We start from the raw sequence: 72089 nt of genomic DNA, 5'->3' as shown, positions 1-72089 counted from the left end.
CAAGATGGTAGAAACCCCAAAAAAAAAATATTTTATTTTTCATATTTGTCTATAATAACTTTTTTTTTTTTTTTTTAATCTTGTATTCTAGTAGATGAAAGAAAATGCACGGAAATATTTTTAAATAATATATTTTTGAGAGTTTATAATATGTATATAAATATAATTGTATATATATATATATATATATACTAGAGTTTGCCTGTATGTACGAGGACGGGCATCTACTTTGGGCCAAGGGTTTCAGAGAAGAAGGACAAATAAAGTTTGAAAGGTATTCTTCTAAAGCAATAAAAGAGAAAAATGAAATAAACTAATTTTTTTTTCTTTAAAATTAGTAGTGAGATTAAGAATAGTGATAATCTAATTACCCCACGTGGCACACTCAATCGGCTACCCTAATGTGATAATATCGGAACCGTAGATATGTACTCCTCGGTATACACAACTGCACTTCCCCATAAAAAAGTGTATCTTGAGAGAACCGTGTATATTGAGGAGCACAGATCTATAGTTCCCGAACTTGTCATGTCAGGTAGTTGATTGAGTGTGCCATGTGGGGTAGTCTGATTATCACGACTTTGAGATTGAATCTCAATCACTTTTTATAGAGAGTAAAAGAGTGGGGTTTACCAATGTATTTTATTATATGTATATATAAGGAAAATAAAAAATAATTTTAGAACTTTTTTCACATTTTACTGAATTGAATTTTAGGTCTGATCCAATCCATCAAGGACCATAATTTTGGAATCATTTTCGCATTTTATTGTGGTGACTGATGCAGCTAGGTCCATCTGTTGGTCTGGTTTTCCAATCGATCGGTGAAGAACAAAAGGTAGCCATGGAGCAAGTTAACAATAATCTGAAACTTCTAGAAGATGAGCTTTGCAATGGGTTCTTCAAAGGTAGAAGGTTCTTCGGGGGTGAAAAAATCAGTATGTTGGATATCGTTATAGGTTGCGGTTCATATTGGCTTTGGGTGTTGGAAGAAGTAGTTGGTGTGAAGCTAGTCGACTCGGGTTCGTTTCCAAGTTTCCACAAGTGGCTTCGTGATTTTGAAGAGCAGAAGGAGGTGAAGGAGACGATTCCAGCTTCTGAAAAGTTGTTGGAATATGCGAAAGGGCTACGACAGATGATAGTGAGTCAAGTGAAGCCTTGAGAATTGAGAGTTACTTGGAACCGCTTATTTTAAAAAACTGTAGGTTTTAGTCTAGAAGTGCTTTTGGGTTCTTTAGATGTAAGACTTGTGTTAAAGGTGACAAGCGTGCATGGTACTACGTGTCTTGCTTAATATGTATGTCTTTGTGTGGAGTTTTAGCAAATCTAATAGTTAAATAATTTCAAGTATTTGATCAGGTATGATCATATTTTTATTTAGAAAAATATAGGTGATGAGAATCAATGATAACAATCATAACAAATAAAAATAAAAGAGATTACCACACATAATTTATGTGGCTCAACAAGATGACCTTTGTCCACGAGCCCTAATAAGAATATGAGAACCTTTCACTATAACCCTAAAAACTAGGGTTGCAATCTCTCCATCAATCATCTCCAAGAAAAATGGAAATTTAGGTTATGTTTGATAAGTGAGAGGTTCATCATGAGAGTTGAACTTTTAAGTATTTAATTTTCGAAAGTTCAGCTTTTGAAAGTTGACAGTTGAGTGTAAATTATAATTTTTACGTTTGGTTACTTACAAGAATTTACCTTGGAAGTTACATAGAGCTCCAACAACTTTGAGAGAGAGGAGGAAATCGATCTTTTTTTTAAATCCAACTTCCTAAATAAAGTATAAGACAAATTCTTATTTTTATTATTATTAATTTTTTATTTTTTTAAATTTAAACTTAAATTTTTATTAATTGTTTATTATTATTTTATTTTATTTTTTAAACTATTAATTAATTTTTTTCTAATTTTTACAAATAAATAGTAATTTAGGCATTATTATTATTATTATTTCATTATTTTATTTTTATTACCTTTTCTTTTCTTATTACTATAATAAAACTATATTATTATTAATTATTTTTAATCTTTTCTCATTACTATAATAAAATTAGTACTATCTTTTTCATTACTATATATTATAGTATATAAGTTTTATTATTATTATTATTATTATTATTATTATTATTATTGTTATTTAGTTTTTAATTTATTATTAATTATTTTTAGTTTTATTATTATTATTATTATTATCTTTTCTTTTCTCATAAGTATAATAAAATAGTAATATAAGTTATTACTATTATTATTTAATTTTTAATTTATTATTATTTATTTTATTTTCATATTATCATAATAATAAATAAAATTTTAAAAAGGGCATGAGACCGAGAGTTGCCAACTTTAACCTCTTAGGATAAAAGTTGAAATGCTTCAATTTTAGGAAGTTGGAGAGTTGGTGAGTTGATAACTCTCGTAAGTTGAGCTTTCCAAACACACAATCTTTAACAAGTGTTGCTTACTCTCATGTTCAACTTTTGCTTATAAAATACACCCTTAATATAATTTGGATTATTCTGTTCAAAAATTAAGAAAAAATTATAATCCCACGATCTTATAATCATGTTGGTTAGTTTTCAAAATTATAAAAATATCCTTTTGTATTATATAATCTTCAAAATCCTTTAATTAATATTTTAAATTATAAATAAATAAACTTTGCACGTGCTACCTTCTAGTATATATATATAAATTACAAAGTAGTATAGAATTGTATTATTAATCAACAGACCAAAGGAGGCTTGCATAATGGAAAAGCTTCTAGTAATACCATAGATCCATAGATATAGCTTCAATTGCAAACTTCTTCCCAAGGAGTAAAAACTACCAAAATTTAGAAGTGTAACCAATTTGGGTCGGTTAGTTCCATAAATATAACTTAATTATCCATAGAAACTACGTCTAAGAACCAAGTGCACTCCTTGTCCTCATATAAGGGTTGTCAATGGGCCGGTACGATTAAGTCCTAAACCTAAACTAGCCCTCTACCCCAATCAGGCCTAAGTCATCAATGTCCTAACCCGGCCCTAATGAGTTTGAATCAGGCCAGGTTAGGGCCAAATAAAATGACAAGAATTAAAAAAAAAAAAAATTAATGAAAAAAGTGCATTTTTAAAAATACTGTTTTTGTGTTCAAAGATTATCCAATTGAATTTGCAGTTAATGTTTGATTAATTTATGATTGTTACAAATGAGAGTTAAATTATAATTATATAATACATTTTATTTTTATTAAAAAAATATTTCTAAAAGATATAATAGTGTTCGGCCGTGTTAGGCAGCATTAGGCTCTTGCCCAACCCGAATTTGACAGACTGAAAATTATTGAACTCAGCCCTACTCTTGAGGGCTCAATGTGAAGGCCCTAACTGTTTTGTTGGGTGGGCCAGGCTAGCGGGCACAATTGACACCCCTATGACCTATGTTATCTGGTTTGTCGGTTCGAATTCACGGGTTTGTGGTTCACCACTCTAGAATGAACTCGGTTCATAGGGGTAGGTAGAGATAATTTGTTTTTGGTTTGCATTATTTATATATATATATATAATGCAAACCCCAAGGTCGGCCTAGTGGCAAGCCAAGCCTCGATAAGCACCTCAGGAAGGGTAGGTCAAGTGTTTGAAACTCGACAAAGCAATGTCTTCCTTGGGGCTACCCTTCAGGATCTAGTTGACCCTAGACTTAACGAGTTGCATGTAGGACTTTTTTAGTGTGCGGTGTGTCAGAAGGGTGGTAATGTCTAGGACAAGTAATATAATAATAATAATAATAACAAAATACAATTGAGTTGGAACAGTTGTGTGTGACACAAATGTCTAATCATCTAAAGTGTTGTGGGAGACAAATAAAATGATTTCATTTGCCTCTCATTCCTATCTCTATCTCATCAACTCTCTTTCTCTACGTAGCTTTATGTCTCTCTCTACACAATCTTAGATGCATTTGTGGTTTCTGCAATCGAGGCTTCAACCAAAACTCTTGATAATTTCTGGGCTTACTCTTTAATCCAGACTGGATTTCATTCGTTGTTTCTACAGTCAAGGCTTGGTCGAGATAAAAGGCTTATCTTCAAAGGTTTGAAATACTCATTTTCTAGTTTAGAAGCTTTATATGTGTTGCACCACCTTTTGGGGTTTGTTGTGTTGCAGGAAATGTTTTTATTTCAAAAACTTAACATTTGTTGTTTTGTTCGTGATAACATTTTAGTTTACAATGAGATGAGAACAAGTAAAAGTTGGGTTGCCAATGAAAGCTCTCTCTTTTAGCTAGATTTCAATCTTTTGGGTCTAGGATTTTATGAGCCTACTCATAATTGTTTGATCGAGTGTTATAATGATTTGTAATCTGAACATTTATTTATTTATTTAGATGATAATCTGAACCAAACCTTGACAATGGCACCTCAACTTTTACTTACTACTCCCTAAAGAAAATAAGTGAATGATTGAAGACAAGTAAAATTTGGATTTGCCTACATAAGTTTTCTCTCTCTTTGTATTTTAGCTAGATTTCTATTTTTTGGGTTTAGGATTTTATATGGGCTTAATCATAATTGTAAACAACTGTTGAAATTTTTTAAACAATTGTTGAGATGATAATCTGAATCAAACCTTGATAATGATGGAAGAACGTGTTTTAATCTTCAATTGGGGTGTGATCTTACTTTGGATGATAATCACAACCAAACTTGATAATGTTTGAAGAGTAGGGTTGGCAATGGGTTGGATAATACCCATCTACCCGAATCATCCGACCCAAATAAATCGAATATGGTCAAGGCTTTTCTACCCTATTAAAAATTTAGGTAATATTAGTCGATACCCATTTACTTAAAAGTTTTGTAGGGTCAAGTAATCGGGTAGGATGTGATGTATATTCATACACAATTTAATGAATGGTGTTCCAATACTCCAGTACTTAGGTAATCTTAGTAGCATGTCTCCTATTTGCTATGCCACTTGGAACACTTTCTAAGTCATTGACCTTTGGCTGATCTACAATTTTTAGCCATTGGATTTAAGCATTCTCATCATGGGCTCTATGGATAGCCTTGATCTGGGTGGAGCCCTTAATAATAAAAAAGTGATGCAATCGAATGGCTGGAAATCTTCTATTAGGTTGATTTTTGGTGTGCAAAGCCTAGTAAGGCTAGGGAACATTCATGGATCATTGTTTTTTTTAAGCCATACACAAGGACTGCTGGTTATTTTTAATTTTAAGTAATGAATAATAATTTGTATTATTTAAAATCAGTTGACTATAGGGAACATGGACTGATACAATGTATAATAGAGTATTTAAGTTAGGCTGGGATCATTAGACTCACAAATAAACATGAAATCATAACCATTAAAACAAAAATTCCAATTTTTGATTTAAATCTAGGGATACCGTTCGATTTGGTTCGGTTCAGGATTTGGGGTTTGGTATCATGCCAAACTTGATCCAACCCAAACCCATGTCAGTGGTAACCCTAATTAGTTGCTTATGAAGTATGTCATATATCGGTTGTTTCTTCTCCAACGTTTATCAACTAGTCGGTGGACTACTACTTAACTCAAGAAAGCGTTCAGAAGCCTTAACATGTTTCCATCTCTTTGAAATAGTGAGAGGAATGATTCTATCCTTTTCGGTGGAGCATCCACTGTATGATGACAATCATGTAATGTTCATCACTAACTATAACCTTGTGTCTCCATTAGGGCTATCAATGTATCGAGTCCATATTGGATCAAGGTTGATTTGGGACCGGTCAAATAAGGATTGAATTGGACTTGATCCATAATCGATCTGATAAAAACTCAAATTATGTCCTAATTGGATCGAGATTTTATTTACTTATTTATTTATCAGATCTTAATATTAATGTGACAAAGTAAAACAACGAAGAAAATAAAAATGCACAAAACTCAAGGATATATGTGGTTCGATAATGTCCTTACTACTACATCATAAAGGGTAGAAGATGGCAGTGGTATCGCAGCAAAAATGACAGCTTTAAGTTATCTTTTTAACGGCTTGCAACAGTTGCTACATTGGTGTTTTTACGCCTCAGACACGACTTGATTCAACTTTCGTTGACTCACTCAATTTCATTTGTCTCTCTCTATCACACTCATTTCTGTATCTCATCTCTTTCCCTCACTCAACTATCTTTCAATTATGTCTGTATGTCTGTCTGTCTCTCTCTCTCAAATTTGTCTCTTTATCTCACTCGACTCTGTCTCTCCTCTCTCTCCTTCTCAACTGTCTATCTTTTTTCTCGATTCTGCTTCTCTTCTAGTTCACTCTCAAATATACATCTCTTCTCGCTCCCTCTTGAATCTGTTTCTCTCTTACTCGACTCTGTCTCGACTCTCTCTTTCAATATCGATCAGAGTTTTTTTTTTTAGTTTAGAAAGTAAATCGATCGGAATTTTTTTTGGAAAGTATATCGATCGAAGTTTGATCGAAAGTTCTTTGATCGATCTCTCACTCACAGCATCTGTAATTTTGAATCTATGATCAGACACAATCAAATTTTGATTTGTAAGTTTTATGGCAGAATCGATCAGAGTTTGATCGAAAGTTTTAGGGCTTAGTTCGATCTCCCTCCCTTTCATAATTTTAATTGATCTTTAGGATTTTAAGAGAGTTTTTACTGGGTTTGTGATTGAATCTTCAGGTATGTTAAAGTTTTTTATTGAATCTCATATTTTGCTTGATTAATTTAGGATTTTAAAATTTTATTCATTGTTAAGGCAAGTTTTAGGATTTTGTTTGATCCCATCTTCCCTAATCATTTTAAATTACCTTTTATCTCATAAGAAATCCATATACAATCGCATTTCAACAACTAAGTTTCGATTTCTCTTGAATTTGATGCAAGTTTTTGCTAGGTTTTTTATCTAATCTTAAGGTATGTTAAGGTTTTTGATCGAAACTCGGATTGTTCTCAATTATTTTAGGATTTCAGATATAATTTTAATGCTATTTGTCAAAATGCCCTTGCAAACACATCAATTTTCATATAAAATAAAGGGACAATTAGTGATGAGGATACCACAGAAGATATGAGCATCTATTTGTTACCTTGCAAGTTAGAAACCTTAGAAAAATTCCTAGAATTCAAACAAAAAAATAAATAAATAAATTCATCAAAGTCACTTTCATAAGATTAAAGTGGTGGATATAAAATCTAAAACTAAAAGACAATGAATGACATTATCTCTGAATGACATTATCTTTCTCGACCAACTCCTCCTTAGTGAACCACACTAGAATGTTGAACCTATCTAAAAAGATAAACCAATCTCATTTGTTCCACCTTAAAAAAATTATTTACATTCTAAATTGACTTTTGTCAAAATTAATACCAATGAGTCCTTATGAGTTATGGACTGTCACATTATTCTAGATCTCATTTGATTTTTTTTTCAACTTTAAATGTTGTTTTATTCCTATTTTTTTTTTTTAACTAAAAATTTGTTTTGATACTTGGTTTTGGAACAAATTTTTTATTATAATGTTTTTATTCGTTTTGATATATGGTTTGAAACAATATTTGTTTTGGGGAATATTTGCATGCTAAACCATACCAAATTTCATTAAAGAACATGTAAAAAAAATATTATTCATTTAAATTATAAAAAGAAAATTTCATATATATGCTCATATACCTAAATCTTTGACCTAATTGGTGTGAAAATTAGTAACTCTCTTTATAAAAGGAAATTTCATATGATAGGGAAGGTATGGCAATAGTAACTCTCTTTATTTAACATGCATCTAGAATTTTATCTACTTTTGACTCCATTTTATTTATCAAAATTTTAATGAAATTTAAAATGTCTCCATGCTGTGAATTGCTAACTACGGTCGTAATGATGCAAGTAGACTTATCGACCTACTTCATGAATGTTTTTGAGAGTGAAAAGTATAACAATCAATTGAGTATCTATTTTTCTTAATTTATGATGGTTATGAGAATCATAAGAATGTAGTTTATAGGGTTACTTCAATGTGAGAATATGTTGTAATTATTATATGAATTATGTTGTAGTTGTCATATAGGAAAGCCTGCAACCTGTTGCATCTTATGAATTTGTACAATCAAGTTTGGGATCTTAGGAGCTTAGCAATGAAAATTTGCAAGTTTGATTGGTATCTGCATCTATGTATTTTTTATTTTCTTTATTTTTCAAATAACTCTTATATTTTCTACAACCAAAATTTCGAGAAAAGCTTGTCGAGTTAGAAATAGGCAGTGTATATCATGTTTCTTGCACCATAAAAAAATGGTCTTTTATGCAGTTAGAATAATTTATAAGTGGGCTCCAATGCAATCTTAAAAAAGTAAGGGTCTTATTGTCTGTCATCTTGTTAGAAATTACATAAATTTTAGAAAATCCTTTGATGTAAGTTTTATTTTTCTCCAATGTTCTAAAACCACATTTGTGAATTAAACTTGGGTATCTTGAACTTGTATTTGTGCTTCAATCTTGAATTATTATGTCATTTTCCTTTATAGAATCTTGATTAGGAAGTTGAGAATTTCACTTATTTCAATGGGATCTTGAATTTCTAGATTATTATTATTTTTTATCTTAATTATATTTTTTATTTTTGATTAGTGAGTCCTATAAGACATTGAAAAATCATATTGTTATTATAAGATATTAGAAAAATATCTTGTTAGAGCATTTACCTTTATTTTATCTTTTTATTTACTTTCTTTCATCAATAATAAATTCATTTTTATTTTCATTCGTAAAAAATATCTTCCTCGTTTACGTCTCCAAGCAAATAATGGATGACGGTAACAAGATTATTTGTGGAATACCTAGAAGGAGTTAATTCGTTATTTAGATTTATAAAAGATAATACACATAAATTGGGGAGTGATGATTGGTATTATTGTCCTTGTGTTAAATGTCGTAATCTTTTAGGAGGGAAGAAAATACTTAGAGATATTCATACACATTTAATATGTGATGGTATAGATACTTCCTACATGACATTGATCTATACGGAGAAATCTCAATAAGTGATGTCAATATCGATATTAGTCCATTTACTAGTAATCGTAATGAAGATGCATTCTCAAGAATGGTTGATATGATAAATGATACATTTGAACGTATTTGTGATAAGGATAATGCTCAAGATCATATATGAGCTAGTACGCTTGCATATGTGGATGAAGTTATTGACGAAGAAGATGTTCAAGTTCATGATGATTCATCAGAAGATATTCAATATAAGAAATTGATGGAAGATTCGATGCAATCTTTTTATCCTCGAATTAAGAATACAAAATTATTTGTGACAATTAATTTGTTGAGCATGAAGAGTAAACATTAATGGTCTAATAAGAATTTCTTAGAGTTGTTATAATTAATTAAAAAGATTTATCCGATTAGAACATTTTACCAGATAATATTTTCACTATTAAGAAGATGGTCAAATCTTTGCGTATGAAGTGTGAGGTTATCCATGCATATCATAACGATTACATACTATATCAGAGAAAACATGAAAATACAGATAGTTATCTTATTTGTGGTGAAAGTATATGAAAATTAAGAGACTCACGTTTACCGTAAAAAAAAATAAAGATATTTTTTATTAACACCAAGACTACAAAGAATGTATAATATACATTGAATTGCAGAGAATATGACATGGCATGAAGATGTGATTTCAGTACCAAATGAATTAAGTATACGTCATCCAAGAGATTTTTCTTGTTTGCAACAAGTAAATTGTAAATGAAACACATTTACTACTGAAGCACGTAATGTTCAATTAGGACTTGCAACAGATGGATTCAATCTTTTTAAGAATAATAACAATTCTTATAATTATTGGCATGTTATGATTGTCCCGTAGAATCTTCCTTCATCCCTATGCATGAAAAGAAATTTATAATGTTAATATTATTGATTATTGAAAAAAAGAAAATGTCATGATTACAATATTGATGTTAACTTACAACCATTAGTTGCAGAATTGAATAAATTATGGTATAGTGGAATAATAATATATGACTCATAAAAAAAAATTACAATGAAAATAATTTTTTTATTGGCAATATATTATTTTCCTACGTACAGTCATTTATTGGGTTGTACGATTGTAAGAAAGTTACAATTTAAAGGAAATGAAGAATATAGAAAATATCATTGGCGTTTGAGTGATTTTTAGGTATTAAGGAATATGAAAAATATCAAAATAAAATTTGAAAAGTACTAGGTAATAAGTGAAAAATGTTTGTAGATGAAAATGAATCATTGATCTATCTTTTTTTATTTATCATATTGAAAGGTACATTATAATTTTTTTAAATATTAATGATTTATACTATATAATGATGATTACAACTAATATATATTATTTCATTCCTATAAGATATACCTATTCGTCATAATTTAGATGTGATGCACGTGAAGAAAAATGTGACAGAAAATTTCTTTGCAATAATTATGAATACAAAGAATAAAACTAATGATTATCTTCAAGCTCGTCAAGATTTAAAGAATATCAAATGAGAAAAAAAAATTGTAACTAGTAGAAAATAATGAAAAATTGATATATCCAAAAGCTCCTTACATACTATCTCGACGAAAAAAAGAATTAATTTGTAAGACCTTATATAATTTGAAGGTTCCCATGGGATATAGTGCGAATTGAAAACATAATATAAATTTAGAGGAAAACGAACTAAACAATTTAAAGTCTTATGATTATCACATTCTCATGCAATAACTATTATTAGTGTTGCTGATGCATGCATTTAAGACACAAAGCTTTGTGTGTTGTATTCGACAATTATCGATATTTTTTAATGTCTTATTTTTTAAGAAGATCATCCGTAAAGAATTTTCAAATATAAAAGAATGCATTATGAAAACATAATATGTTTTCGAAAAATATTTTATGTCGTCATTTTTTATTTCTGTGACACCTTATTGTACATTTGACATAAAAAAGTCAAATTTGTGAATATATTAGGTATCAATGAATGTATCTCTTTGAAAGTTAAGGAAAAAATTATATATTATGTATTTATTTATATATTGTATTAATAAGTTTAACGTCAATAGTTAATATTTGATGACACACACATATTAGGATTATGAAAACGTATAAACGATACGTACTAAATTATACATATCTAGAGAAATCTATTATTGAGTGTTTTCTCATGAGCGAGGCAATGATGTACGCCACAAATTACATACTAAATAATAGAAAAAGATGTCATAAATAAGCATATGAGATAGTAATGGATGTTGATAGTGAAGGACCCTCTCCTATTGATAAAAAAAGAAATGTTTGTATTATTGAAAATGTTTAATAGCAATAAGTACATAAATGGGTATTCCGTCAGTAACTTAAAAATATTGAGTGAGAAAAATATGTAAAATTTGATCTTCTTATACACTTGAATATTGTGTTAAAGATTGTATAACACATTCACATTACTTTCGTGTATAAAAAATATATTATATTTAGAGTCACACATTCAACAGTCAAATTCGGAGAGAAAATTTATGACAAAAAAATGTAATAGATTACATTCATTGGCTTGGACAATAATTATAAAATGAATCAAGTTGTCTTCTTAAAAAAATTTGTTAATAGACCGAAGTTTGAAATTTCATATAGTGCATATTCTAGTAAATGAATATATTTTTTGTATAACAGATTCATAAATGAACAAAATAACACAGAACAACGGGATCTCTATGAAAGCCATAACTAGTTTTAAGTCAAGTGTCAATGATATAAATCTGGTGAATGAAGAAGGTACTTACTATGATATTATAAAACATATTTTATGATTTCGATTATCATAACTTTAGAATTACAGTATTCTAATATGAGTATGAAAGTCACAAATAGTTTTAAGTCAAGTATCAAAGATACGAATCTGATAATGATGAAATTACTTACTATGATATTGTGAAACATATTTTAGATCTCGATTATCATAACTTTAAAGTGATAGTATTCTACTGTGACTAGATACGTATAGAAAACGTAAATGAATATGCATTTAATCCAGAAATAAATTTGATTTATATTAATTTTAAAAGATTGATGAAAAATACAAAAAAATTTAACGAGTCATTTATTATTATTTCTCAAGTAACTAAAATCTTGTATTGAAAAAATCATAGTAGACTTATATATGATTAGCATATTATCTTGGAAGTTCCGAAGAGATTAAATCGAAACATAGACTCTTATGAAAATTCTTTTGTATTTGATGTAAGAATGAATGAAAATACTTTAACAACATTACGAAATGATATCATAAAAGACGATAATATAAAAAATGATTATTGACAATGTTTGTAATCAATGATTAGACATTTTGTTTATTTTTAATTCTAAAAAATTAATTTATATGTATGTTAGTCTTAATTGAAAGTGTATGTAATTTCTTATAATTGTTGTATTTGTTTGACAGGTAGTATGTCAAACGACAGATCATCTACATCAACTTCTCATGAGTTTACTTCTTATAGTATGTTACTAGTAATTAATGATATTGACATATTTTGTATTTCTTATTAGTTGTCTGATTTTATAAATTATTCAACTATTTGTAATAGGTACATGTATTCATGTAAGATTTAGCATAGATGGACAACTTATTGGGAAAAACTCAAATAAATTGCGTACATGTATAGAATGTGATGTGAAGACTTATGTATCACCGATTTATGTCAAGTGGAGTAATGTGTCAATGATCTTAAAAATTAAATGTGAGAAGTTATAAATGTAAGTTCGTTTGTTTATTTGTTCTACATATTTTATCTATTAATTTAAAATAATAAAGTAATTTTTTTAATGTATCTTCCTTGCATAATACATATACTATTTCAGATGAGAATATAGAATGAATCCTTAAAAAGGTCAATCTTTTATAGAAATATTGAAAAAATAATCTTCGTTGTGAGGTATATGATAAATATAATACGGATGCAAAAAAAAAAATCATATACTTCCATACATGAAAAAAGAATATTGAAATTTTTTCATTAATGAGTATTTGAGATCCAAGGTACAAACATTAAGATATAACGAAAAAAAATTCGGAAAATACAAAAGACTACACATATTTTGTGTCAAAAGAGACAAGCAAATGTTGTCGAAAAATTGGTAAGTTTATACAATAAGCATGAAATTAGAGGTTGTTGTAAGCTGCTCCGTATACGAAAGTCGTGTGATCCTATTGTTGTAGGGATAGTGACATGTGTGTCTACTACTAATTCAGATTATTACATTGTCATTATTGATGATATCTTTGTTGAAAATGTGAAATTATAAAGTGATGAATGAATTTTTAATGATTTAACGATCGGAGATATTATTAAATGACCCAAATTCAAAATATAATTTTATTGATGAAGAAATGAGCAAAGATAATTTAATTTCATATATATAATTACATTATTCCTTACTAAGAATTTACACTTAAATATTGTGATGATATAAATGTAGATGTAGAGAAAGATCCAATATTATGTCGAGAGTTAGGTGTATATCTAATGTTATCTTGATACATTTAGTTTTTGGTACATTTAATTTCACTATAGATTTTTTTACCTAAATATGTTTTATGATTTCTTTTATAATTATTTTTTTGTTAACTAACCTCTTTTTAACTTCGTTAATGTAAAATTATATGTTTTACAATATCAATCCCAAGCCTGGATAAAGGAGAAGAAAAAATAATGGTCCTAAGTTTGGATGATTGTTGAAGCTAGAATTTTTGTTGTTAACTATTAATAGTGCAAGACTTTTGGAGAGGTAATTATAATTTTTGTTATATTTTGTATTGGGTTAGAAATTGAAAGGAAGGTTTGATATTTTACTTGAAAGACATTTATATATTTTTAAATTAAAATGATAAAATTTTTTTCAAACAAAATCATTAGTTAGTGTATAGGACGTTATGAAAAATCTAATGTGAATTTATGTTAGGTGGTTGAGGAGTTTACATCAAACTATTTGGATTGTTAAGTTTGCAAATCACATATATTATGCAGAATTACATTTTGAATCTTATAGTTTTTGCTTGAAAGTTAAAACATTATCCTGCAATGTGAATTTAATTCCAGTGCTAAAAATCAAGTTGGTTACTTTCATTCTTTCAGGTACATTGACATGACAGAATCCTTATGTCAGAAGCATGCTTTGAAATCTTATATTTATGAACAAATGTGCTCTACTTTTTTGTATATTTTTAATTTTTGTAATTATTGCTTCACATTCCTATTATTTGTTTACATAAAATCATTATGAACAATGCATTTGTTGATAAACAACTCCTATTCACATCAATGGGTTTACCATGCACATGTATGGGTGGTGACTTTAGGGGGGCATGACAAATACCAATCTATAATTTTCAATTATTTTTCAAATCATAAATCCTTTTAACAACAGATTTTTAATCTCTTATATTTTCTATCATGGGATTTCATTTCTCTTAATCTTTTCTTTTTATAAATGTATGTCAGAATATTCTCATTTTTCTTTCTTCAAATTTGAAGTTGTTTAGGTGGTTATGGAACTATGGAAGAATCGTGAGAGATTATAACATAGTCTCAACTAGGGATTCATTGAATTAATACATTAACAGTTCCCTCCAGTCAATTACCCGTCTTATTTTTCTTTTTGGTTAGCTTATGCACACAAGATATCTATTGAGAACAACAAGTATCTTGGAGGTTAGTGTACTGGATAATGATAAATTTTTTAGGGAATTTTGATAATTTGTTCTCTTGAACTGAAATTTCATGCTCTACACTTGATGTGTGATATGTAGTTATTTTTCAAAAAACTCTACCTTTAACTTCTAATTTATTGATGATCCCCTACTTAAATACTTACAATTGTTATTTGTGCCTACTTCTTCTTACTCTTGTTATTTTCATTTTAGTTCTTGTCTTTTGCAAGTGTAATCAACACCAAATTACTATTATATGTGTGGAAATGTAGCTTCTATATTGAGCTTCAATGAGAATATGGTACAATCTAAAATCTTAAAAACTTTATTATATTGCTTTTGATAAAATCCAAGGGAATGATACAATACATCTTGCCCTTGTAGTACCATCTTCGAACACACAAGACATATGGATGTTCAATTATTACAAATGTTGGGCCCCTACTGATCCATGAGTGTTTTGCTAGTGGTATCCTAATCATTTATAAGTCTTTTCATATTCTTTGCTAGTGATCCATGAATGTTTGGCTCACTCCTTATAGACTTAATAATTATAAATGTAAACTAGTACATTTTGCGTCCAAATTGAGTGATTGGAAAAAAGATGAATATTGGTGATAATTGAGAAATGTCAATGGTTTTACATGATGCAGTGCCCAAACTGCCAAAAAATTGAGAAAAAGTTAATGATTTTATGCGAATAGGTGTTGTTCATTTCCTAAGTGTAGTGTGGATGAATGGATACATGATGATGACTTTTATGGTCCAAGTAACTCAAAAATGGTAAAAAAATGACAACTTCAAAGTTTCTTTGATGCATTTGTAGTTGCATTACCTTCCTGTTTTCATATGCTACATTTGTGTTATACCCTATAATTTTGATGAAGTCTTGGACTAATGGAAGCTTTATGAGTATTGAAGTGTAACACCCCGGATTTTCAACTCATATCTCGAGGAAATTAAATGGTGAGATTTGGAAGAAAATATCGAATGAGAGACTTAGAGTAAAATACTCGGATCTTGTTATGGTTAATTTCGAGGAAAAATCAACTTCGCCATTAGATTCAAAAGGATCGAAATATATACATTAGCCTGTAAGCAAGTCTGAATTCGAATTCGGATGGAGAAGTTATAGAATCCTCGAATTTCGCGTTAAGTGGGACCCAAAACAGTGGAATTTCGTTAGAGCGAGAATAAAAAATATTTGATGATACCATTAGATCCGAATCGAAAAATTATTCGAAATGGTATATTCGTTTGTCGTTTTCTGAGTCCGAATAGTTAAGTTACGATCGAAACTAGAAATGAGGGAAAATTACAAGTATGCCCTTAGCTGTGTTATAAAAGAAAAATCTGATTTTCTTTTATTTCATTTCTCTCTCATTCTCTAAGAAACCCAAACGACAGCCACTTTCAATCCAAGGGTTTCGACCCATTGTCATCAAGTTCTAGCCCGAACGAAGCCGAGTTGAACCTCGACGAAGAAGACAAAGTTGTCGGCCACGTCGAGAGCTACAACTTCACCATTTTGTTCATTCTTGTTCGTTTTCTCCATCCTCCATCAAAAACCAGCCGGGTAGCTCGAGTAAACCTCCACATCTTCCATCCGAGGGCTTCATCGAGTTAGGAGCTAGGTCTATACTTCAATAGAGGAGAAGGAGAACGTCATTGTCGGATACCTTGCGAACTCTTGCTCATTTGGCATCCAAGTCAGCCCAACCTCGACTCTCGAGCCACCAACCTGATCATTGTGTGAGTTTATCACGTTCGACGTCCACAACCAAGTAAGGGACTTCCGATTCTTATTGGTAGCTTTAGATTTCCGAAATGTGCATTTAGGGTTTTAAAACAAAACTTATTGTTTGCATTTAAATCGTAGAAAGTTGTTGTTCGATTTCAAATTCATGGTAGAAGTAGGTGTTTTGCTTATGTTTGATCGAATTTTGATAACAAAATCGTGGGTGGGTAGAATGGTTCGAAGAATGGAAAAGGAAATCGAAAAAGGGATCGAAAAACCCAAAAATCGCGAGTGAGGTTCAGGCTGTAGGCGGGAGGGTCGTTCCACCGGCACCTACCGAAGGCATTCTGTCGGTCCCACCGACAAATGAGGTTTTCTGCCACCGACGAAACCAAAAAGCGAGAAAAATTTGTTCTGTCGGCAGGACCGTCGGTCCCACCGACATCTGCCGATGACCAATCTGTCGGTTCCACCGACAGAATCCTGGTTCAGTCAGAACAGACTCTGACTCTTGGCCTGACTTCCTTACACTTTATACACTATTTCTCACCCTTCATTCATCATAAAAACATTTAAGTAAATGTCCTCTTTAATTTTTTACTTTCCATTTACTTTAAGTTCTTTAATGAAATTAAGGTTTTACCCCCCATTTCGGAACAATGGGAATGGTTTTAAGATCCAAATCTCAAAGGATCAAAATCCGAATTTTGGTTTAAAGAACAAAACGTAATTTTTGACGTTTTCGGTAAGTTTTCAAAATGAAATAACTTTCGCGTTTCTTTGAATTAGATTACAAAAACTATATGGTGTCGAATCTCATGATCGAGACTTTCATTTCGAAAAACCCGTTTTCAATTTCGAAAACTTTGAAAAATTGAATTTCCGACACTTAGCCAAATTTCACCAGCTTTCATGATTTTCAACAGCTTTTGCCCCGTGCATCATCGAGACCTTGTTTTTGAATAAACTTCGGTGGTTTTCAATGGAAAGACCAAAAAAATGACTTTGAAAGATTGAAAATGAATGGTTGATTTGAAAGGATGAAAAATGAGAATGTTGAGAGAATGGGAAAAGGGAATGAACGGTAAAATGTCAGAATCACACCCCGAGGGGTGATGTCTGCATTTTACATTGTATGTTGTGTGTAGGTTGGTGAAAGGATATCCAGGTTATTAATGAAAGGGTTGCATGTTTATTTCCGATTATGTTAGCGCTTGCGCTGAGTACTGTTATTTATTTTAGGCCGGGTGGCCACGGTTGCATGGTAGGAACTGGATATTCGTTCTCAACCCTGTTCTGTTAATTTCTCTTTTGTTTTAAATGAAAAATCATATATGTACGTAGCTATTTTGTGAGCTGTTAAAGGGTTTGTGAATGCCTGAAGGGATAGTGTGTCACATCATCCGGAGGGGTACACTATCCTGGGATGTACGGTAGGGACCACCAAACTCATACGTGGTATGGGACGCGTATGAGAGTGGAGTCACAACTGGAATCTGGGTCCATTCCTTTCTTATCTTTACCAGTGAACGTGTATTGTAAAGGTGGTCGTATACGAGTGGAGTGTCATTTGGGAATTACATGCACGCCTGATAGGCATAGACGAAGATGATTAGTCAGTGATCACTAACAATCTAGTAGTAGTCGAACGTTCTAACACATCGAAAAGAGACCCATTGCTTACGGTCACGTCAAACGGCCAGCCTGAGCCGGATAAATGGTTCCACAAGCGTGGTAGACACGACCAGCCACAAAATCAGGAACTACGATGTTATTGGGGAATATCATGTCCTGACTGGGAGCGATCCAGTCGTGAATCCCAACTCTTTAATTCCAATACTCCACCATTTATATTATGTACCTGTTGTTATATTTCGAATTATAAATGAGAAGCATGTCTATTATTTCAATGTTGTCAACATTATTTGCATAAAATGGAAAATGTATAGTGAGTATGGATAATTGATGTTATGTGTAATTTTTAAACTGTTTAGTTGCTCATCCCTGGCTATATGTACCAGTTGATCGTATTTTATCTTGTAAAACCTTGCATGTATTAAAAATATTCAGTATGCTTTATTCGATCATGCTTAGGAAGGGTTATTAGTAGGAATTGGCTGTGGACTTACTGGGTAACCATTGTTACTCACCCTTTTCCTTCCTATTTTTTTTAGTTTCAGCACTTGCAGCTGTCGAGGCAGGCGTAGAGGCAGTAATTGAGGAGTATCTGGTCGATCAAATCGACGATCAGATTTTATCGCCTGGTGAGCACTAGGGCCACATCCCTTAGTATTGTCAGTTTCACCCAGGATGTATGTAGTTTTTGGATTGAGAGTTTAGGCCTATGTTAGAGTGAGAGTGTTTTGGTAAGCCTGTATATTGATAAATCTTCCGCACTCTGATCTACTTACATGTTAGATGTAATTAGTCTTCTGCTGTTATTTTCCTGTATCTACATTTTTATATACAGGTTTTGTTATAAATTGGTTTATCAGGTTTGAGTTCCGTGAAACGCTAACATAAATAGAGGAGACCATGCCGAAATTTCGAGGTGCCACCTAGTACCTTGGGATTTGTATTAGCGTTTGGCGGGGCGCCACATGAAGTGTTGTAACATAGTTGCACTGCCATATTAAAAAATATTTTTAATAACTTCATTTGGCTTGATCATTTCTTGAATACTTATCAATCCTGTTTATAATGGTAATGGTGGTTATGCTAGATATGGGAGCAGTGGTGGTGGTGGTGTTGCTGTCGATGGGAGGTATCATCCATATGGAAGGTAAGGGTTCATAGAATTATGGCATGAAACCATACAACCAAAAGCTATCATTCACACCGATGGTTAGAGGTGTAACAAATTATAGTTTCATGACTTTATTTGATTTTCTTTTATGCAATGTTCAACTCAATGTTCTTGAGTTTCCAATCACTGAATTTCTTACTAAAATTTGCGATGTTGGGTAGATTTTATTGTTTTATTTTGGTTGGGTAGAGTGAACTTTAAATCAGACCTTAAAATTGCATTGCAGTATGTGATAGAAGCTCTTATATTTGGTAGAAATTGACATTTCTATACACTTAACGTTCAAGTCTTTGTTAAAATCTAGATTGGACTAGTAGTCTTAAGTCGTATTTTAGTTCATTCAGTTGATGAATCACTTTTTTTAATTATAAATAAATAAAAAAAATTAAAAAAAAATGATGGTCTAAAACAGTCATTTTTTTCGACATTATCGGCAGTCACAATTTAATCGCGATTCCTTTTAAAACAACTATCTAAGACAGTCGTTTATTACGTATTATGATGTAGTGTACATTCACGAATCATATACAAAATAATTATTATTTTCTCACTAGTTTTACAGTCCTAAAGATCTCTATTTATAAAATCAGGAGTTGCTAAAACACGTCTGTCTCCCAAAAATAGAAACCCCCAAACAAATAGAAAATCCTTAAAAAATATATATTACACAATTGCCTTTTTTATTACCTTAGTCGGGGGGTGCTACCCCCTATCATGACAGGACCTTTTCAAATGGGAGATAATAGATTTAGAAACAATCCGAGAGGTTATCAAAATTGATCCTTATTGAAACCCAAATACTCAATTCAGATATGAAATTACCAAATGAAATGGATTGGAATGTAAGGCTTAAAACGAGTCAGATATGGGTATGTCCATATCCGTAATTTTATCTGGATCCAAATCTGACTCAGATCCTAATAACTAAAATCATACTCAAACCATTTAACTTTCATTATATCCATATCTGGATTTGATCTGACCAAATTTATTGATTTGGGTCGGTTAAGTTGGATAATGTCAAACCGTTCAAGATTATTTTTAAATACAATTACTAAAATATGACTAAATGGTTAGTTAAATTCAAGGCCTCTCTATTTTGGAAAGAGGCCTTGATCACTTTACCTAACTGTTGTTTGTTGATGAAAGATAACTTGAAAATATGTAAAAATACAACTTGCAAAATAATATATCATTCAGATCTTGACGGATATAGAAATATCTGTATCCGACTCGGATTTGACTTGGGTCAAGGGACATCAACCCATATCCAAACCAGATTTTAATTTAGATATACTTGAAGGAACCAAACCTACTAAATTTGGATTCAGATGACTCGAATTTCAAATAAAATTCATACCATTTTAAGCCTTGTTGGATTTCAAGTATGATCTAAACCAATGGACAACTTTAGTCTTCCTCTTCACACCATGATTAGTTATCTAGGAGAAATGTCCCTAACAAGTGGGAATCTTGGTTCTCCCTCACTTGAAAAGTTGGAACATTGAAATACACACAAGACCCCAAAAGGAAAACCTTAAAAAATCAATTCAAATGGTTTCTCATTTCCAACAAGAGATGATTTGCTTTTTAGTTTTTCTCTCCATTTATTGTTTACTCATGGTCTTACCAATATACATATAAAAGGGTAATTTTTGGGATCCAAATTATCTTTGATTATTTTTCATTTTGCAGAAAAAATAGTCAGAATTGAAAAGCGGCTCAAACCCACTTTTCTCTTTCGACATTTATGAAAGTTGGACAAAACTTAGAACTTATGTTATTTTTTCATTGACTATGCCTTTAACATAGAAGTCGTGATAATTTGGCGCTCTTTTTTTGTACTCCCTTAATAGAATCGTACAAAACTATAAATATATGTCCTTGTATATCCCAAAGCAATGGATTTATAGTTCTGTGAAGGGAGCTTACCCAAAAGATCATCATATTATCACAATTCTATAAAACACTAAATTGACTATGACTAATGATAAGTTGATGCGACAAACCATACGTTGTTGGCACGCGACTGGCGTGGCAAGGGCACCTAACCGTTGATCCTTTTCCTAGTGTATCTTGAAGAAAAAGATATTTTTCTATGCCCTTGCCACGTCAATCACGTACAGATTGCGTATGTGTTGCCGCGTCGAGTTAGAACGGTTCTTTGACTATAAATCCCTTACTTAGTATGTGTCGAAGATTTGTTAGGTGTTCTAAGAGGCAATAATACCTCGATTTAAAAAAAAAAAAAAAAAAAAAGAGGTCTAGAAAACCCAAAAAAGATAATTTCTAAAAACCTTACCCCTCATTAAATTACTATTTTGCATCTGCATCGTAATTAAAGCCGTAGACATCTAGTGTTCTACTTTCTAAAATGAAATTTCTACCCTATCAGGATTGTTTAGCTACACAAACCTTTCACTTCTTTTTAACTTTATATACACCAGCTCGTCTCTGTGTTATTGCCCAACTTACTACCTTAAAGAAAAACAAACAAAAAAGAAGAGATAACTGATCTAGACATATGAAACTTATTTATATGACTAATGATAAATCATCGAGACAAAACTTACATGGCTTGCCCCAGATCATGTGTTCAATCCTCCAAAGCCTCTTGACTTACATGGCAAAGCGTTGTGTGCGTTGGACCAAGGCCTAGTAAACTAGTCTGTTGGATAAGACCCAATGGTCTATGGACTGGGCACAAGCCCAGATACGGTACTAGGGCTAGTTGTCTACGAGAATACCACTGTATCAAAAAAGAAAAAAATAGAAGAAGTGGGAGACCGGTTTCATGAGAGAAAGTGATCAAAAACCTAATTCCTAAGTCATGTCAACCCTTGGACTTACACATCAAACAATATGAAAGGTCTAGTAGTCATGTAGTTTAAGGCTGTGTTTGGATTGAGAGAAATGGAGAGAAGAGAAGAGAAAATTAATGAGTTTCTCTCCATTTCTCTTGTTTGGATTGTTAAGTGGAGAGAGAAGAGAAAAAAATTGGAAAGAAGAAGAGAGAAAAAAGAAAAAGTTTTTTTTTTCTTTCTCTCCAAAAGTGGAGAGAAATGGAGAGAAACCCTTTAAAATATTTTATAATTCTAATTCTACCCCTAAATCTCTTCTAAGATATTTTAAAATTCCAAAGTTATCCCAAGTTTTCTCTTATCAATTATCAATCCAAACATGGAGGAGAGAAATTGAGTTTTTCTTCTCTTCTCTTTTCTTAATGAGTTTCTCTTCTCTCCGCTTCTCTTAATCCAAACATAGCCTAAATAAATTCATTAAAAAGAGATATAGTTGTGGCCAAATTTTATGGATCCAAGCTAGATTTGATCATATCATTTTTGGGCCAGGCCAGGTGAATCCATTTATTAAGAGGCTTGGATTTAGTATGGGCTTGGGCTGACTGGGAATCTCGGCCCAATTTAGCATGGACCTTCATGGTTAAATTTCATAAGGGCATTTTAGAATATTTTGAAAAATAAAAATTGAGTGATTGAGTTTGGCTTATTTATTTTTGTGCGAAAACCATGTGCTGGTGCTGCTGAAAGTCAGATACCGTTGGCTGACACACGCTCATTAGACTTGGGTGGAGAGCTTGAGCAAAATTACTAACCTAACCTTTCATTTTCATCCAGTTTGGACCCGTCAATCGGACTTGTTGGCCCGCTAATCTGACCCGGTCAACCCGAAAATAATTAAGGGCTTGATCTCCAGCTGGCAGAGGTAGGGTCTGGCTCAAACACCATAAATCCCCAATTCATCCACCAAACACCACAAATTCAGTACTTAAAAGAATTCCACCATTCTTGATTTCATGACCATTAGAAGAAATAAACAATTTTGTTGATTTGTTCTCACCAAATTTCAAAGTTGAAAGAAAAAATAAATAAAAAAAAGAACGTGGGGTTAGGTAGGTAGGCCAGAGATCCCTCTTTTCAAACCAAACAAGACAGTGAAGTTGCCTACTTGAACCTCATCTCTATTTATATTTCTCACCAAAAAAATAAAAAATAAAAAAATCAATTAGGATTTCTCTTTGAATCTAATGGATTACTTAGAGAACCCTAGATTTCATGTACTGGGAATTGCTGTAGCACTCGTCTCCATTGGTGCTGGTGCTGCTTATTTCTATTTCACCAGGAAACCCAAAGGTATAAACTTTTTGTTTCACTGAGCTTATCTTTTCTTATAAAAAAATAAAAAAATATTGGGTTTTGTTGTATGTGTTGTTTCCTTGATTGGGTTGTTGAAGATTAGTCAAAATTTGTTGTTGATCTCTGTACTGTAAAACTGGTTAATTTGCTGAAATTTTGTTGATTTCTTTCTCCATTAATAGCAATACTTGTAAATCTGATAGAAACCCCTCAAATCCCATATATTGGTTTTAAAATCTAAGAAGGGAAGTTTTTTCAAGGGGAAATGATGAATGGTGAAAAGTTGAATGATGTTTGGGTGGAAGAAAGTCTATCCTGAATAGATGAAGATAGCTTTTCTATTGTAAGGGATATTCTAAACTTGGTAACTTCATTATCCTCAAAAAGGGATGGTTTTTCGAGTATACTCAGAGGTATATAGAGTATGGACTGTAGAGATCCCACCTCTACCATCCACAAAGAAAAAAAAGGATCCTTGTTAAATAGTAAGTTCAAAATCAATATAAATCCTGTTTGTCACTAATATTGTCTGTTTCAGGAGATACTTCAATATTTATATGTAATTCCCTGCAATATATAATAAAGCTTTAAGCAAAATTTAGTTTTATTTTCAGTGGTTTGGGATATTTTTATTTTATTTTATTTTATTTTTAATTAATTGGATAACGAGATAATGGTTATTTTAGCCTGCTTGCTTTGTGGTTTTTCCATAAATCAAAAGAAATTGTTTCCCTTTTATATTTTCTTTATCATTATGCTTTATATAATGAGTAAAGAAGTTGTTTTATATTTCCTTTATTTGCTTTATATATATATATATATATATATATATATATATATATTTGTTTTTTGATGAATGAAATTATATTTATTAACGGGGGCGGTCGAGGTGACCTAAAACCCCGAAGAGGAACAAAGCGAGTGAAACAAAAAAGGAAACAAACAAGCACATATATATTTGCTTTACGTATGTATGTGTATTAAAAGCACTGGTCTTTTACCTCTTGAAAATAATAGAAAATTTGGCACATTTGTATACCATTTTCTCTTCTATCTATTCATTTTCATTACTTTATGCACCGATATATATGACTCTAGATTGAGGGAAATGTCAGAACAACATTCTTGTAGCTGACCCCAAATAATTGGGATAAAGCTTTGATGATTGGTTGCTAAGCTAGATGCTAATTAGTTTCTGATTTAATGCCAGCTCATCAATTTCTCTGCAATAGTCCCCCAAATGATTCTTGTTTATGGCTTCATCATTGTTAGCATGGTCGCAAATACGTACATTTTGATTTTTTTTAAACGTATTATGTGTCTGAACTCTGAACTTTCCAAAATCAGATATTTTTACCCGAATTTTTGGATCTGTTCCATTATTCATTAATTAATCATGTATTATGCATGCACTATATTCGTAAAGTATTCAAAGTAGTATTTTTTTTTTAATTACAAAATCGTCTATTATTTACATGTTTTTATTGTTGTTTTTCTTCAACAACCTTTATTTTATGTTTCATAGACTTTCAAAACTTATGTAGCTTCTCGGTTTTCATCTTTAATAACTCTAGACACCATTGCTGTTGACATTTAATTGATGGTTACTCTTTGCAATTTGATGTAAAAAGTTGTTTAATCATGAAAGGAAAATGTTGCATCAAGTTGAATTCTTGAAAATTTTGAACTTTGGCATGACAAGAATATACTAAGGACTAGTGTTTGCTTCTCTGGTAAAAATATTCTTTTAGATTCTTAAAATTGACATCCATGTCTTTTTCTTTCAAGAGTTTTTATTTATTTATTTTTATTCTTAAAAATATTCTTTTATCCGCTTTATTTTTAAAATTGGGAAATTTTCTTTTACTTTCTTGCAAATTGACTGACACAGTGATATTGGTTTTTGTAGTTTGCCTAAACCCTGAGGAATACAAGGAGTTCAAACTTGTTAAGCGCAATCAACTCAGCCATAATGTTGCCAAGTTCACATTTGCGCTCCCTACACCTACTTCAGTCTTGGGTCTTCCAATTGGACAGCATATAAGTTGCAGGTCAAACTTGATTGGTCGTTCAAGATTAGTTCTTGAATAAGGATTAATATGAGAAATAATCTTATGTTATGAAATCTACATGTTTAACCTCTGTTCTAATGGGTCTGTATTGCCACATGGAGCACCTATAAAGGAGTAAGAACATTATTTGATGGTCCCATTGAGATTCAAAACTATCAACCTGATCAAGTGTCCATAATTACTTGATCTTTAAACTATTTTCTTGGTTATTTTTCCGTATTTATTGTGACTGTTATGAATGTGATGTATAAGATAATTGAGAATTGAGATCATCCCATTGGCGGGACTCTTTCAATGCTGGTTGCATCCCATGTGCCGCATAAGGGTGCAACTTGGTCTGGTTCAAACCGAGAATGGAACCAAACTGATAGCTTTGGGCTGGTTTGGTTTGGTTCTGGGTTAAGAGAATGGAGAACCTATTAATTTGGTTCAGTTCTCGGTTCAAGGCTTGTACAGAACCGAACCAAACCAAGAACTGAACCCTCAGGTAATAAATAAATATATACTAATTTATTACGAATTATTTTAGGAGTTAGGACCTAGATTAATGGATAAATTAATGACTTTTTTTTTTTATGAATAAGTTAATGATTTATTATATGAAATTTTATGTACATAATACATATTTGTTTTTTTTTTTTTTTTAAATGTTAGATCCAAGCAGGTTTATAGAATATTCGCAATCCATAGAACCAAACCGACCTTAATTTGGTTTGGGTTGGTTTGATTCTATTGGCATTTCGGTTCGGTTCTGGTTTTTATTTAGTGGAACCAACCTATGTCGGTTCGGTTCCAATTTGACTGAACCAAGTTGCACCCCCCCTAGTTCCACTGCCACATGTATATGACAATAGTAGGTTGATGGAGGTCTGACACTGAATCACCATTCTGAGTGTTGCGTTATTTTCTTGAACAGGGGAAAGGATGGTGTCGGTGATGAAGTTATCAAACCTTATACCCCAACTACTTTGGATTCTGATGTTGGATACTTTGAACTAGTTATAAAGGTATTAATGATCTGAAATATTCTATTAGTCAGTTTTGTTAGTCTTTTTCATGTATTTTTGCACCATTTGATTTATTATTATTTTTTAACTGCATTTGAATGGTACCACTAAGTAGATGTATCCACAAGGAAGGATGTCCCACCATTTCCGAGAGATGCGCGTAGGTGATTACTTGGCCGTAAAAGGACCCAAGGTACACATTCTTGTCTTTTCAGATGGATTATCAATAAGTTGCTTTTGCGTACGTTTTTCTCCTAATCTGCATATGCTTCTTTTCACAATTAGGCGATGCAAAACAAGGTTGAAGTTTATGATTTGTACTAGTCTTTCTTACTGTAAAAGTTCGACAACGGTGAATTCGAGTTGTTTTCTTAGGGAAGTCACATTGAATCCAATGAATATAAATAATAATATAATATAATGTTATAAAAAAATTACTCAGGTTGTAGATTAAGAGTTTGAGAAGGAGAATAGAAGAAGATATTGGAGAAACGTGGGAGGAGTCGAATTGACTCCAACCCTAGCCACACAATATCGTCCAAAATAACAAAAGAAAGAAAAGATAATACTACCCCTACTAATAATAACTTATTACTCCAAACACTCACCCTCAAGTTGGAGAATATATATCATATAAGCGCAATTTGTTACAAATATAATCAACCCTCCCACAACCCAATGACTTGGTAAACAAATCAACAAGTTGATCTTCAGACTTCACATAGAAAGTAGCAATTTCACCATTCAGGAGTTTATCACGAACAAAGTGACAATCAATTACAATATGTTTTGCTCTCTCATGAAACATAAGATTAAAAGCTATGTGTATGGTTACTTGATTATCACAAAAGAGACTCATAGGTAGTTTTAATGATAAAGCCTATCTTCTAGAGAAAATGTCTCAACCAGGTTAGCTCATAAGACGTGTGTGACATAGCTCTGTACTCAGCCTCCGCATTAGATTTGGCAACAATTGTTTGTTTCTTGCTTTTCCATGTCATAAGATTACCACCTAAGAATGTACAATACCGAGTTGGATCTCCTATCTGAAGGACAACCTGCCCAATCTGCATTCATATATCCTTCTTTGTAAGTATGACCATTTGGCTTGTATAACAAACCCCGTCCGGGGGAACCCTTCAAGTACCTAACAGTTCAGATTTAGAGAGAAGAAGAAAAATTGATTAATTAGCCCTAATTAGGCTAGATAAGTATTACATAAGATAAATAAAGAAGGGAAAATACTAAAATAACCCTACAGACTTATTTAACACTCCCCCTCAAGTTGGTGCGTGGATATCAACAATGCCCAACTTGGACAAGACATCTTCAAATGAGGTTTTACTAACACCTTTAGTAAGAACATCAGCAAGTTGTTGAGAGGTAGGAACAAAGGGAGTACAAATCTGTCCAGAAACTATCTTTTCTCTAATGAAATGACGATCAACTTCTATGTGCTTCGTTCTGTCATGCTGAACCGGATTTGCAGCTATGTTAATAGCTGATTTATTATCGCAATATAGTAAGAAGGGGACCGGCACAGGAAGACATAAATCAGCTAGTAAGATTTTGAGCCACAACAACTCGCATACTCCAAGTGCCATGGCTCTGTATTCTGACTCAGCACTCGACCGAGAAACTACATCCTGCTTCTTACTACGCCACGTTACCAAGTTACCACCAACTTTAGTACAATACCCAGAAGTAGACCGTCTATCAGTCACTGAACCAACATAATCTGCATCTGTCCATGCCTCAATGCGAAGATGACCATGATTGTTGAATAAAATACCTCGACCAGGACATCCCTTAAGGTATCTAAGAATACGATAAACAGCAGCAAGATGAGATGTTCGAGGTGAGTGCATAAATTGACTTACAACACTAACAGCATAGGCAATGTCAGGGCGAGTCATAGACAAGTAGATCAATTTTCCCACAAGACGCTGATATTGGCCAATATCTGACACACACTCCCCCTCAGAATCAGCCAACCTGTGATTCTGCTCAATAGGAGTATCAGCTGGACGAGATCCAAGCTGACCAGAGGCACTGAGTAAGTCAAGAACATACTTACGCTGAGAAATAAATATACCAGATTGGGACCGTGCAACCTCAATACCCAGAAAATAGCGAAGATGTCCAAGGTCCTTAATCTCAAATTGACGGCCTAAGTAAGTTTTGACCTCGGTAAGGCCATCGACATCATCTCCAGTAAGAACAATGTCATTCACATACACAATCAGAGCAACAGTTTTGCCTTGGGAGTGACGCAAAAACAAGGTGTGATCAGCAGAACTCTGATGGAAACCAAACTGATGCATGGCCTTAGTGAAACGCTCAAACCAAGCACGAGGAGACTGCTTCAGACCATAAAGAGACCGGCGAAGACGACAAACATGTGCAGGAGAAGCAGAAGGAAGAAACCCAGGAGGTTGGACCATATAGACTTCTTCTTGAAGATCACCATTAAGAAAAGCATTCTTGACATCTAACTGAAAAAGAGGCCATCCGCGAATAGCAGCAACAGAAAGGAGAACGCGAATGGTGGTCATCTTGGCAACCGGAGCAAAAGTTTCCTGATAATCAATCCCATAAGTCTGAGCATAACCTTTGGCCACCAGACGGGCTTTATAACGAGCAATGGAACCATCCGGATTATGTTTAAGCGTGAATACCCAGCGACAACCCACAGCTTGCCGGCCAGGCGGAAGAGGCACAATTTCCCAAGTTTGAGTCTTTTCAAGAGCAGTCAACTCATCAATCATAGCTGCGCGCCACTCAGGATGAGCAAGAGCATCTGCAACAGTAGTAGGAAGAGAAACAGCGGAAACAGAAGCAAGAAAACTCCGATAGGAAGGTGATAGTGCAGAGTTAGATATATAATTTGAAATGGGATAAGTACAAGTGCGCTTACCCTTACGAGTGGCAATAGGACGATCATCACAGGGAACAGACGGAGGCGGAGCAGGAGGCGAGGAGGCGAGCTGGTCAGACATAGAAGTGATGGTAGTATCACGTGGACGTCGAGAGTAAACCTGCAATGGAGGGGAGGACGAACTGACGGGGGGTGGGGAGGGAAGAACAGGCAGGGGAAGGGGAAATAAAGAAGGAAAAGAATCATCAGGTGAATCGAGAGAAAACCACTCAGATTGAATGCCAACGGACCCATTATAATAAGGAGTATGCTCAAAAAAAAAACATCTTGAGAAATAAAACGTCGTCGTGAAGGAGGATGGTAACAACGATATCCTTTCTGGGTAGAGGAATAACCCAGAAAGATACATTTGACGGCCTTAGGGTCAAGTTTAGAACGATTTTGATCAAGAATTTGAACAAAACAGACACACCCAAAAACATGCGGAGGAAGTGGAAACACGGGACGATCTGGAGAGAGCTTAGAGAGGGGTGTGACAAACTGAAGAACACTGGAGGGGGTTCGATTAATAAGGTAAACAGCAGTAAGAACTGCATCAGCCCAATAGGATTGGGGCACGTTCATACCAATCGAAATGGCACGGGCTAACTCTAGAATATGGCTATTTTTTCTTTCGGATCGGCCATTCTGCTGAGGGGTCTTGACATTGGACATTTGATGCTCAATGCCAGACTCTAAACAAAGTTTCAGGACCTCACTATAGGTGTATTCAGTACCATGATCAGAACGGAAGGTCTTGATAGTACGACCAAATTGGGTTTGAACCATAGCAAGAAATTGCTTGAAGATCCCATAAACCTCACTCTTGTGTTTCATAAGATAAATCCAAGTGGTACGACTGTGATCATCAATGAACAAGACAAAATAGCGAAAACCAAGAGTGGATGTGACAGGGGAAGGACCCCACACATCAGAATGAATTAAGTCAAACATAGCAGGTGTAATAGGATTTATACTAATAGGATAAGAAGAACGCACATGTTTAGCTAATTGACAAGTTTCACAAGAAAAATCAAGCACATTGTTATTATTAAATAAATTAGGGAACATGTGTTTCAAATATCCAAAAGAAATATGGCCTAAGCGTAAATGCCAACGCATTACAAGAGCCTTATTAGATTGACTACTAAAACTACTAAGCTGAAGAGCAGAAGGGGTGCTAGGGGAACCGGGAACATCCAGGAGATACAATCCATTAACTTCACGTCCAGTGCCAATCGTCCTCTTCGACTCCAGATCCTGAAAGACACAATGAGAATAATAAAAGGTTACACTGCAGTTCAAATTTTTGGTAAGACTACTAACGGATACCAAGTTAGTAGTAAGTTGAGGAACATGTAGTGTGTTAGTTAAGGATAAAGAGGATGTAACAGGTAAAAGACCTTGACCAGCTATGGAAGACAAAGAACCATCAGCCAAGCGAACCTTGCGATGACCAGAGCAAACACTATAGGTTTGAAATAGGGAGGACATACCGGTCATGTTATCTGAGGCACCAGAATCAATGATCCATGGTGAGGAAGTGGTGGAAACACTGTTTGCAGAGGCAAATGTACCTGAGTGAGCGAAGGTAGAAACCGGCTGAGATGAAGTCTCTATCTGATTGAAGAATTTTCTGAACTTGTCAAGCTCAGCTTGGGATAAAGATACCGAGTCTGATGAGGATGTAGTAACTGAAAGAGGTGCTGAATCAGTAGTCGACTGAGAAACTATATAAGCTGAAGATCGTTGAGAATGTTTACGTTGCTGATTAGGATGACCATGAAGTGCATAACATCGAGCCTTCACATGACCTAACTTTCCACAATGATCACACTTATGTCGTTGACGGGTAGGCATAGACCCACTGGGGGGTTGTGGAGAAGATAGGCGAGTAAGCATAGCAGAATGATCCCCTGAAGAATGAGGTAGGATAGCAGCACGACGACTCTCATCCGCTAAGACATATGAATAAGCAGTCTGTAGCGACGGAAAAGGATCCATACCCAATAAATGAACTCGCGCATATTCAAATTCATCCCGGAGACCCGCTAGAAATTGAAAAACCCGATTCTTATCCAAAATTGACGAATATAATGTCTCATCAAGAGGGTCCTTCCAAGAATAGGATGAGGAATAGAAAGTCAGCTCTTCCCACCGAGCACGTAGCTGTGAGATATAAGTGGTAACTGAAGAATCTCCTTGGGAAAGACGAGAAATCTCACGCTCCAAATTGAAGATCCTGACATTATTTTGACGTTGTGAGTAAATACTCTTTGCCGAATCCCATATCTGTTTTGCTGTCGAGGAAAACATAAAACCAGCCGCAATGTGTGGTTGCATAGAAGTAACCAACCAAGAACGGACCATAGAATCATTAGCAAACCAATGGGAGTAATAAGAGTCGGTCTGTACGGGTTGTTTGTCTGCCCCTGTGAGATAATCAATCTTTCCCTTTCCACCGATGAACATTTCAACCGAACGTGCCCAAAGCAGATAATTAGGACCATCTAATTTCACGGTAGTAATTTGAGCGCCTGAAAAATCGGTTGAATGAGAAGGAAGACCACTTAATCCATTATTAATGATCGAGGAAGATGATGTCTCAGAAGCCATCAAAAAAGTGTGAAAATGTTACTTATCGCAGCGCCCTAAAGGTTGTCACTACCGCGAGTGAGAAATCGAGGAATCAATGAGCAATACTGTTGTTAGAACAGCCTCAAACAGTACCCTACTATAATTATAAGCCTCATATAATAATCAACGATGGTCAAAGATCAATACCAACAACCTGCTGTGATCGTAGGATTTAAAATCGCAGTCTGTTGTGTCACACAAGACTGAGCAGCTTCCTACGATAGTCAGAAAACGCAGCAGAGGTCACCTGCTGTGATCGCAGGTCTCAGATGACTACCTACGATGATCGCACAAGGCTGAGCAGCCACTTACAATGATCAAAACACTCAGAAAAGGGTACCTGCTATGGTCGCAGGTCTCATACACTGCCAACGATGGTCGCAGACATAAAAAAAAACACTACCTTGAGTGTCGCCAGGCTCAGATATAGCTAACCTAGGTGTCGCAGGCATCAAACAGCAACATTGTTGTGAGAACAGCCTGATCGCAGGCTTCGAATGGTTCTTAACTCCCTATCGCATGATGCGAGTAGGGTGTGTAGTGACAGAAAACCCCCGTAGGGGTGATATGGATTGAAAAAACGAGAGAAGTTGGTGATGATTTAAGGAAGGATTAGTCAATGGAGTTCGTAGCAGTGAGCTTCGATGAAGTTTGGCTCTGATACCAAGTTCAGATTTAGAGAGAAGAAGAAAAATTGATTAATTAGCCCTAATTAGGCTAGATAAGTATTACATAAGATAAATAAAGAAGGGAAAAGACTAAAATAACCCTACAGACTTATTTAACACTAACAATACACTACAATGCTACCCAGTGAGGTACTTTAGGAGCTTCCATAAACTGACTAACAATACTCACCGCAAATGTAATGTCCAACCTGGTAATGGTGAGGCAGTTCAACTTCTTAACAAGTTTCCTATATCTATTAAGATCATAAAAAAGATCTCCCTGATCAATAGTCAACTTCTATTTTGAATGTATGGGAGAATCCATAAGTTTACTCAAGTAAACCAGTCTCATTTAATAAATCTATGGTATACTTTCTTTGTGAGAGACTAATACCTAACAATTGAATGTGCAACCTCAATACCAAAAAAGTATTTTAGCTTATCCAAATCCTCATTATGAAACTGTTGTTTTAAAAATAATTTTAATTTCTCAATCCCAACAACATCACTCTCTGTCATTACAATATCATCCACATATACAACTAGAAGAACATACCCGCTAGTGGAGTGGGAATGAAAAATGGAGTGGTCTACTTGACACCTCGACTTTCCAAACTCAAGAACTGCATTGCTGAATTTTCCAAAACATGCTCCTGGGGACTGTTTCAAACCATAAAGCGCTTTTCTGAGCTTACATACTTTACCAACTGCCCCTTGAGCAACAAACCCAGGTGGTTGCTCCATATACACCTTTTCCTGCAAATCACCATGTAAAAAAAACGTTTTTCACATCAAGTTGGTACAAGGACCACCCAGAATAGTAGCTAAATAGATAATAACACGAACAAAAGCAATATTAGTCACTGGGGAAAAAGTTTCAGCATAATCAATTCCATACGTCTGTGTATAACTCTTTGCAACCAGTTTTGCCTTCGATCTATCAATTGTGCCATCAGGGTGGAACTTAACAACATGAACCCATCTACATTTGATGTAGGACATTTAAAATTCTAAGTAGTTTCTTAATTCTATGAGGATTTATTTCTATTTCTATTTCTAGTAGGATTTATATTTCATAGTTTTGTTAGGAGTACAATTCCTTGTTAGTTTCTAATTTATTTTAAATTCGTTTTTATTATTTAGGCTATAATTAGAAATACTTAGAAGTGTCCATTTTGAGTTCTAATAGGATTAAAAAGTAGTACTATGTTATAGATAGATTATGAATGTTAATTTTTAGTATTTTAGTAGGATTCTAAGTTGTTATGATGGAGTTATTTATATAAGGAGCTCCAAATCCGAAAATCAAAATAATCAATCAATTAATTATCTTTTCTCTTTTAATTACTTTTTAATTTTCTTTCAACCTATTACTTGTTTATCAACTGAATCTATTGATTCAAATTGATTTTGAGTGTTCCATTGAACATAACCTTTCGAATCTATTGATTCACACGCTTCCGCTATGTCAACATTCCATCACCTTCTTTCCAGAAGGAAGAGAGACAATATTCCACGTATCATTGCTATGAAGGTTGTCATTTCCTCTTCCATTGCTCTCCTCCAGTCTGGATGGGATAAGGCATCCTGAAGACACTTAAAAACATAAATATAGGATATCGATGAAATAAAAAGGACAAAAAAGAAGATAATGAAGCATCTGACACAAAGTTAGCAATAAAATGTTTAGTAACACAAGAACAAGTACCTTTACGCTGAGCAATAGGTAACTCAGCTGGAATTGGAGCTGGAGAAGGAATTGGATTTGCAGACAAAGAAGATGTTGGCATTGTTGGTGTTGTAGTAGTCCTCTTGTAACTTTAAGAGGTGGAGCACTAGGAATAGAAACGGGATTAGGCAATGTAATAGGAGTAATACCAATGTTATTAGAAGATGTGGTAGAAAAATATGGGACAGACTTAAAGAATGTAACATCTGCACATACAAAATGTTTACACAAAGTAGGACTATAACATTTATAGCCCTTTTGTGTACGGGAATAGCCAAGGAATACATATTTTAAACATTTTGGATCCAACTTATCCCGACCAGGTCCTAGAAAATGAACAAAACAAACACATCCAAAAACACATGGAGTAAGATGAAAAGACAGACTGTCAGGAAATAATACCTTCTATGGATATTTACTCTCAAGAATAGGATTATGCACCCTATTGATAATATGGCAAGCAATGAGAACAACTTCATTCCAATAAGTTTAGGAACTTTCATCTAGAACATTAAAGCACAGGCAACTTCTATTAGATGTCGATTATTGTGTTTAGCAATTCCATTTTGTTGAGGGGTATGCACACAAGAAAACTGATGAATAATTCCATGGGAGTGAAGATAGATATGTAACATAATGACCAAGAAAATACTCATTAACATTATCAAAACGCAAAATGCAAATAGGCATACCAAACTGGGTTTTTTTTTTTTTTTTTCCATATGAAATTGTTTAAAAATTGTAAACAATTCTGAATGATCTTTCATTAAAAATAACCTAGTCATTCTTGAAAAATCATCCACAAAAGTAATAAAATACTTAAAATCAAAGTATGATGGAACTCTTGCAGGTCCCCCATACATCAGAATGAATTAAACGAAAAGGACTAGACACTCTACCATTTATACAGGTGGAAAAGAAATACGATGATGTTCACTTAACTGATATGCTTCACAATCAAATAAAGACTCACAACTCAAACTAGGAATTAAACTATGTAGAATCCGAGAAAATGGGTGATCGAGCTTGGAATGCCATTGAAAAGAGCTGGAAGATGAATGAAATGTTGTTCTAGCAAGAACATGATCCAGATAATATAGATCACTTACTTCACACCTACCACCAATCGTTTTCTCCATCTTTAGATCCTGAAAAACACAATGGTCGAGGAAAAAGGTTATTGAGCATTAAATTTCTTTGTTAGTTGACTAACAAATTAAATGTTAAAAGAAAATATAGGGACAGAACACAAAAGACAAAGAAAACTCAAGATGGGGTTGAGATGTACCTAACCCAACAACTTTAGAATATGAACCATCAACCAATTTAACATTTTGACAGATAAAGGAATGAAAAGAAAACAGTAAACTAGAGTTACCTGTCATATGGTCTGATGCATCAGAGTCAATGATCGAAGGACTAGGGATGTCGTACTTGTTTGAGCTTAAGTAACAGTGGAGGAAGATGGTTGAGTAAATCTAGCAATGACTTTTTCATATTCTTCCCTGGAAAGAATGATGGTCTACTCTACAAGTTGGTCAGAAGTAGTAGAAATAAGTGTATGATTTGAATCGTCAATTGATGATAAAACTTGATGAGCAACGGGTTTGTCATGTAAATCCCAACAATAGTCAACTGTATGTCCATTAAGGCCACAATGAGTACACTCACGACCTCCACCTTGGCCTCCCCCTTAATCTCTACTACTATAATTACCAATACTATCACGACTTCCACAATCTTTAGGAACTGTTAAAGCTGATCAATCACCTCTAACATTGCTACTATCTAATAATGTGGTTCTCTTAAGTCGAGATAAAACATTTGTAAGAGATGGAAGATCTTGACTACCTAGGATCTGAGATCTAACTGCCTCGTACTCTGATCGGAGAGAAGAGAGGAATCGAATGACATTCATATCTTCTCTCTGTTTCTGCATCATGCGGATATCGTTAGTAGTAGGTTGGTACTGATTAAGTTCTTCACGCATTCGCATCATAGAGGCAAAAACTTACTCTAAGGTCTTGTCATCTTGCTGTAGAGAAAAATACTCTTGTGTGAGCTCATAAATCTGGGTGGTGTCATTTGATTTATAATACATGTGTTTCACCCATTCCCATACATCCTTTGTAGTGTTAAGGAACATAAAGTTTGCACGGATTTGCGTTTCCATACTGTTCGACAACCATGTCATAATCTAAGCATCCACATCTATCATATTCGGATCTTTGGAAGTAGGCTTATATGTCAGCAAGTGACTGCTTTTTCCCTTTGCCTTCAAAAACAGCCCTACTGTTTTAGACCACTAAATGTAATTGCTTCCATTAAGTCTGATGGAAGTCATCCGAAGTCCTACAAGATCTTGAGAATGCCCCATATTCGTTTTCTGCTCCATAAATCAACCATGAGAATACAATAATCTGTTATACAATTTTTCGGCGCTTCCCCAACATTTTTTAAGTTCTCCTGTGAGCAGGATTCAAGGGCTTTCAGATATTTTCATGACTGATTTTCTACTGGCGAAAAATCTCCCCGTCACGAATTCCTTATAGCCAAGATTTGCGGAAAACCTCCAAAAAACTAGAGAGAAATCTCTCCTAGTGAAATTGCACCACCCAAAAAACTGTATGAAATCGCATAGGCCAGAAGAGCTCAATGAATTGATTTTAGAGCTAGAAAGAACTCAAGACTACTACAAATTCCTTTCACCACGTTGGAGAACCACAAAACTTACTCGAAAACAGTACCAATCATTAAAAAACTTCTTAGATCTGCTCACATAAGGATCTACATGCAACCACAAACGCTCCACGTGGAGGATTAAATACAAACTCTTCATTTACCTTTAATCAGATCAAGAAGAATCTGATTTTCTTACTAATCAACCAAGAAACAGAAAAAATAAGAAAACAAAATAAAAAAGAAAGATTCCAACTCTTAGGATTTACTTTGATACCCTTTCGATTAAGAGTTTGAGAAGGATAATAGAAGAAGATATTTGGAGAAACATGGGAGGAGTTGAATTGACTCCAACCCTGGCTGCACAGTGTATTATATATCATAACCAAGCTAACAAAAGAAAGAAAATACAATACCATCCCTACTAATAATAACTTATTACTCCTAACACATGTAAATTGGCACGTTCATGTGAGTCACTTAACTCAAATTTTTAAGTACTAATGAATGTGAGTAATAATTCATCATCATAGTCTTATTGCAAAAAAATTGGGGTCAGTTGAACCAATCTTGTTCATTCATTCAATTATGTCTAAAGTTGTCTTATGTTAAAATTCATGTTTGTTCATATCCGCTCTCATTACCTTTACCTCAATCCTTGTCCTTTTCTGTCATATTCCCACTCTCATAGAACCTTCAATGTGCATATTCTCCTTAATTGGAACTGATGTCGTTCTTCATTGATACCCTTTCGATTAAGAGTTTGAGAAGGATAATAGATGAAGATATTGGAGAAACATGGGAGGAGTTGAATTGACTCCAACCCTGGCTGCACAGTGTATTATATATCATAACCAAACTAACAAAAGAAAGAAAACGCAATACCATCCCTACTAATAATAACTTATTACTCCTAACACATGTAAATTGGCACGTTCATGTGAGTCACTTAACTCAAATTTTTAAGTACTAATGAATGTGAGTGATAATTCATCATCATAGTCTTATTGCAAAAAATTGGGGTCAGTTGAACCAATCTTGTTCATTCATTCAATTATGTCTAAAGTTGTCTTATGTTAAAATTCATGTTTGTTCATATCCGCTCTCATTACCTTTACCTCAATCCTTGTCCTTTTCTGTCATATTCCCACTCTTTTAGAACCTTCAATGTGCATATTCTCCTTAATTGGAACTGATGTCGTTCTTCATTGCATATGACCAAACCATCTCAATTGACTTTTCATTAGTTTATTTGGTACTACTCATGTCATGTTTTTATGCTTTGCTGGTCTTTCCACTCATGCATCTCAGCATCTTTTATCTCTGCTACACTTAGTCTACGAACAAGTTGTTTCTTAATTGCCCAACATTCAGCTCTGTACAACATAACTGGCCTTACCAACGTATTATGAGATTTTCTATTTAATTTTATTGGCGTGCGTTGTTTATAAAGCATTCCAAAGCACATATCAACTTTAACATCCAGATCTAATTCTATGGGCAACATCCTCCTCAATCTTCCCATTCTTATGGATAATAGAACCAAGATGGCAACTTTTACTGTCCCTCCCTCTCTGTCATTGATATTTTTGAATCAATAGGGTCTAAAAGTGATTTATCTTACCCAATTTGTGGATTGATCTGCCAGGCATTCCATCCTTGTTTATAATTTTCTGCATCAGAAATCTAACAATGCTTATTTTTTACTCTTACGCTCTTTTGACATTGAATATTTTAGTGAATTTCAACAAAATTCAAATATATGTAGAAAAAAATGCATAAAAAAAGAAAAAGAAAATGTTCATTATAAATAGAATCATTGGGAGGTGTCAACCATTGGCTTGCCAATTCCATTTTGTTTGTCTTTTAAGTTCCTTTTCCCTTAACGCTTTTTTTTCCCCCAACATTCTTCAATATTTTAAATTTGGAAATGCTAGTGACAATTATGCTGCTACCAAAAACTGAGGCATATGCCCTCCTTGTTTGATACCTGTCTTATGTGAGGGTGTTTGGTAATTTATTTGGTACAAGAAAGGTCTTATAAAATACCGAACATGCTTACATGGGGATGTGTGAAATAAGGGGGCAATTGCCACCTTTTTGGCAATCCATGCCACTGAGGCACTAACACTACTATTCTTTTTTAAATCTTAAGACAGAAAAGAACGATAAATAAAACCAGAATTTTTTTTGTCCTAATAAATGGAGGGTGGACTATCTGGTGTGGTAACCATAAAAAACATGGTAGCTTCTATGAGTTTGGTTGCTGTAACATAGTGAAGAAACCTCTAGTTCAAGTAAGCCCAAAGTAGTCTTGCCTCAGAATGCTTGTCCAAGAATAATGTAACTCAAACGTGGGATTATTTCATAGAAACAAATAAAGGGAAAAACGTTGCTTTATATATGGTTAAAACTTAGAAGTACTAATTATCTTGCTACATGTGGTAAATATTAAGATATTGACTGCTGATGTAAGTCATCGGTACCCTTAACTCAATCATAGTGACAAAGTTGGGATTTGGAAAATTTTGGTAAGGGAATTTAAAAAAAAAAAATTGGCAAAATTGAGAAGTCGGGGGAAAAAATAAATTGCTATTCAACACAATATTAAACAAAATTAAAAAATTCATATAAATTTGAAATTTTGAAAGTTTTGTGAATTAATCGCATTTTTGAGAAAAAAATCAGAGAATTTTGTCATATGGACTCGATCAAGCTTGCAGAGATGAGTGAGCCTGTCCAAAGGTGTAAGATTATCTACCTAAAATTAGATGATACTTCTTTAAGAAGTATAATTCTATGGGCGATTTACAAACATGGTTGCACATGGATCCAAAATTAGTAACCGTAATGAAAATAACTCATATTTCGGAAGTTGATATTGTGTGTCATTATGTTTTCAGGGGCGTTTCAAGTATCAACCTGGCCAAGTTAGAGCATTTGGGATGCTTGCTGGTGGTTCTGGCATTACACCAATGTTCCAGGTAGAACTTTAAGGATTTTTTTTACTTAAATCTTGGGTCATTTCTTGCTAAGATATCTTCTGCAGGATTTTTTTGGGGTGATATGTGTGTTTGTTTCTGACGGAACTTTAGGTTGCTAGAGCCATACTGGAAAATCCCAAAGACAAAACGAATGTACATCTTATTTATGCCAATGTCACAGTTGAGGACATTCTTTTGAAGGTATAATAATCTCTCTCTCTGTCTCTCTGTCTCTCTCTCACACGCACACACGCACACACACACACACACACACACACACACACACACACACAGAGGATGCCCAAGCTGACAAATTACTTGGTGAGCCTCGTTATCCTGAATGGGTCATTATAACCATCTTTAGCTTCTGAAGAATTTTGCTAAGCTGTCTAAACTAATTCTATAGGTGCAATATTTAGAATAAAGACCTTTGTAGAAGTCACAATGTTATGATATATAGAGAACAACTACTCCATTATTGTTTAGGCTTTCTCCACAACCTGGAAAAAACAAAAGGAGTATGAAGGGAAACAAGTTTTAGAATTTGGACATGGTTGATGAAAATGGATTAATTTATGTCTTATATTTGCAGGAAGAGCTGGAGAGCCTTTCTAGCAACTATCCGAACCGCTTCAAAGTGTACTATGTTCTGAATCAGGTCTGTTACCCTCCCTTCTAAAGAATCTCTTGCAAAATTATCACAATTTTATAATTTTAAGGTACTTTGAAGTTGGAAGAAAAGTCAGAATTTTTTTAATCTCATTTTTTGGGACCAACTGGTAAAAAGTTTTTCAATTATTATTATTATTATTATTTATGAGGTAACTGGGAAGTGTTTGATATGATGAGGTAATCATGTGGTGGGCCCCCATCATCCCCATTTGTTGAAAACATATCTTGAATTGCATTTCCTCCAATCACAGGTTGTTATATGGGAGTAGTACGATTACTCTTAGTTACTATATGAAAATGGTTCAGTATATGAAAGTGCAGTACCCGGTATGGCCACTGGACCAAATATTGTCCAATACGCGTCTGAGTTTATTGCAGAATTGTGAAAAAAAAGTAGATATTACTTTACAATAATATCTGTTATATATTAAGAACTTTCCTTCTCTGGAGATTTTATAAAACATCCCTGTCCAACCTTTACCATGTACATAGTTTGCGGGCAAGAGGTTGTGATCCACTTTTCTGGGGTTGAGCCTAGAAGATCTTTCAGACACATTATTGATGTGATCGGTTGATTGTAACCATCTGATATTCTTTTGGACCATTGCAATTGGTCCTAAGAAATGTATAAGTCAAGAGGGTCCTAGTCATCTAATTAGGTTATTTTTGGTGTAGGAGATGTTAGATTGTTCCCCTTGATTGGGTTTTTGTAACCTCTTAAATGTGAGCCCTGCACAAGTAAACTAGTGACACTAGTTGTAGACATCCTAAAATCGTGACGTCTGAGCCTGGTATCTGAAGAGTACATGAAAGAGCAAAATGATGAGCAGATGAGAAGAGAGAGAAAAGAAGGGTGAAAATGGAAAAAAAAATCATAATTTGGAGAGAGAACTAGGCAAGTGAATTAGGAATCCCGCGCACCCAAAATCCATGATCTTAGGTAAAATGGTCAACTAGTCTTTAAATCAATTCGTCCAAGGCCTGTTTTTTTCTTCTTCTTCATCTCTCTCTCTCTCTCTCTCTTCTATTGGTCCTCTTCTCTAGAAGAAGGTGGATTGGGAGAGAGGACAGAGGTTGATGTAGTGTGAGAGACTTCAGAGAAAGGGAGAGTTAAGAGAGCTGAAAAAGTTGAGAAAAATGAGAGAGAACCAAGATGGCTTTGTCATCATTTTACTCTTTCTTGTACTCTTGGGATTCTGGGCTGAGATGTCGTTCTATCATTTTGCTTCTAATATTTCTTTTTTATTTATAGTTAAGGAATTACCCAACATGTAGTTTAATGGTCAAATAACACTCATGTTGTCCATCCCAATATTTGGGATAAGGCATAGACGACAACGATGATGATGTTGGTGTTATTTATTAGTACTTAATATTTTCCTTATTTTCATTTTTGCCTAACTTTTAATTATCTATTACGTATATGGATGTAAAGGTGAAATCACATGAAAGTCATGTAAATTGCTAAGTTATCTCATAATTATTTTGTTCCAGTTCTTGTAATTTTAGTCGAAGTCCAAAGTAAAAGGAGAGAATTTAGTGGACTGGATCATCTAATTTACCAACCACAAATGAATACTTCAGTCATTAGTTCAAGTTAATGTTACCCAAACCCTTTCTAGTATGCTATACTTGTTCAAACTCTGGTAATGTATTTGAACCCAAGAGAAGAATTCAAGTCATCTTTTGTACTCGGACTATTGTCACCATTTTACTTATGTTTTGATACAACTAAATATTAATCCTAGTTTAGTTTCGAATTTCTTTCTCCAGTTATTTGCTAGTATTTGAATGTTGTTGCTGTTGTCGGTCTCTGACATAAATACTTGCTTGCTTACTTCCGTAGCCTCCCGAAGTATGGAATGGTGGCGTTGGATTTGTGTCCAAAGAAATGATTCAAACCCACTGCCCAGCTCCAGCATCTGATATCCGGGTATTTTTCAAATTTGAAATTTTTTAAACTTTTCATGCTTGGTTGGATAAATCGCTCATTCATCAAAAGGAGGCCTTAAAACATTATTTTTCCTTTTTTTAAAACATTAATTTTCCTTTTTTTATTATTTATTTACATGATTTATGTGAACAAACTTAGCTTTTCGATCCTGTAATTTGTAGATTTTGAGGTGCGGACCACCACCCATGAACAAGGCCATGTCTGCTCACCTTGACGCCATTGGATACACTACAGAGATGCAATTCCAATTCTGAGCCTTCAACAGGTCTCGTTTGCCGTTCTTCGTTCTCTTATTACCCCTTTCATGGGTTGAAATACTAATGAATAAAATGTTTACTGGAGATAACTTTCTACTGTAGGTTTTGCTTTGATTGTGTAATCCTCATAATGTATCTGAGGATACGATTTGAGATGATGATGACAGTAATTCAAGGGCGTTTAGCATAAAATTTCCATAGGTTTATGGCAATGGAAAAAAGAGCCATTTTTTTTTAATACTTAAAAATAGGGCTATTTTCTACATTAACTCATCTTTTTTGACAGAAATACCCTCACCTACAATTTCTCTAATAAATCCTAAAAAATAATCTTCTAAAATTGTAACTTCCCTTATAACATTGTATACCATCAAAATAGAGAGATTTGTTCTCCCTACCAAAAAAATCATTGGAGTTTATCAAGGAGGTTATAGATTTGAAGAATAATAGTGAAGCTTTTAGCTCTTATTTATTTATTTATTTATTTTTAAATCATTTGTATGTTTTTATAATCTCGATATATTTCTTGTCTATAGTTATAAAAATTAAAAATGGTAGCAAAAACAAATTGATTTTTTGAAATTTTTACAATTTTGTTTATAAAATTTATCCAGTGTAGAACCACGTTGGAATGTATTACGGCATCGATGCTCAATGATACTTATTGTCGAATCTTAACTAAATTGTCCAACATAAATTTTTTTAAGTGAAAAATATCCAAAATGTTGAATCTTGACAATAAGTACAGTTGAGTCTTGACCATAATAACAAAAAAAGATGTTTTTTCGTTGTTAAAAAAAATGTGTTTAAAACATGTCTTGCATCTCTGACAATTACTACAATTAAAAAACACAACTTTTTCATTTGTAATAAAAAATGCTGCTTTGTTCTCGTTTTTTCTCCTTTTTTACATAGGATAAAAAAAATTAAAAGAATTCTAGTTTTTTCAATGTGGGATTTGATATATAATAGAATTTTGTGACTCATAAATGTAAAAATATGTGATTTAATGATGATAATTTGATTTTATGAATTTTCATTATATATATATGGGTGGTGATCAATGGCCAACTTTTTGGCAAAACATTTTTCAAAACATGAGTTAGAAGTTTTGGAATGGGCTGATTTTTGGTGAGGATGATCTCTACGGTGAGGAGATCATCATCACTAAAAATCAGCCCATTCCAAAACTTCTAACCCCATCAAAAATAGTTTACAAAAAATGGACGGTCCACGATTTTTCAACTTGTAAACATGGGTTAGAAATTTTGGAATGGGCTGATTTTTGGTGAGGATGATCTCCTCACCGTAGAGATCATCCTCACCAAAAATCAGCCCATTCCAAAACCTCTAACTCATGTTTTGAAAAATGTTTTGCCAAAAAGTTAGCCTCTGAACGTGACCCTATGTATAATTTTTTTTTTCATTACTTTTAATATATTTTTATCTTTTTTTTTTCCCGTTTTAAGCTCATGCTTTGACTTTGTGATTATGGTCTCGACTCTATAATACATTTTAGTGTCAAGGTTCGACATCGAGTAAATTTTATGAACAAAACTTTAAAATTTTTGGAATTCCGTGAAATCCAAATTTTCCTTGCTACAATTTAGTTATGAACAAGAAATGTATCAAGATTATGAGAATGTATAAATGATTAAAAAAAATTATAGAAATAAATGAGAAATTGATTGTCTTTGGTAGAAATCTTCGATAAATAGAAAATTGAAAATCGAACACAAGAGTGCATAGATCTACAAGATTCATGGTTTATAAATAAAAAAAAATTAAAATGCAAGTTATTTTTTACCGTTGAAATCTAGAGGGTTGTGGTGATGGATTGTGATTAGACTTTGAATTTGTTTGCATCTAAAAAAATAAAATAATTGGTGAATCATGAATTAACAATCTATTCGATTAATCGTTGGCTAAACTGCTCAAATCCTGAATCTACAATTTCTTTTTTTGTCAATTTTATTGGAAACTAGATGAATTTTGTGGCTATATCCCCAAGTCCTTGAAATCACTGTAATTGTCATATTATTGTTGGACTACAATTGCCTAATAATCGGGATTTATCTCACGAACATGGCAAAAAAGCAATTGCCACAAAAGTCATTAATAAATAGTAAAAGAAGTCTTCAAAATAAACCTTTTAAAGGATATATTGGAAATCTAAAAGTGGCCTGATAATAGGAGGGAGAACGAAGGCAAAGATATTCAATCTATATTTTAATAAATTATTTAATAATATAAATATTAGAGTATAATAGAATTATGTGTACGATATCTAAGCGAATTGATTGTTAAAGATTTTCATCAAATGTGTTAACTTATCCATGTTGAAGACCTTAGGAGTGACGTGATCGAGAGTGCGTGATTTGGAAAATTTTATCGAGTGAATTTGGGGAAAAAAGATTGAGGGACTATTAAGAAAGAAAATGTTTACTGAGAAAATTTCGATGCATTAGATTATAGTTGTCAAACCAAACATTCATTTGTTAGTGAGCCTAAAATGTCAGCCATCCTGTGTACAGGAAAACTAGGAGTCTGATTGTAATACAACTCTCATGTGTACAGAATCATTATATTTATATATGAACCCACTTGGGACTAGTCCGGGTCATGACTTTGAATCTCTATATGTCTCTCCACAGAAATGTGACTACTTAAATGTTGTAACACGTTATAAGTTGAGATGGTACGTGCGGTATAAATAGATTAAGTTCACCTAAGATGGGGATACTTATATATTTATATATTAGAGCTATTATTGCCACATCAACTTTTGCTAATGCCAACTCCACGGTGTGCAATTCTTTTGGGGATTTTCCCCAACACGTGCTCAACTTATGTCCAAATTTCGATTTCGGTATACTGTTCATTTTAATTCCAAAACTGCAATTCATGCATGATTTTAAAACTTGGTTTCGCATCTTGTCTCATCTATGCTTAATACCAAGTCATCTCGGACAAGTTTTCCAATGCATTTGAGACGTCTCGTTCAAAAATGAGAAAAATAAACAAGAGGTTTTAAATCTTATCCAATACATTGACTTGTCTGTACGTCTCATCTATGCTTGATATCGAGACGACTCGGGCGATACATCTCGATCTCAGAAGAACTTTGAAACCTTGATTTCAAGTGAATTCACCACTTTTATAATCAGTGAATTCACCACTTTTATAATCAATGAATTATCTGGTATATCCACAAATTCGAAGATATTAAGAATGACGAACTCAAGAGATGGTAGGTTATAAAAATGACAAATGCATGTTTTGGGATTTAAAATGGAGGTGCCCACATAACCATAGATGCTTTTTACTCGTATCTTAATGAAACACATCTATGATGATCACATGAACACAGTGAGAATCACAGTGAAAAACAAAGTCCCCAGGATTTTTCTAAAATATCTAACTCGGAATTTCGTCATATTCAGGGCTCGAAATGGAGATTCACATAGGAATTGCTATTTCCACACTAACTTTTACTAACGCCACCCCACTGTGTGCAATTCTGTGGTGATTTAACATAAGACTTGGTGTGGCATTCACAAATTTGGTGTGGCAGTAGCATCTCTCTTATATTTATGCACTTAAATCGGATAAAACAAGTTAAACCTTCACAAAACCTCAGCAATGGCGGTATCTCCTCTTCAAGTTTTTTCTTCTCCACTCCTTTCTCCTTCTCGTCGCCTTTGCTTTGTCTCCTTCAAATTACCCGCCAATTTATCCTTTAAAAGCTTTTCTTCAAGGAGAAGACCCATCTCTGTTGTTTCTGCGCAAACCATTTCTCTCCACACCAGAGAGGAACTGGAGACGGTCAACATCGCAGAAGACGTAACTCAGGTTCGATTTTCATCCACATTTGTTACTTCTGTACGTCTCATTTCTTGAAAATTTGAAGTGGGTCTTTGAATTATTCTCATCTTAATGAAGGAATTGTTCGGTTTCCAAGTCGAAACTATGCGAATTTTATTTAGGTTTTCTTTATTTTTTCATATGGTACATGAAATTTTCAGTTTTAATGGAAATTAAGGTGGATTCATATTTTTTTGGGTTTTCTTTATTTTTCTCAAATCGTTGAAATGGATATTTGAATTATTCTCATCTTAATGAAGGAATTGTTTGGTTTTGAAGTCGAAACTATTTCTTTGTTTTTTTTTTTTTCTTTATTTTTCATATAGTACATGAAAATTTCAACTTTAATGGAAATGAAGGTGGAGTCATATTGGTTTGGGTTTTCTTTATTTTTCTCAAGTGGGGTCTGAAATTTCTATTTTTCTGAAAATGAAGTTGGATTCATATTGGTTTGGGTTTTCTTTATATTTCTCAAATGGGGTCCGAAATTTCAATTTTAATGGAAATGAAGGTGGATTCACATCAATACATATCGCAATTTATAGTACTATAAGAGAAAATTTCTTAATTTTTTTATGGAAGTGATGTTTAATACCATGTTCAGTATATTACTAGAAATGTCTGTTTTGTAAAGAAAATAAAAATTATTTATGTTCCCAAATGAAAGTATTTTGTGGATATATTAAGGATAAACTTAGCTAGAGTTTTCTAGGATTGTTTGCTTCATAGTGATGATATGGATACTCAAGTGGGTTTGACCTCTTGCATGGGAATTGTGTTAGAAGTTCTAATTGGTAATTAATGACTCATTGTCTAAATTGCGCCTTTTTTTTGTTCGTTTCTAGTATTTTAAGTAAGGTTCAAAGCTGCAACTTATTTTTAGCTGCTTGAAATTTTTGATATAGTTGATTGGGAGAACGCCAATGATATATCTCAACAAAGTTGTGGAGGGTTGTGTTGCAAATGTTGCTGCAAAGCTTGAGTCCATGGAACCTTGCCGAAGTGTCAAGGATAGGTAAATTTCTGTAAGAATATGGTGATATTTTACTTTAACATTTAAAGACATTATGGAGTTGTACAACATTTAATAAATGATGTAGTTGGCTATTATCTGCTAAACCGATATCTGCTGTCGATCCAATTTTTTTATTTGTTGGACCAACTAGAGGATGGACCGTGATCAAAACTCAAACAATATTTATTGATTTGGGTGGCTTCCAAAATTATGAATGCAATCAGATGGTTAGAATGCCAACAATGAGAGAGTAAAACCCAAAATAACGTGGATTGTGGTAGAGAATGCCACACTTTCAATGACAAAAGACGTGGGTCTGCACAAAGTTGAGTGGAGGAACAAGATTCATTTAGCCGATCGCAAATCTTTGGGATAAGTCTTCTATGATGATGAATCGGATGGTTAGGAATATTATTGGTGCAGTTCTGACATATGGACTTCCAAGATTTGGATCATCCATGTTAGCTGAGAATGGAAATATATGACCAAGATACGTCATGAATATGACATTTGCACTTAAGAAAAATTGAGTCACTGACGTCGGTATGCCATCCATCTTGAATTGTCTGGATACCATAGTGGTTCTCCTATTAAACAATGAATCGGGATCCAAAACGGTGTCCCAATCCTATAATATAGGTACGGTGTCTACATGGCAAGTTTTTGTTGGAGTTTAAAACACGTAGGGCTCCTAACCAAGCCGTTTCATACATAGCACACAGTCCGATGTATTTAAACTCCAATAAAAAAATGTGCTTCATAGACACCGCACATTGCTATTGGAATGGGACACCGTTCTAGATCACGACTCTTTTAAAAAATTTGGATTGGAGAAACTTGTAACTATTTATCAAGTAATAGCTCACTATTTATAAATAGTAACAGATTATCTGCTCTTCAATGATTTACAAAACAGAATCGGATATAGTATGATATCTGAGGCTGAAGAAAGTGGAGCTATTTCTCCTGGCAAGGTTGGCTATATTCTTCTCTTTCTCAGACTTTCTAATATGTAGTATGAATTTATTTTTCTTTGGGTTTATACAGAGTATTTTAGTGGAACCAACAAGTGGAAATACCGGAGTTGGTCTTGCTTTTGCTGCCGCAACCAAGGGATATCAACTTATTGTAACCATGCCCGCATCCATAAATCTAGAGAGACGAGTTCTTCTTCGTGCATTTGGAGCGGATGTTATTTTGACAGATCCAACAAAAGGACTAAAAGGGGCTGTAGATAAAGCTAAAGAAATTGTTCAGAGGACACCAAATACATACATGTTTCAACAGTTTGATAATCCGGCTAATACAAAGGTAGATTCTGTTCTGTTATTTTTATGTAAAAATAAATTTATTTATTGTCTGTTTAAGTTTTCTTTTTTGGATGAACTACAGATTCACTTTGAAACTACAGGCCCAGAAATATGGGAGGATACTATGGGTAGCGCTGACATATTTGTTGCGGCAATTGGTACTGGTGGTACTGTCACGGGCACGGGGCGTTACTTGAAAATGATGAACAAAGATATTAAGGTTCAAATTAGTCTCCCCTTTTATGGAACTTCATAATGTTAAGAGTGGATATCATGACAGGTTCAGCATCACTTGTTTCTTCATTATTCTTTGACTTCTTGGTTGATTTCCTTTTTTTTCTTTTTTCTTTAGAGTTTTTTAGATTTTCTTGAGCTCTAAGAAATCAAGATACCTACTAAATCTGGTTTGAGATGGTCATTGATTCATCTTTACTATTATAATGAGAGAATGCAGAGTTCACACCAAATTTTGGATCCCACAAATACCCCCACTTTTACATTTAAACTTAATATAACTAGGGTCATTTTGGTCAGGAACCAAGAAAACTGTGGCTCACGATCCTAAAAATAGTTTTCAAAATTACAAAAATACCCTTTTTGTGACGTAATATACACCCTCCAATCAATGTTTTAAATTACAGATAAGCCCTTTCGATACATGTACGTTTGCACATGCTCATGTATTCCCTGTGTTGCATTTTTCACTCTTTATATATTTTCTTATTTGGGTTTAGTAGCTTAAGTTTCGAATCTTCACATGTTTCTTTTTGCCTAGGTAGTTGGAGTAGAACCCGCTGAGACTAGCGTAATCTCTGGGGAAAGCCCAGGTGAAGGAAATCAATACAATTCAGTACTTTATGATTCCTACTAATCCGTTTCTTTGAGATCCTAGGCACTCTGTTGCTTTACCGCTAATCTCATGTAAGGTATTGGTGCAGGTTATGTACCGAGCATTTTGGATGTTAAACTGCTTGATGAGGTTGTAAAGGTAAAGAAGCATTTTATTTTTTTTCCGAATGATTGCCTTTTTTGGCCCTTTTGTATAATTAGTTGAGATGTCTAAGAACTTAGACATCTTAGCATGATATTTGGAAATGAAACACTCCCAATAAGTCTAGTCTAATTGCTAGTGGATTTAGTTAATTAAACATGTTGGTATTGATGTGTTAATCTCCAACGTGTAGGTTACCACTGAAGAAGCGGTTGAAATGGCAAGGAAATTGGCACTAGAGGAAGGTTTGCTGGTGAGTGCAATCCACCCTCCCTCCCCCTCCCCCTCACCCCCACCGAAAAAAAAAAAAAGAAAAAAGAAATAATAATAATAATAATTGTAATCCAAGTTGATTGTCTAAAGTGGAAGTGCACTTTTCGAGTGCCGCACAATCAAGACAAGATATGTGAATTGAAGCATCGGATTGGTAATTAATGACCTCGAAGCACTATGGATTAAAGCATTGGATTTTTCTATAAAAAAAAAATTTAAAACTTGATAAAAGTTATGTCAACATTTAATACATGAATCAACTAAGAAAATAATAAGAACAAAAGTTGGGAACTCATCTGTTTTACGATTTACCATAAAGAAGTTTCCTATTTTGATGTTGAATTTTTTGATTAGTTGCTGATTATTACGTAATGTACGTGACGGGATTGTAGTTAGTTTAGATGATTATTGAACTGTTGCTTTGTTCCGTAGGTTGGCATTTCTTCGGGAGCTGCTGCAGCCGCTGCCATTTGTATAGCAAAAAGACCTGAAAATGCTGGAAAACTTATTACGGTATGGAAACATTTTTACTTGGTGTCTTGATTTTGATTATTCCTCATTAGCACCAGCCCACAAACAAAAAATAAAATCTTGGGAAAATATCTAAAATTACTGAACCAGCCATGATTTTATAATATTTATAGAAATGGGTATATACCTTATTGCATAATTCTTTTCTTACAAAAACTGTCGTCTGATATTAGGTCGTTGTACAGATAATTTGATGAATTTACCTTAATGCCCTTGAGTTGAATGTAGGTTCATAGGAAGGGTAAGTAAATAGCAAATGTGAGTAACTTTGGCAAAATACATAATTTTTTAAGTAATTTCCTCTCAAATAATAAAATGCACAAATGCAAATTTATGAATATGTATATATTCTCAATAAAATTTTCTTACTCAAGAAATGTAAGATGATGACATGTCTAGGTTGGCCCACATTCCAAGGGTTCTATATTTATGCCAACAAATGACTCATTTGGGCGACCGTAACCATCCATTTTTTCTCATTATTTTGGAAAGAGGAAAAAAAAGGCAAGAGTTTTCACAGGAAAAGATGATTGAGATGGTTGAAAAAGGTCCCTTTCCCCCCTTGGTAAATGGCGGGTTGTTAAACCCTTGGATGAATGTTCGTGGTACTAAATCTTTGTAATTTACCAAACGGATAACATGTGTCTATCTGCATTCATAGGACCTAGATGGAGATAAGTTTCAGTCCATTTTGATATTTCTAACCTTATGAAAAGTGTTTACAAGTTCGTCATTTATATTTCACTAGTAACTTTAATGCCATATTTGATGGGGTTAGATGATTCAAATGGGGCTCATATTTTGTAAGGAGAAAGATAACTATTTTTCTATTCTCATGTCTTGGCTTTGGATGGAGTGGAATGGAGGGACATTTCTTTTAGTTGACCTGAATCTTTGGGTTGGGATAAAACCACTTTATCATTGTTGTTTCTGAATCTTGCGTTCTTTCTTTCTTTGTGGTGGCTTTGAATGTCGAAGGTTGTATTCCCGAGCTTTGGTGAGAGATATATTCCAACTGTTCTTTTCCATTCTATCCATGAAGAAGTTCAGAAGATGACACCGAAATGATCGCCCAACTTCATCCCGCCGTGGATTCTTCTTCATGCCTTGTGCAATCAGTGACCAATGACCACCTAACAGGATCGATGAGATTGAAGAATGGAAGCACAAAGAGATTTTGCGGTATATGATCCTGAACTTTCTTCCCTAAACTAATTTTTGTATTTGTTAGATTTGTTTCTCAATTTTTTTTTTTTTCTAATTTCAATTTTTCACAGCACAGCTCAAGAATCTTCAATTCATGAAGAAATGTGTGTTATGTTAGTGTGCTAGGATAACTGAAAATTTGTGTTTGATTAAATATTCTTTTTATGGATGTTGTTAAATTACAATGATTAAGCCCAAAATAAAAAAAAATAAAAAAAATAGAAAGAAATCACATTGAAACTCTGCTCTCATTTTATACGCTCTCTCGGTGCTAGGGCCCATATTAAGATCATGATGAGCTAATCCAATTGTACAATAATATGGACCAACTATGGGATTGATGCAGATGTCACCTAGCTTAGTTGGTAAAGTCTTTTGGGTTATGATACTTGAGACCTGGGTTCAAATATCGTCAGTTCAGTAAAAATAGGCTTACGATAAAAAAAATAAAAAATAAAAAAAATTATGGGATTAATAATAGCTTATCAACTTTTATAATTCATTAAGAAAATAATAAATTATTGAAGAGAACTTCTATTGCCACACCAAAATTTTCCAACACTATCCCAATTCATATGTAATTTTACCAAAATATTAGCACACATCTTGGGGTGGTGTTAGCAAAAGTTGGTGAGGCAATAGAAGCTCTCTTATTTAATTAGATCGCATTTCAGGTCTGATCAAACCGTTTGATGGACTATTCTATAGTTGATTTGCTATGTGTCAAACCAACTAAGCCCAAAAATATATTTTGCTTAAACATATGAAGTTTCTCTTTTGTTTGTATGTCAAATTGGATTCGACTTGATCCATTGTTATGGGATTGGGTTTGGGTTTGGGTAATTTGATTCTTACTGATGGATTCTGTTCCTCATGGATAAGTCCAAGATCAACCGAATCTATTTATGACCGGATCCATTGACAGCCCTACACATCAGAATCTCAATCTTTGATCTAGAGCAGAAGTTATCAAATTGGAATGGATTTGATTTCAGGTTGTATCCATCGGTTAAAACTCTTGGTGTGCATCTCAGGTTTCTCAGCCGAACGTATTAAGGTTGCTATTTGGGCGGGTTGGGGATCAACCCGTACCCCACCCGCACTTGACAAACACTAATCTGTTCAAGCGCCCAATCCGACCGATTGGGCCTTGGGCATGAGATGCTCAACCCAAGCCCAACCCAAGTTAGGTTGGCAAATTATCAATATTAATATTTTAAAATTAAATGGCTTCTAAAACCATCATAAATGATTTATTTATCTACCTCATGAGAACTAATGAAAAACATTTTTAGTAGATCTTGTTTGAATGGTTGTGGCTGTAGTTTTCATTTAGAATAATGCTGAAGTACACTATGATGTGAAAGTATGCAAGAACCATAGATGCCTTTCACCGAGATACGAGTCAAAAGCATCTATGGTTCTTACACACTTTCATGTCAGTTTGTGCGATATGAGGTACAATCTTGAGGTCACTCCAACATGACTCTTTAATTAATTAAGGAGTTGTGGCAAGCCTAATATCATTATCATTGTAACTTATGACAAGGAGTTGTATTGAAACAAACCTATTGACATATTGAGGTTGGAATAGTTGTTATTAATTAGATTTATTTAGGAAACTGCATATTATAATTGGGAACATACACCATTTTCTTTCCCATGTAATGTTACAATGCAATTTGATATGTTTGGTATGCTCTTTAACAAAATCGATCCAAGAACAACATAGAAGAAATAAACAAACATGCAAGCACACAAAGGAACACAACGATTTATGCTGTTCTGTCAAGATTGAGATACGTCTACAGATTCACATTGATTCCACTATGAAGATAGAACTCTCTGTTATAAATTACACCCTTTCACAGAATATACATACTCGCCAAAGAAGTGCATTACATATTATGGTGAAAGTACAAAAATACCCTTAAGAAAATTTGGTTCAACCGACGAATTAAGAATTAATTGGGCTTCAATTTTTTATCGATGGTTTAAGGATATCCTTGGGCACAACTTTTGTTTTTGTTTTTTTGTTTTTTTTTTTTGGGCGTAGATTCACAATCCAAATGAACTTTTAGGTATGCATGGGGTAATGGATAAGAGAAAATGTATTTCCATTGAAGTGTGCAAGATAACGAATAATTGCTTGAGCTGTACTTTGCACTTCACATGTAGGCATTAGCCTTACGAGAAACAACATAAAATAGAGAGAAAAAAAATGAGAAGATGTAAGAATAACTTCAATAAATGTTGAACTAGAAGGTAGTCGGTGGAAGATGGTTTGAGCATGTTCAAAGATGGTCGATTACAACCTTAAATATTCTAGTTGAACATCCTAAAAAAGTGAGAGGTGTGAAAGAATCGAAATACCAAAGATAACAAATTACACAAAACTCATTACGTGGTTCGATAGTGTGCGTATGTCCACGGAACAAAATAAGAACAATTACTATTTTCTTATAAGTTTTATAGTCTTAAAAATCTCTATTTATATAGTTGAGAGTTACTAAAACACGTAAAACTCTCCAAAATAGAAACTCCCCAACAAAAAAGAAAAATCCTTAAGAAAATATTACATGATTGTCTTTACCCCTTAAAAAATTCAGGTTGGGGTGCTCTGCATAACACAACAAAATACAAGACATTTTATAAACAAGAGGAAGACGTAAAAGAATTTGGACTGAGGAAGTAAAACTAGAAATGACCTCACTCCCAATGACAAAAGATTTAGCTTTGAATAGATTGGACAATGGAATGAATGAACATTATTATTCGTTTGGCCAACCCAAGATCTCTGGTATAATGGTTTGTTGTTGTGTCTGATAAATGTCATTGTTTATAAATTCGTTGAAAATAATTGTGAGTCTTCATTGAAGTTGTAATAGTGTTGTTAGTTGATATTGTTTGATTGGTTGTGGTGTGTAGTTATCATTTATTAAATGAGTTGTAGTGAGCCACATGTCATTGGCATTGTCATGCAATTTTATAACTATTAATATATGGTGATTGGAATATTATATTATATATGCACATGAGTGGTGTATAATAACAATCTCTTGCAATTGGATTTGCGAAATAAATTTGTTCAGTACGTGTTGCAATTGGCATCCTCAACAGATTTTTCGAGAAGATGAATCATGAAAGATCCAATTCTTTCTCGAACAAGTACATTAAAGAAAGAAAGTGCCAACTAAACTAAGTTGGTAAAGGCGTGTGGAGTGTTGATCACACAGCCTAGATTCAAATCCCATTGAACCTACCATCACGGAACAACAACTAAAACAAAAAACACATTCTAGAAAGGCCTCCAATTCAATTCCCGACATCATGTAATGAGTCCATAAACAAAATAAACTAATCCAATGATTTGGAAAGGTTGGGCGTTATGTGATGGGATAGAAACTAATAAGTTGTACTTGTGTAGATTGACATACGTAAAGTTGGTACTTATGGATGCATCTACCAATAATTGACCCATATACAATCCATATAATGGCTTAGCCCTAATTGCCAAAGGGGCTTACATGTCATATTGACAATTAAAGGGGTTAGTTTAATGAATCATGATCCTCCATTTCACTTTATCCAAAGTCATGTTTTTACAAGTTGATGAATCATCGACTATCAATTTTTACCGTTAATTTGTAAAATGGGATTAAAAGTTTCAGAATGGGATGATTTTTTGTTAATTCCAAAACTTCTAACCCATATAAGACAAAGGACTCTCAATTTGATCGTCAAATAAAAATTACCATTTCATCCCAACCCTATATACATACCTAGCAAAAATTGAAAGTCATCTAGGTTTGATATGTATGCACCTCAACAAATTAATGAAGTTGACATGGAAAGAAAACCCATTGGACCTTTAATCTCTTACCACACACATCTAACTATTGATAGGATTTTTACCCTCGTAATAAGTGGACTCCCTTACCCTACTATTTAGGGTTTTGAGTTCTTTCGATTATGATTTGGGTCAAGTCTTAGTACTAATGGACTCAAAATCAGACTTTATTTTTTAAAAAATGCTTTTTTGACAAAGCCAAAAGAATCCCCACTGTACCTCCATGCTTGGGTGGAGTCAAGATTTTTTATATTTTATTTTTTTGTAGGGGGTGGCGAGGTTGAAGATGACCGATTTTTGGGAGAACATTCAAGGGTTTTGGTTAGAGGTTGAAGAAATTAAAGGGCCTTTAGGTCATTTGTCATTAGTCTATGAGAGAAAACCTATGTAAAGGGAGGCAATGTCATCAAATTAAAAACCATCAATACACCTATATACTCTCTTGATCCCAGTCGTCTCCAAAAGAAAATGCAAGATGGTTTTAATACCCTTGTTTTCAACTTGAAATTAAAAATCCTTTGATTTCTCTTCCCAAACTCAATCATTTTTTATCTGTTGGGTAAAAAATTTTATCCTAATTTTCAACCTTAAGATTAATTTACTTTAACCTTTAAGCCTAAAAATATGATTGGAATTTTGAAATAGAAGATGAATATAAGATTTTTTTTTATTAAAAAAGAAAAGTATCTAAGTTTTTCTATAAGAGATTAGAATTTGAAGACTATAATGAATTGAAGATGAAGTTAAATAGATCAAACTTACTTTACTATAAAGGTTGAATATTGTAGATGATAGATTTTAAAAGAAAAATGAAAAAGATTTTTTTTACAAGTTTACAATGGGAGGAGCCCTCACTTGGCATCTATAAACATGATTGTATGGCCTATGGATTCTAGAAGAGGCCTGAAAAAAGTTCTTATTTTGTTAAAACATGAACCCTAGAGGACTGAGGCCTTATTTGACCAAACATGATAGTTCACATAGGTCCCACGAGCATTAGTAAGGGTGGCACGACTAAGTTAGTCCACATTTTGGGCATAAAATAGGTTAAAACTTGACTCGAATTACTAACAATCCAATAGTTGAATTTAGCCGGTTTGATTCCTTGGAACAGGTCCAAATTTTATTTTTTTAAAAGGTCGAAGATAATTTAACATCCCTTGACCTGACATTATCGAACATAATACAACTTTCTTGAATCGTAAGTTTTCCCAACCTGATTAGACCAACCGACGCGATGGGTTTGGATATGGGCCTACTTACACTACGCGAAAATTGGAAAATTTGATGAGTCAACACCCACAAATTTTAGAAATCGAATTTCTATGACTTGGGGCTATAAAATTTTTTATATTCACCAGATTCAACAGTTTTGAGCCGTCGAATTTTTTTCAATACTCCAATAATTTGATGGTTTTATCTGTCGAGAAAAAAATTGATAATGAAAAATTTGACGAAAAAAAAGACTTGGTCCATTGAATTTTATGAAATTCGACGACCATGAACTGTCAAATATGGATTTTTTTTTTCACATTGTTTTAGTATGATATGATTTGGGTCTGGATCTGAATATAGTTAGATCCGATCCAACCGATTTGAATGACCTCACTGTTTATTATTTATGTCGGTTATGTGGTCCAGAATCGGATATAGGGTAGGGCCGTAACCGGATTAATTATTCCAAATCTTATCGGGTAAGCAGGTAAACCCATAAAGACCATTATAATGACAGTCCCGTTGCCGCCACTCAATCAATTAAAACAAAAGAGCAAACGAAGAGACAAGACTTTTCTATTAGGACAGTACAGAAGTGCCCACCAAAACATTAAGAGCCGAAGTTGAAAATGGTTTCATTTCCCATTGATCATTCAATATCAACTGACCCCACAACCCCCTCTAAATGCCACGTGGCATTTTTAAAATTAATTTTTATTTTTTATGGGTTCACTTGTTTTATATATATCATCCTACTATGCTCAAAATTAATTTGATTGGTGCTTTTAATCTTAAATTTTGAGGGAATTATTAAGATAGATATCGGCATTTATATATATATATATATCACCCATTCTGAAATTTCTGACCCCATCAAAAGTTGTTTACAAAAATCGGATGATCCAAGATTCTTCAACTTGTAAAATAGGGTTAGAAGTTCTGGAATGGGCCGATTATTGGTGATGATGATCTGGGCTGATTTTTGGCAAGGATGATCATTTCATCATCCTCACCAAAAATCGGCCCCTTCCAAAACTTCTAACCCCTATTTTGAAAAATGTTTAGTTCTCTTTAGGGCCTCTGAACACTTCCTTAAACATATATATATATATATATATATATATATATATATATATATATATATATATATATATATATATATATAAATTTGAGTATATGATCATTTTTGTAAGTATTAAAAAATGATTAATTCAAGTTTTTTTTTTTCGTGTGCAAATACCTGCCATTTTTTCGTATTATATCCATATATTTAAATATTTTATTTCAAAATTTCTTTTAAATGACGTGTAAATAATATTAATATAAGGGTAAGCTAACAATATTTTAGCTGTCTAGCTAATACAAATCATGATCCGTGACTTTATGACTTTTTACATAATTGAAGGTAGGGAAAACATTGTTCAAATGACATATGAGCATTTTATTACGGATTTGAAATCAAAATATTTTATTTTTATCTTTTACCATGACTAAGAATGCTAATGAAATAACTAAAGAGTCGTGGCATAAGTCAAATTCAAAACTTTTAAGCCATATAGGACAAACGGAAAACAAATGGTGGTTTTCAAAAGCATCAAAACTCCATAATATGTTACACGTGTTTGGACGGTAGTTGTAATATGTGGTTGAAGTTACCCAATTATGCTGGTCCACTCTAAAATATAAATAAAAGTAGCGTGGATTAGAGCCTTGTTAACAATTTGGAATATGGTAAAAATTTATTTCATGAAAAATTAATTCGAGTTATATTCGATTTTGGATTGTAAAAATCTGATTTTAAAATTCACCCAAAAATTCGATAAATGAAAAATATGCGGCATATGCTTCATGTGTATATTATCCGTTTCATTTCACAAAATTCAAAAACCAAAAATCCAGCCATATCATAATAATGTTAATAGTGATGGTGTGATAATAATAATGATGGTGCTAATGGGGACATTAAGGTAATTGTTCCATTTATAAGAAGACTAAAAGTCAAGGGACAAATTGTCAATTTGGAAAATTAAGGTATATCTCAAATAAATGTAGAGGGTTGTGTCATTATTTTTTTTAAAGATTAAAGGGACATTTGTCACGTAAAAATGTGGATTCCTCCAAAATTTTGAAGTGTAGGCGCTTCAAAGTCAGCTTGTGTTACATTTCACAACTTACAAGGTTACAGTTTGTAACATACAACAAGTTTAACATTTTTTTTTTCACCAAGTTTCATAAAAAATCATAAAAGTCATAACATTTGTTAAAATTATGTTTTATTCTTTTCAAACTTAAAATCCATAAATTATTCAAAATAGTTCAATAATCTGGAGAATAATACTTTCATTGAAAAAAAATGAAAATTTGTGAACTTTTCAAGAATTAAAGGGGAGATTGCTAACAAGGGAAGAGACACCTCTCCCACTATTGGTGAATGTTTAAGATATCCTTGCATTTTCAAACTGACGATACCCACCTTGATTTTGTTCTTCAATGAGAGATGATTGCAAATGATCAAACTATCTTTGTCTCTTTAACCTCTTCTGAGAACCCCAAACATATATATGTATATATATAATCGAACCCATGACCTCAAAGTTGATTTGCTATGTGTCAAACCAACTAAGTTATGGGTCTAAGCCCTAAAATATATTTTGTTTAAACTATGTCAAATTGGATTCGACTTGATATATATATATATATATATATATATATATATATATATATATATATATATAGGGTCGCGTTCTTGCGACCCTCATTACGACCCCCTTTGCGACACACCATTTTGTCTTATATGGGCAAAAATGTTTGGAATTGGCTGATTTTTGTGAGGATGATCTCTATGGTGAGGAGATCATCCTGGAAAAAATTCATCCCATTCCAAAACTTCTAGACCGTCCGATTTTTGTTAAAAAAATTACAGACCGTCCAATTTTTGTAAATCAATTTTGATGGGGTTAGAAGTTTTGGAATGGGATGATTTTTTGCCAGGATGATCCCCTCATCACAGAGATCATCCTCACAAAAAATCAGCCCATTCCAAACATTTTTGCCCATATAAGACAAACGGTGAGTCACAAAGGGGGTCGTAATGGGGGTCGTAATAACGCTGTCCATATATATATATATATATATTGATGTGTAAGCTGGAATCGAACCCACGACCTCAAAGTTGATTTGCTATGTGTCAAATCAACTGAGCTATGGGTCTAAGCCCTAAGATATATTTTGTTTAAACTATGTCAAATTGGATTTGACTTGATCCATTGTTATGGGATTGGGTTTGGGTAATTTGATTCTTACTGTGGATTCTGTTCCTTATGGATAAGTCCAAGATCAACCCAATTTGATTTTACATGTTACGGTGAAAGTACAAAAATACCCTTAAGAAAATTTTGGTTCAATTGACGAATTAAGAATTAACTGGGCTTCAATTTTTTATCGATGGTTTAAGGGTATCCTTGGGCACAACTTTTTTTTGTTTTGTTTTTGGCATAGATTCACAATCCAAGTGAACTTTTAGGAATACTTGGGGTAATGGATAAGAGAAAATGTATTTCCATTGAAGTGAATGCAAGATAACGAATAATTGCTTGAGTTGTACTTTGCACTTCACATGGAGGCATTAGCCTTACGAGAAACAACATAAAATAGAGAGAAAAATGAGAAGATCAAAGAATAACTTCAATAAATGTTAAACTTAAAGCTAGTCAATAGAAGATGGTTTGAGCATATTTAATGATGGTTGATTACAACCCTAATAAGAGTAAATATTCAAGTTGAACATCTTAAAAAAGTGAGGTGTGAAATAATTGAAATACTAAAAGATAACAAATCACACAAAACACAAGGATTTACGTGGTTCGATAGTTTACTTGTGTCCACGAAATACAACAAGAACAATCACTATTTTCTTATAAGTTTTACAGCCTTAAAAATTTATATTTATATAACCGAGAGTTACTAAAACATGTAAAACTCCGCACAACAGAAACCCTCCTTAAGAAAATATTACACAATTGCCCTTTTCATACCCCTTAAAAAATTCGGGCCGAGGTGATTTGCGTAACACAACAGAATACAAGACATTTACATAACAAGAGGAAGATGTAAAAGAATTTGGATTGATGTAGTAAAAGTAGAAATGACTTCACTCCCAATGACAAAAGATTTAGCTTTGAATAAATTGGACAATGGAATGAATGAACGTTATTATTCGTTTGGCCAACCCAAGATCTCTGGTATAATGGTTCGTTGTTGTGTCTAATAAATGTCATTGTTTATAGATTCGTTGAAAATAGTTGTGGGTCTTCATTGAAGTTGTAATAGTGTTGTTAGTTGATATTATTTGATTGGTTGTGGTGTGTAGTTATCATTTATTAAATGAGTTGTATAAGCCTGATGTCATTGGCATTGTCATGCAATTTTATAACCATGAGTTGTGTTGAGACCAACCTATTAATATATGGTGATTGGAATATTATATTATGCACATGATGAGTGGTGTATAATAACAATCTCTTGTGATTGGATTTGTGAAATAAATTTGTTCAATACGTGTTGCAATTGGCATCTTCAATAGATTTTTCAGGACGACCAACCATGAAAGATCCAATTCTTTCTCGAACAAGTACATTAAAGAAAGAAGGTGCCAACTAAGCTAAGTTGGTATAAGTGTGTGGAGTGTTGATCCCACGGCCTAGGTTCAAATCCCATTGAGCCCACTATCACGCATCAACAACTAAAACGAAAAATACATTATAGAAAGGCCTCCATTTCGATTCCCAATATCAGAACATGATAAATATGAGTTCATAACCAAATAAACTAACCCAATGATTTGGAAAGGTTGGACGTTACATGATGGGATAGAAACTAATATGTTGTACGTGTGTAGATAGACACGTGACTTGACCAGTAGAATCCAAATATGGATTGAGATACGTACAGTTGGTCCTTATGGATGCATCAACCAAGAATATCCAATCCATATCATGGCCTAGCCCTAATTACTAAACGGGCTTACATATCATATTGACAATTAAAGGGGCCAGTTAAATGAATCATGATCCTCAGTTTCACTTTATCCAAAGTCATGTTTTTACAAGTTGAAGAATCATCGACTGTCAATTTGTACGTTTAACTTGTAAAATGGGGTTAGAAGTTTCAGAATAGGTTGATTTTTTGTTCATTCCAAAACTTCTAACCCATATAAGATAAATGTCTCTCAATTGGATTGTCAAATAAAAATTACCATTTGATCCCAACCCTATATATATATATATATAGGGTTGGGATCCATATACACATAAAGCAACTCATATATCCACAAATCCACATAGTCATCGGATAAAAAGATGATAGACGGTGTAGATCGCATTCAAAGATTAATAAACTCACATGCGTAGAGTTTCAATTGAAACTATGAGTAATTGTAAACACCTCTTCGAAATCATCCAACTCAAAAATTCAGTAAATGTACTTCTTCTCTGTTTTCCATTGATTAATTGTGTCGTTGATTCCTCCCTATATTTGTTCAACATTTGTGAGATATTTGAGATAAATAATAATTAAAATATTATATAATATTTGATTCTCTTTTTAAATTCAGTTTCAAGTCCCCACTCATAAAATCCGAATAAACTATTGTTCATTGATCACACTTGTATGGAGGAAGAGAGAAAATAAGATAAAAGAAAATGCTCTGTGACAAATGGAAACAAATTACAGTTGAATATATTTGGGTTATTTTCTATCTATAGTTTCCAATGATACCAACTTTATAAAAGTTAGATTTGTAGATTGAAAATTATATTAATTTTATAAAATTACAATTGAAAAGTATAAAAGACTTATAAATTTATTTGGAAACTCAAAGTATAGTTTGTAGAATATAAACCCCTTTTAGAATATGTTGGAGTAGGATTTTCATTGACAAGTTTCTATTTTGCGGATTGAGAGCTCGATTAGAGATGCTCTTAGATAATTATTTTGTTGCCTATGACTTCAACCTTTTCATTCTCATGTTGTGGTGTGAACAAATAAAAATAATTTCCATCTATTTTAGGTTTTCAAAATTTTGAAATTAAATAGATAATACACATATGAAGCATATGCCGCATATTTTCTATTTATCGAATTTTCCTATTTTCCTAAAATTGCTTGGCTTCTTATAGGTATCAAAGAAGGTCATCTTAATTAACCATCGATGACCTAAAATGTTTATGATTAAGAGTAGAATTTACAAATTAAGCAATAAGAAATTTTAACATGATCTTTTTACATAATCCAAGAGTTAGTCCTTTGGTTATGCAGTCCAGATCAATAACTAGCCACATGTATGTAAGATTATTTTTCAGTAGGATGATGAATTCTTGGTTACATATTTTGTCAATATTGTTCTCGTAACTTCTCTAATAAATAATAAATATGCATGGTGTAAACAAACATGCATGCTCACAAACATACATACCCATAATCATTCACAATGATGGTAAACCTAACGTCCATATATTTTGTCAATAGTATATGCATAATATCGTCTACTGGAAAAAAAAAAAAAAAGATGAGCTACAAGGGAAGTAAAGTGACTATGTCCATGAAACATCAGTCTGTGTCTAAGCCAAAACTGAAGTAGATAATGCAAAAAATATAGAAAAAAAATTGTCATAATAATGACATACATATACCTCATTTGTATTAAGAAGAGAATTGTGAGTCTTTTTAAAATCTATGGAAAGTCAGCTTTATCTTGTATATGAGATTTTTATTGTCTTGGGCATGTCTGAGAAATCTAATAATCTATTTTGATTTTTTTTAGTGAGTAGTTATAATATTTCCTTTTAATTTTTTATGTTGGTTGGTGTTTTATAATGCTTACCCAACTCTTTTTTTTTTTTTATTTTATATTATCTTATCTTTTTATATTATATAATTTTAAAATTTATGTGCTAGTGGCAAATGAATTTGTCAAGTATGCATTTCTAGAACTTCAAAAAATTCAAATCGTTATTATCTTAAATGTCTAAATGCGATAAACTTTAATTATTTAACATATGCTTTGATAAGAAATTATTGGAAACTTTATGAATTCTTTTATTTGTGTTTTCCAGGTTTAAAATTAAAATGATTGTGGATATTGGATTTGGATGGATAGACTAAAATGGTGTAGATGTGGGTGTAGACATTACAAATCAATAACTACCACATCAAATAAAAATGACAATAAAATAATTTTTTTTATTATTGTCCTAAATTAATTGTAAGATTTTGTTTAATTTATTTGTATTGAATCAGCATGTAATTTAAAGTGATTTTTTAAAATCAAATTATGTCTTTTTATGTGAATTTCTTTTAGTCAAGAAAAAATGATTGTGATTTTTTCATGTGGGATGGGGAGTTGAAGACTAATGCATCAACAAACGTAGAGGAGGCCGAAGAAATTATTGAGGAAAAAAAAAGATATATAAAAATCTTTGTGACGATATTGTAGATTTTTGTAATAATTTGAAAGAAAAATTAGATAAATTAAAAATTGAAAACTAGAATAGATATTTATATTTAAAGTAACCATTCAAAATAACTTGATATGAATCACTTGGTGGTATATTATGGATCTATTTTACTTGTAGTGCTTGATCTTCTTTAGACGATTTACATTATTTTTTTTCTTTGTAAGTCTTGCATATGATTGATTGAAAACGAGATTTTGCTTTCACAAGTTTTGTGAGAGTGGTATCTTTGAAGATTTGTTGAGATTTTGGTATCTCTTGTTCCATTAAAAATCCTGTTATAAAAAATCTCATATACAAGATGCATAAAAAATCCCAGACATGCTAAAACTTAAAAAATCTCATATATAAGATGTATAAAAAATCCCTTATAAGTTGTTCTTTTAGTTCAACCAGCAATGGGAAATAACATAACTAGTAATGAAATGATGTTGATTAAAAAACATCAAATCAAAATACAAGATGCTAGTAACTTCGATGCAATGAGTGTGTTAGATGTAAACAAGGGCAGGCCTATGCAAAGAATTGTTGAACATGTTTGTGATGGAAGTACTGTTCGAGTTTACTTGCTCCCAGAGTTTCAATTTGTTCAAGTATTTGTGACTGAAGTTCATGTACAATTTATACTAGAATGTGTTAGGTCTTGACTTCATGTAATAATTTCTTCATATGTTCATACCAGCATTTATGTGTCTTTTGCAAGAAGGCCTATAGATCACTAATAAAAAAAAACTTATACAAAACAAAGAGTTTTCGTTCTTGTTGGATTCACAATATTAAAAAAAAAAATATTTTACTGTTAATTGACATTTTTCAAGGCCAAAAGTATTTTCTTGAATACTAAATGCTACAAACTAAACAGAGCCTTATTAAGAGGAAAAAAAAACTCGTAAGTAAACTCTTTTGAACATTTTCTGCTAACATGGGTGATATTATTGGCAACTAGAGGTATTATTTCTATTCTGGTGATATTCTTTTTTTATTTCTTTCTTTTTTGGAAACTCAAGGAGTATCCCCAGCTTTGGTGAGATTAATCTCTTTGGGTCGCACACACTTTCCCACCCAATCACATGTTATAATAGGTAAATAGTCACATTTATGTGGATGGGCATATAGAGACTCGAAGTCACAACTTGGGGAGCAAATCCAATCGTTTCTTACCATCTTAGCTAACCCCTGATAGGTTATTTTATATTCTACCTAATCAAAATCTATTTTATATAATGGTTTTGTTTTCTGATTCCACACTATTAAAATAAGTGTTCCTTAATAAAAATTTAAAAATAATAATTTGTAAGGCATAGAAATCATATTACATCCCTAGTGTACACATGTCCTCGATGCCAACCCTAACTTCTTTTAATATTGAAAAAAAAAATCCTAGTTTCCACTTCGAATTAGGGTAGAATGGAGGTATGAGGATAGTCGTATACATCCCTTCCAAGAAGGAGGGTGTCAATTCTATCGTCCCAACTCCTAGAAGTTGGGAGAAATTTGAAGGCACGGTGCCATGGGCACTTAATGATGGACTATAGCAGTGCAATGTCTAAAAGGCAAGTATCGATCTTAAATGCTGTAATCAGCCACTACGAATACTAAAGATGCGCAGTCACCTGACATATAGATTATATCCTTAAAATATAATTAAAAAAAGAGTTGTGCTGGAGTAACATTGAGATTGACGTCGTTTGGGACATTGGTGTGCACATAACCATAGATGCTTCTCACTCGTATCTTGAAGAAAAACATTTATGGTTCTATAGACACATTCACATCAGTAATGTCTGAAACGATGTCAATTTCAATGTAACTTCAGCATTTTCCTTAAAAAATGTATAGATACACAAAAACTTCTTTACATGTTATCTCACCAAAATGTGTAAAAATAGAGTAAAAGAAGATCAAGATATGCAATTTTCCCAAGCATGGTCCAATACCTAGCAAAAATTGAAAGTCATCTAGGTGTGATATGTATGCACCTCACCAAATTTATGAAGTTGACATGGAAAGAAAACCCATACGACCTCGAATCTCTTACCACATATATCTAACTATTGATAGGATTTTTACCCTCAAAATAAGTGGACTCCCTTACCCTACTATTTAGGGTTTTGAGTTCTTTCGATTATGATTTGGGTCAAGTCTTAGTACTAATGGACTCAAAATCAGACTTTATTATTTAAAAATGCTTCTTTTACTAAGCCAAAAGAATCCCCACTGCACCTCCATGCTCGGGTGGAGCCAAGAATTTTTTTATTTTTTTGTAGGGGGTGGCGAGGTTGAAAATGACTGATTTTTGGGAGAACATTCAAGGGTTTTGGGTAGAGGTTGAAGAAATTAAAGAGCCTTTAGATCATTTTTCATTAGTCTATGAGAGAAAACCTATCTAAAGGGAGGAAATGTCATCAATTTAAAAACCATCAATACACCTACATAGTCTCTTGATCTCAATCGTCGCCAAAAGAAAATGCAAGATGGCCTCAATACCTCATCTTCAACTTGAAATTGAAAACCACCTTTGATTTCTTTTCTCAAACCTAATCATTTTTAATCTGTTGGGTAAAATTTTTTATCCTAATTTTCAACCTTAAGATTAATTTATTTTAACCATTAAATCTAAAAATATGATTGAAATTTCTAAATAGAAGATGAATATTAGATTTATTTTTATTTTAAAAAAAAAGGTATCTAAGTTTTTCTATAAGCGATTAGAAATAATGAGGTTAAATAGATCAAACTTACTTTACTATAAAGGTAGAATCATGTAGATGATAGATTTTAAAAGAAAAATGAAAAAGATTTTTGTTAAAACATGAGGACTGAGCCCTTATTTTACCAAACATGATACTTCACATGGGTCCCACAAGCATTAGTAAGGGTGGCACGACTAAGTTAGTCCACATTTTGGGCATAAAATAGGTTAAAATTTGACCCTAAATCCTAACAATCTATTATACTTAGATCCGATCCAACCCATTTGACTGACCTCACTGTTTATTATTTATGTCGGTTCTGTGGTCCCAGAATCGGATATAGGGTAGGACCGTAACCGGATTAATCAGTCCAAATCTTATCGGGTATGCAGGTAAACCCATTAAAGACCCTTATAATGGCAGTCCCTTTTGGCTTCTACTTGCGGACAAAATCAATTAAAACAAAATTGCAAACGAAGAGACACAAAACTTTTCTCTTAGGACAGTACAGAAGTGCCCACCAAACCATTAAGAGCCGAAGTAGAAAATGGTTTCATTTCCCATTGATCATTCAATATCAAGTGACCCCACAACACCCTCTAAATTCCACGTGGCATTTTAAAATTTATTTTTATTTTTTATGGGTTCACTTGCTCTATATCATCCTACTATGCTCAAAATTTATTTGATTGGTGATTTTTATTTTAAATTTTGAGGGAATTATTAAGACAGATGTCGGCAATTTATATGTAATTTTGAGGGAATTAGGAAAAAACATATGTAAAAATAATGTAACATTAATAAATTTTCAAAATATGGGTTAGAAGTTTGCGATTGAGCTGATTTTTTGTGAGGATGATCTTTATAATGGGAAGATCATCAGAAAAAAAAAAAAAATCAGTCCAATCTGAAACTTCTAACGCCATTAAAAATGATTTATATTGTGGACCGTCGATTTTTTATCAATTTTTGTCAATAATTTATAAATCAATTTTGATGGATTTAAAAGTTTCAGATTGAACTGATTTCTTGTGAGGATAATCTTCTCATCATAGTGACCATCCTCGCAAAAAATCAGTTCAATTCAAAATCTCTAACTCATATTTTGAAAAACCATTGTTTTTAGATATGCTTATATATATATATATGACTAACGTTTGGAGGCCTTAAAGAGAGTTAAACATTGTGCTAAACATCTTTTCAATGTATGAGATATAAATTTCTGAATGAGTTGATTTTTTGTGAGGATGATCTCTGTGACGAGGAGATCATACTCACCAAAAATCACCCATTCTGAAATTTCTAACTCCATCAAAAGTTGTTTACAAAAATTGGACGGTCCATGATTCTTCAACTTGTAAAATATTGTTAGAAGTTTTGGAATGAACTGATTTTTGGTGAGGATGATCTTTTTCATCATAGAGATCATCCTCACAAAAAATCAGCCCATTCTGTAACTTCTAACCCCTATTTTAAAAAATGTTTAGCTCTCTTTAAGGCCTCTAAACACTTCTTTAAATATATATATAAACATATAAACTTTTGAGTATATGATCATTTTTGTAAGTATTAAAAAATGATTAATTCAACGTTGTTCTTGTGTGTGTGTGTGTTTTTTTTGTGTGCAAATACCTGCCATTTTTTCGTATTACATCCATATATTTAAATTTTTTATTTTAAAATTTATTTTAAATGACGTGTAAATAATATAAAGATAAGGGCAAGCTAACAATATTTTAGTTGTCTAGCTAATAGGAATCACGATCCGTGACTTAATGGCTTTTTACATAATTGAAGGTAGGGAAAACATTGTTCAAGTGGTCCCAAAATTCGGGAACAAGACTTTCATGATGATGACATATGAGCATTTTTTTACGCATTTGAAATCAAGATACTTTATTTTTTTATCTTTTACCATGACTAAGAATGCTAATCAAATAACTAAAGAGTCGTGGCATAAGCCAAATTCAAAACTTTTAAGCCGTGTAGGACAAATGAAAAATAAATTATGGTTTTCAAAAGCATCAAAACTCCATAATATGTTACACGTGCTTGGACGGTAGTTGTAACATGTCGTTGAAGTTACCCAATTATGCTGATCCACTCTAAAATATAAATAAAAGTAGCGTGGATTAGAGCCTTGTTAACCATTTGGAATATGGTAAAAATTTATTTCATGAAAAATTAATTCGAGTTATATTCGATTTTGGATTGTAAAAATCTGATTTTAAAATTCACCCAAAAATTCGATAAATGAAAAATATGCGGCATATGCTTCATGTGTGTATTATCTATTTCATTTCAAAAATTCAAAAATGAAAGATTTGGCTATATCATAGTAATTTTAATAGTGATGGTAATAATGATGGTGGTGACAATAAGGTTATTATTCCATTGATTTTTAAAAGAAGACCAAGAGTCAAGGGACAAATCATCAATTTGAAAAATTAAGGGGTAATCTCAAATAAATGTAGAGGGTTGTGTCATTATTTTTTAAAGATAAAATGGACATGTCATGTAAAAATGTGCGTTCCTCCAAAATTTTGAAGTACAGTCTCTTCAAAGTTGACGTGTGTTATATTTCACAATTTACAAGTTTACACTTTGCAACATACAACAAATTGTAGTAGCATTTTTTTTTCCACCGAATTTTATAAAAATTCATAAAAGTCATAAAATTCGTTAAAACCCTGTCTTATTCTTATCAAACTTAAAATCTATGAATTATTCAGAATAGTTCAATAATCCGGAAAATAATACTTTCATTGAAAAAAATGAAAAATTCGTGAATTTTTAAAAAATTAGACAGGAGATTGCTAACAAGGGATTAGAGGCACCTCTCCCACTCTTGGTAAATATTTAAGATATCCTTGCATTTTTAAATTGATGATAGCCACCTTGACTTTGTTCTTCTATGAGAGACGAATACAAATGATCAAACTATCTTTGTCTCATTAACCTCTTCTAAGAACCCCAAAAGTGCACTATTTATTATTATTATTATTATTATTATTATTATTTTTTAAAACTTTAGGATACAAATTTCGATTTATTTGACAAACCCATGAGAGCTCTTCTCCCTCCAAAATCAAAGGCGGATTTACATTGGGGGCTCTCAAGAATTTTCAAAGTCTATGGATTAGTAAACTATTACAACATATTTTAATGGCAGGTAAAAAAATCTGTCTCTAATGCTCCCCACAATTTTTTTTTTCGACTCTTAGTTGCTCTAACAATTAATATTTTTTCACTCTTAGTTATCCCAACAAAAAAACTTTCTACTCGTGCTTGCTCCCACATGGGAAAAATCCTGGTTATGCCCCTATCCAAAATCTTTGATTTTTATCTAAACTCCCATGATCTTTACCTTTTTTAGCAAATTTTTCCAAGTGAAAAAAGTTACTTATTTTCTGAATTTTCATTGATTTAAGAGAAAAAGAATAAATAATCAAATTATATAGAGAAAATGTGACAATCTTGGCACCAAAATCCAAGATCAAAAGAGAAAGATTTTTTATTTTTTAAATAAAAAAATTAAGAATTTTGATAAGAGGTTGAAGACAAGGATCATCCTGATCATTTTTATTAATCTTTCGTAGAAGAAATCACGATCATGTGGGGTTTTGTCATACAGTTTGATAATGGAGGGATAAGTCAATAATAAACACAATCAATACTAATAAAAATACATTTATTTTGGAGTAGAGGATGGTTCTTCACTTCTTTCTACACGTTAATATCAAATAAATAGCTATCTTAATGTGGGACGAAATGTACAGAGGGGAGGTGGCAGATATTATTCATATAAAGTCTTGGCCAATATTTTTACCGACAATAGTGCAGAAAACTGGAAATTAATATTATAGCTAACCGACAAGTGGTTGAAACATGTCCACGTTTCTATTATAACATTAGATTCACTGAGTCACCTGCCACGCAAGTACACGTGTATTAAATTTACATGCATGCATTCCTGTAACATGTATTTAAGTTACTAAATTCTTTGGAATTTTTTTTTTTAATACTCCAAGTAGATATAATTTACATTTAAAAGGTCATTTTGGGTATATTTTCTTTTCCAGAGCTTATGTTTGAACCTTAGATTTAAAAGTTGTCAAGTCGACTCGTACTTGTCTGAGTAGACTCGATTGGGTTTATAGGTCATTCTCTCCCAGCATTCAATAGAACTAACTCATCCAGTTTGCTCGAAAGTGCTATGTAGGATGTCTTGTATTTTTTGCTTTCGTTTGAGATTCAAGAAGCCAAATCAAACGGGACCTCTTTCTCTCAAAGCAATTTTTTTTTTTTCTAATAATGTTGGAGTGACCTAATTCACACTTTAATGAAGTAGAGGTGCGCATAGAATCATAGATGTTTTTCACTTATATCTCGAGGAATCATTTGTAATTTCGTATACACCCCAACGTCAATAAAATGTGAATTGGAGTCAATCCTAAGGTCACTCTAGTCTCTAACTCTTTGTTTTCAGGAGTGTATATACGTATTCATTTGGGGGAAGTTGTCTAAGGTTTTTATTTTTTATTTTGAGAGAAGGAGAAATGTTTTCTCTATTCTCGATCGGGTAGAGATTTATAAAATTGTAAAGTTGAAAG

At 33.0% G+C, this 72089-nt stretch overlaps 3 protein-coding genes across 3 annotated transcripts in view; all 3 read left to right on the top strand.

Annotated features, from left to right (window-relative positions):
• LOC147386994 (glutathione S-transferase U7-like) overlaps positions 1 to 1350 on the top strand; it is a 2911-nt gene extending 1561 nt beyond the window's left edge. Inside the window, exon 2 of the mRNA XM_086422019.1 lies at positions 788 to 1350. Coding sequence (XP_086278145.1) covers positions 788 to 1162 — 375 coding nt within the window. The 3' untranslated portion in view covers positions 1163 to 1350. The remainder of the gene's footprint in view (positions 1 to 787) is intronic.
• Positions 1351 to 23108: 21758 nt separating this feature from the next.
• LOC147386993 (NADH--cytochrome b5 reductase 1-like) lies at positions 23109 to 43209 on the top strand. The gene is made up of 9 exons (XM_086422054.1): positions 23109 to 23438; positions 25351 to 25492; positions 26430 to 26520; positions 26636 to 26713; positions 40054 to 40134; positions 40246 to 40335; positions 40727 to 40792; positions 42653 to 42739; positions 42922 to 43209. The coding sequence occupies exons 1-9, from the start codon at positions 23333 to 23335 to the stop codon at positions 43012 to 43014; spliced, it is 834 nt and encodes a 277-aa protein (XP_086278180.1). The 5' UTR covers positions 23109 to 23332; the 3' UTR covers positions 43015 to 43209.
• A 3419-nt stretch (positions 43210 to 46628) lies between these two features.
• On the top strand, positions 46629 to 52372 carry LOC147386992 (cysteine synthase-like). The gene is made up of 10 exons (XM_086423903.1): positions 46629 to 46869; positions 47787 to 47896; positions 48813 to 48870; positions 48944 to 49207; positions 49289 to 49426; positions 49982 to 50033; positions 50145 to 50194; positions 50391 to 50450; positions 50903 to 50983; positions 51980 to 52372. The coding sequence occupies exons 1-10, from the start codon at positions 46660 to 46662 to the stop codon at positions 52067 to 52069; spliced, it is 1113 nt and encodes a 370-aa protein (XP_086280029.1). The 5' UTR covers positions 46629 to 46659; the 3' UTR covers positions 52070 to 52372.
• Positions 52373 to 72089: the final 19717 nt, after the last annotated feature.

The sequence above is a fragment of the Akebia trifoliata genome, chromosome 14, assembly GCF_017979445.1.
Source record: "Akebia trifoliata isolate Shusen 1 chromosome 14, ASM1797944v1, whole genome shotgun sequence".
Classification (NCBI taxonomy): domain Eukaryota; kingdom Viridiplantae; phylum Streptophyta; class Magnoliopsida; order Ranunculales; family Lardizabalaceae; genus Akebia; species Akebia trifoliata.
This window is presented reverse-complemented; position numbering and strand designations above follow the sequence as displayed.

Bases quoted from the DNA above. Each gene is read 5' to 3' on its own strand.
- LOC147386993 (XM_086422054.1), top strand. From the start codon at position 23,333: ATGGATTACTTAGAGAACCCTAGATTTCATGTACTGGGAATTGCTGTA. The intron at 23,439-25,350 runs GTATAAACTTTT...TGGTTTTTGTAG, and splicing joins TTTCACCAGGAAACCCAAAG to TTTGCCTAAACCCTGAGGAA. The intron at 42,740-42,921 runs GTATTTTTCAAA...TGTAATTTGTAG, and splicing joins CTCCAGCATCTGATATCCGG to ATTTTGAGGTGCGGACCACC.
- LOC147386992 (XM_086423903.1), top strand. From the start codon at position 46,660: ATGGCGGTATCTCCTCTTCAAGTTTTTTCTTCTCCACTCCTTTCTCCT. The intron at 49,427-49,981 runs GTTCAAATTAGT...CTTTTTGCCTAG, and splicing joins TGATGAACAAAGATATTAAG to GTAGTTGGAGTAGAACCCGC. The intron at 50,984-51,979 runs GTATGGAAACAT...TGAATGTCGAAG, and splicing joins ATGCTGGAAAACTTATTACG to GTTGTATTCCCGAGCTTTGG.